The sequence below is a fragment of the Gossypium hirsutum genome, chromosome A11 (genome assembly GCF_007990345.1).
Source record: "Gossypium hirsutum isolate 1008001.06 chromosome A11, Gossypium_hirsutum_v2.1, whole genome shotgun sequence".
In the NCBI taxonomy this organism is placed as follows: domain Eukaryota; kingdom Viridiplantae; phylum Streptophyta; class Magnoliopsida; order Malvales; family Malvaceae; genus Gossypium; species Gossypium hirsutum.
The window spans coordinates 109,212,886-109,284,974 of record NC_053434.1 but is presented as its reverse complement, the minus strand read 5'-3'; the positions used below and the strand labels follow the sequence as shown (position 1 = coordinate 109,284,974).

At 31.2% G+C, this 72,089-nt stretch overlaps 4 protein-coding genes and 2 long non-coding RNA genes across 6 annotated transcripts; 3 read left to right on the top strand and 3 right to left on the bottom strand.

The window, feature by feature from the left end:
• Positions 1 to 17,206: 17,206 nt before the first annotated feature.
• On the top strand, positions 17,207 to 18,517 carry LOC107888789 (uncharacterized). The gene has a single exon (XM_016813007.2). It carries the CDS (start codon positions 17,394 to 17,396, stop codon positions 18,411 to 18,413), a length of 1,020 nt encoding a protein of 339 aa, XP_016668496.1. The 5' UTR covers positions 17,207 to 17,393; the 3' UTR covers positions 18,414 to 18,517.
• Positions 18,518 to 27,471: 8,954 nt separating this feature from the next.
• LOC107888802 (DNA damage-repair/toleration protein DRT102) lies at positions 27,472 to 28,833 on the top strand. The gene has a single exon (XM_016813032.2). The coding sequence runs from the start codon at positions 27,765 to 27,767 to the stop codon at positions 28,689 to 28,691; it is 927 nt and encodes a 308-aa protein (XP_016668521.1). The 5' UTR covers positions 27,472 to 27,764; the 3' UTR covers positions 28,692 to 28,833.
• A 218-nt stretch (positions 28,834 to 29,051) lies between these two features.
• On the bottom strand, positions 29,052 to 34,446 carry LOC107888796 (zeta-carotene desaturase, chloroplastic/chromoplastic). Its single transcript, XM_016813020.2, has 14 exons — positions 33,847 to 34,446; positions 33,286 to 33,410; positions 32,944 to 33,078; positions 32,687 to 32,759; positions 32,466 to 32,539; positions 32,157 to 32,261; positions 31,609 to 31,853; positions 31,403 to 31,490; positions 31,151 to 31,193; positions 30,904 to 31,060; positions 30,631 to 30,759; positions 30,249 to 30,321; positions 29,581 to 29,745; positions 29,052 to 29,367 (listed from the first exon to the last, which is right to left on the bottom strand). Exons 1-14 carry the CDS (start codon positions 33,965 to 33,967, stop codon positions 29,206 to 29,208), a joined length of 1,695 nt encoding a protein of 564 aa, XP_016668509.1. The 5' UTR covers positions 33,968 to 34,446; the 3' UTR covers positions 29,052 to 29,205.
• Positions 34,447 to 40,081: 5,635 nt separating this feature from the next.
• On the top strand, positions 40,082 to 40,643 carry LOC107888819 (uncharacterized). The gene is made up of 2 exons (XR_005905017.1): positions 40,082 to 40,218; positions 40,539 to 40,643. It is a non-coding gene; the product is annotated as an uncharacterized lncRNA (long non-coding RNA).
• Positions 40,644 to 41,178: 535 nt separating this feature from the next.
• LOC107888809 (L10-interacting MYB domain-containing protein-like) lies at positions 41,179 to 43,670 on the bottom strand. Its single transcript, XM_016813042.2, has 3 exons — positions 43,462 to 43,670; positions 42,196 to 42,555; positions 41,179 to 42,102 (listed from the first exon to the last, which is right to left on the bottom strand). Exons 2-3 carry the CDS (start codon positions 42,553 to 42,555, stop codon positions 41,437 to 41,439), a joined length of 1,026 nt encoding a protein of 341 aa, XP_016668531.1. The 5' UTR covers positions 43,462 to 43,670; the 3' UTR covers positions 41,179 to 41,436.
• A 23,265-nt stretch (positions 43,671 to 66,935) lies between these two features.
• LOC121209866 (uncharacterized) lies at positions 66,936 to 68,986 on the bottom strand. The gene is made up of 3 exons (XR_005905016.1): positions 68,806 to 68,986; positions 68,179 to 68,257; positions 66,936 to 67,229 (listed from the first exon to the last, which is right to left on the bottom strand). It is a non-coding gene; the product is annotated as an uncharacterized lncRNA (long non-coding RNA).
• Positions 68,987 to 72,089: the final 3,103 nt, after the last annotated feature.

The window sequence follows — 72,089 nt, the reverse complement described above, 5'->3', positions numbered from 1 at the left end:
TCACTAATTCGTAAGTTGGGTGTCATTTTAGGAAGTGAATTTGTTGCTGTTGTGTTGGCATCGAAAAATATTCAGGTGTGTAACTTCAATCTCGAAAATCTATGACGAAGCCAAAAAGCTTACTGTCGACATCACATGGTCGCGTGGGCCTATTTTTCAGAAAATTTTAGTGAGGGTCAGATTTTGAGTGCGTTTCGAGGTCATCAATAATTTAAGGTCTATTAGGTGATAATCATGATTATGATATATAAAAATAGCGGATTTGTTATTGTAAGATTAATTTCTGTAAGCATGTTATTCATGTAACACTATATCTGATCTGAAAATTTTAAGTGTATTGATAATCTGTTTCTTATATGTAAAGCATGTAACATCCCGAATTTTAGATTAATAAGAGAGAAGAATTATTTTTAAAATAAGGAAATAGCCTAGTGGTTAATTGATAAATAGAAAAGCATTGAATGAAATTAAGGTTCCAAGTTTGAATCTTTTCCCTTGCAAAATAATAAAATTTTGCAAAATCGCTTTTTTTTTAATGTGTGTGTCGTCATGTCCTTTAGACCTAGGTATAAATATTATTTTTATACAAATTAATCATCAATCCCATTCTCCTCACCCTAGCCGTCCCTCTATTCCTCCACTCATTCTCTCTTTTAATTTTTTTTACTTTCTTTCTTGTTATCGTCGCCCAAACCCTTGCCATCTCTTTTCCTTTTTTTTTCACAAGATCTTGCACCACCTTATCCTCAATCTTGTTTCCATTTTCCCTTAATTTTCCAACCCAAAATTTGAAATTTTGGATCTCCAAGAATGACTCTCATTGTTGCCAAGAAGTGCTATTGTTGCCCCTATCACCTAGTTTGTGTAAGTTCTTTTTTTTTTCTCAAATTCTAGATGAATCTTGTGAGATAAAAACTCAAACTTAAAGATCTAGAATTTGGGGGATTTTAAATATTTAATGAGTATTTTTTTCAGCCTTCTAAGTGATCTTAACAGTGGTTTCAAATCAGCCTTAATTTGGCCACCGTTGGTGGTGATACCGCGCCAATGGGCAAGAAAATAGGCTATTTTTCTTTAATTTCTTCCCATATTTTTCTAGAATTATCTTGGGTTCTTTAATCCTTCCTAATCAGCATTTAATCATGTGTAAATTAGGGAAAATCAATCTTGATCAATCGGCGACTCAGATCTGACTTTTCGGGAAGTGTAAGTATGGTTGATTGTAAACTAGTGTATAGTTTTGGTTTAGACATTGGGGAAAGACTGTTAATTGATCAAATAATTTTAGCCAAAGATTAGCTACTAGTTTTTCATTATTTAAATGTGTTAGGTGCCAACTTATACTCCCAAATCAGCAGTAAAGCAGAGAGACGTTGCACGTGCGATTCGCATCAAATTAGGGTAAGAAACCTAAGTAGTTTAGATTTAAAAAATAAGTTATAATTATAATGACTAGATTGATTCCACAAATGGGTGTTTGGGGGCTTTTTAGGAGGCATATTGATTGATTTTAATATTGATTTTTAGTTTAGGTTAAATTTTAAAGCTTATTAGAGAAACCACAAGATTTGCAGGTGTGCTGCGGAAGAGCGTAAATTAAGGTGTGGGTCCTAACTCAAAAACTTGAATGCTAATAATGATTTTAGTGATATAATTTATGGTTTAACTTGGTGATCAGGCTTGAATGTATGTTGAATTCTTAAATGTTTAGACTCACACTGAGCTTGTTAAGCTCAGCCCATTACTTCAACTTCTTAGGTAATGAACGAAATTAGAATCAGATTTGGCATGCGGACGTTTGACGAACTTCGGGCTCATTTTTAAAATTTTATTTTTATTTTTGTTTTATTTAAAATTCCCTAAGTTTATTTGGTTTTTGAATTGTAAAGCGATTTGAACTATGGTTTGGGACTATTTCTGTTTTGTGGATTTTTCATGCATGCATAGGTTCACACATGAGAATGATTTATTATTACATACTGAAATTGAATTACGCATGTTACTTAGCTTAATTAATAATTGGGTTTTAAATCAGTTTTTCCGCTACAATCAAGATAGCCAAAGTTATTTTTCAAAAGCAATGACGTGCAAAGAGTTTTCTGAAAACCACGTCAGTGCTACAACCCTGACTTAATATAGATTGAATTTTAATAATGAACGTTTTTCTCAAAATAACAAAGGTAACCGCGATTTTTTTTTTTAAAAAAGGAGAGAGTGCATTTAAGGTTTTCGACCATCAATAGGTTAGAATTGTAGTTTAGGTGTCCCATGTGACTTGCACAATACAACCATAACGTTTAGGCCAGGTTTGGGAGGTTACAGTTTGAACTGTGAGGATATGAGAATCTGGTTAAATTGTTGCATGTGCATTGGGGTGGATAATTATGTGACAGAGGAAGTGTTGGTAGTTTAATGATCTACCTTATTTGGTGGTTTAACAACATATCTTTTCTAGTGGCTTGACCACACTTATCTAATTCTGGCAGATTGCCACATTATTTCTGGCAGCTTGACGCACTTTTCTGTAAAGTGACATATGTTCACTATTTTGGTTTGTGGGGTTGGATGGGTATTAATTACCCTATTCGGTGTGTTGGGTGAGACAGAGATCGTGTGTAGTGGATGGGGGTAGGATCTGTTTCTAATATGTGTAATGTGTTGCATCGCACGATATGTCATGCCATTTGTATCTGATTTGGTTATTATGTTGCATTGCATAAACATGCCACGCTATTTGTGTTTGTTCAGTTATTAAATCTATATGAATATCTGTCATATGTTTTATGCATGAGGGCCGAGTTACACATTGAGCTTTGTTAGCTCACCCTATATTTTATCTTCTTAAGTAATCAATAAACTTAGGATCGATGGCATGCGGGAGCTCGATTTGGATTTTTTTTTAATAAAATGTGACGGTTTATGTTTTTAAATTTAACTTCGGACTTTTTGAACTATGTAACTGTTTGGAAATTTGCTTTTTGCTTTTGGTTTGTTTTTGTTGGACTTGGTAATTATCATTTTTAAATAGAAAAGTTATACGCTTTTACAAACTAGAGTCACGGTTTTCAAATTTTAATACTCTGAAATTTTCGCGGCAAAACTAAGTAAACAACTAGATTGTAATAACCCAAAATTCACGGGCATAGGGAAATTGCAATATCGGGCCTCCATCTTAGTAAATCAAGTTCGTAAACAATTATTAGGAGTAATTAGGAGTCTAGTAGTGTGCTTAATTAGGTTTTAATTAGGTGAATTTAGTTTAATTTAGAGAAAATAAGAAAAAGAACTAAATTGACTAAAGGGTAAAAATTGAATTATAGATTAAAAGAAAATAAAAAGGACTAAATAGGAAATTAAGCCTATTTCAATGAAAGAGGCTACAATGTGCATAAAAATCTTAGATTTTTATGTTGGTTAAATATTAAATTATATTATTATATCATATTTTAAATTATATTATATTATATTATATTATATTATTATAAATAAACTAAATAATTGACATATGTATGGTGTTAATAAATTATATGTGTAATAAATGTATGTGGACAATTGTAAAATACTAATGTATTTTCTTGTAATTTAAGTAAATAGATATTTATTATTTATTATTAAGTTAAAAAGATATTTATTAATTAAATAATTATTTTAGAAGATTTTATAAGATTTTTATATGATAAATAAATTAATTTATGACAAGTGTAAGGTATTGATTAAGTACAAATGTAAGAAAATATATGTATACATTTGTAATATATCATTAATTATATAATAGATATTTAGTATAGTTATTATAATATATATATATATATAAGATATAAAGTAAATAAAAAGGGAATGAAATAAAGAACAGAAAGAAACAGAAGGAAAGAAAGAATAGAGACTTTCGAAAGTAAAGAGAAAGAAAAAAGAAAAAGAAAGAAAAAGGGGAAATAGGATTTTTAAAGTTTAGAGTTTAAATTACTAGCAAAGAACCTGAGGCATCGGCACAAAAAGGAAACGAGAAAGTTATCGATGAGTAATTACGAAATTCGGGTCTGTAGGAGTACAGAGTCTCGGTCTAGCATCCAGAGCAATCCCGACTCCAGCACAAAAAACTTGGTGATGTATTGTTCTTTTGGTACAAGTGGCATGTACACAGGTATTGTTTTGGTCACTTAAAAATGCTATATGATTTTAGTTACATAGTATGGATGGTTTGTAATGTTTTGAATTAAGTTTTAAGTGAAATAGTAAAGAGTATATTATAAAATTTGGCATTAAGTTTGAATGGAAAATAAATCAAGTTATTAGTCAATTTGAATGATATTATGAATGTTTAATTATTAAATTACTATGTTAATGAATTGGTTATGATATAAGTGTATTTGAGTATAAATTGTTTTTGGTAGTGGTTTGAAAATTGCAGGGAATGTTAGATATTTATAAAGGGGTTATATTGAGTTTGCACAAAAAATAAAAAAATAAAAAAAATTTCCCCAAGCACCCGAATTAGTCCGAATCACTCCTAACTCGTATTTTGGGCCTCGAGGGTCCATCTAAGGGACTTTAAGATTATTTTATATTATGTTTGATAATTATTTGTATATTAATAGTAAATTGTCCAATAGGTCTAGTAATGCCCCATAACCTTGTTTCAGCGACGGTTTGGTGTTAGGGGTGTTACATAAACAATTTTTCGTAAAACGAACAACCATAAACACAAATTAAAAAAAAAAAACTAGAAAGAGGTTTGCAAAAATTAACATTTAAAGATCACCCAATTTACAAGGATTACTTTTGAGTTTCTGAACGAGTTAATGTAATTCCTCAAGATTCAGCCATAACGTCTAGACTGGGTGTGGGGTGTTATAAGAATAGTATAAAAAATACGGAATCTTGATGAATTGGTATATTGTGCTTATATGTGTGCTAAGATAGATAAAGTGTGTAAACTATTATATGAATCAATTGAAAACAAGCCATGGGGGCCGAACGAATATGAATGAGTGGATAAACTCTAGAAAGCGATTGAATGGTGGGTTAAACAATATATATAGATGTTCAATGAAAATTAGAATTGTAGAATTGAAATTGGAAACGGTTTAAAGATAGGTAGTTGATAAATGACTTGAATTTATTTTACCATTGATATTATATACTTTGCAATAATTTACTAATACATATGTTACTTTATCTTAATTCATGGAATTATCATTGAGCATTTTCGCTCAGTGTGTGGTTTGTTTTCTCCATGCATAGGTTTAGTAGATCTTTGAGAGTGTGATAAGCAGATCCAGCATCCAAGAGGCAATCCCCCACTCAGCAAAGTTTGTATAGTTCTAATTTCTTTCAAATATAGCTTTTACCTAGGTTGAGTCAGAATTAGTATTTCGATTTGGCCATATGTTAAATAAACGAAATTACGAATGTCATAACCTTTTTATTAGGTATGTTTTGTGATATATTAATATTTTTGTAACACCCCTAACCCGTATCCGTTGCCAGAATAGGTTAAGAGGCATTGCCAGAATAGGTTAAGAGGCATTACCAGACTCATAACTTAGATCAAAACAATCAAATATCAAATACTATCTCAAGTCAATAAAATACCATTCATTCATGTTCATTACTAACTTAAACCGAGCATACAAGGTCTAATTCATGCATTTAGGACTAAATAGATAACATGTGAACTTTTTTGAACTTATAAAAATTTTCAACTTTTAAAAGGTCACACGCCCGTGTGAACAGGCTGTGTACCTCACACGGCATGAGACATGCCCGTATGCCTAAGCCGTGGCAAAACAGGGCATACATACTGACTTGTACACACGGCCACAAGACACGCCCGTGTGCCAAACCGTGTGAAAATTAGGGAGGCTACTGACTTGGATCACACAGCTGACTACACGCCTTTGTGCCAAGCCGTGTGCCACACACGACCAATAAACAAGCCTGTGTGTCTAGGTCGTGTCAAAACTGGAGGGTATACTGCCTTTAATTCGTAGGGTACCACAGGGGACACACGGCCATGTAACGTGATCGTGTGTCACACACGACTGAGACATACGCCTGTGTCTCTGCCCGTGTGGACAAAAATAGGCCATTTGAATAGCCAATTTGCGACCCCAATTGGGTCAAACCTACAAGCACTAAACCAAGCATATTTGCATAATATTTTATGACCAATTTACAACCAAAACATAAGCCATTCATGACATATCATTGCCAACCAAATTTCCATCTCAATACATCAACCAAATCATAACAAATCTAAAATAAAATCGTACCAAACATAAGTTTCAACTTCATGACCAAACCTTATCAATTACCATAGCTAACACATAACAAAAGTTTACATATCTTACCATTTCTTATATTCATACACAAACACACTAAATATATCATATTGCCTCATAATTCCTATACCAAAACCATATCATAATCACATCCATACCAAGCCATATCACATGGCTAAATATATACAATCACAAAACATAATCTAAACATTTCTAGCCTATACATGCCATACATTAATATATACATTTTCAAAGTAACAATGAGATTCGATAGTGTGGTGATGATCCTTGACGATCCCCGAGCTCACAGTAGCTTCGATATCTATAAAACAATGCAAACACACAAACAAAGTAAGCTTTCAAAAGCTTAGTCAGTTCGTACTATAATCATCAACAGTATATAAAATATGAAACATCAACAAATAAGTACTTATAAATTCTCAACTCATCTATCAATTTCATGCCAACATCATCCATATGTTCACACCAATTCAATAAACTTTATATGCATAATACCATCTACCATATAGGTATTAAACTTACCTGAACATTCCCGTATTCATTCATTTTCATTCTCACCTCTTGTTCAGATATTTTAAGACTTTCTGAAGATTACCAATGCTTTAATCATCCGCACACTTAGTGCTTTAATGATTAGCCGAAGCTATAATAATTCCGCACACTTGTGCTTTCTTAATCAACCGAAGCTATCTCGGTATCACACACTTAGTGCCTCATATAGCCGAAGCTAGTTTAAATCGCACACTTAGTGCTAAATACCATTGATTTATCATTGTATTCATCAAAACTAAATGTATATACCACCTATGTATAAACAAAGCATCAAAACATACTTATAACATCATGTTTTACGTACGAACTTACCTCGTACTCGGAGTTGTCGACTCGGATTGTTTACTCAATAACCTTTGACTTCCCTCGGTCTAAATCCGAATTCCTCTTTTCTTGATCTATATGTATTCAAAATTAACCCTTTTATTCACTAAATCATTCAAACTAATCCATATACACACAATTAAGGCATGTTGCAAACTAGCCCTACATTTTCACATTTTGACACTTTAGTCCATAATTCACCAAAACACAAAATACACAAAATTTGGTTGTACACAAGCTTAGCTGAATTTTCATAGCTCTCATACAAGTCCACACATTTCATTTATTCCACATTATAGTCCCTCAAAATAATATTTTTATAATTTATCCCAAATTACTCAAATTCATCAAAAATCCAAAGACCAAACATGTAAACCCAACATCAAGCTTTCATATTTCAACATATAACATCAAAAATATCATGAATTCATCCATGGAATATTTCAAAATTATCAACAAAATAAAAAATTGAGGAATGGGTTCGATAATATATGAAGCAACGATTACAAAAACGTAGAAATAATAAAAAATCGAACAAAATCCATACCTTAATCAAGAAATTCAATGACCGAACCCTAGCTATCCTTTTTTTTTCTTTTATGTATGATTTTCGGTTGATGAACATGAGAAAATTAGTTTATTTTAAGCTTTGTTTTATTTAACTTATATTGTTAATCAAATTCCAAATTTACCCTTTATTAATGCATATAAAAATCATTTGTAATAAGGCCATATATGTCCATTAACCATGTAAATGACATAATTACCACATAAGGACCTCTCATAAATAAATCCAAATCAATTAGGCACTTTTAACATATAGCAGGTAACTTTTACATTTTACGCGATTAGATCCTTTTTCTAAATTAAGCACACGAACATTCAAATTTTCGTACGAGACTTTCACACTACTAACTTACACATCATAAACATAGAAAATAATATTTAAACATTTCTCTGGCTAGGATTTGTGGTCCTGAAACCACTATTCCGATTAGGGTCTAAATCGGACTGTTACAATTTTATTTAGAAATGTGTTCATATGCATATGTATATAAATGCCAATTAGTCTAATGAAGGACTTGAATGAAATTGTTGAAATAGTTGAATGTTTGTGTGAATAAATAGAACAATTAGACATAATAGACTTATTTAGTATATAGATTTGGCAGAAATTATAATTGCAATTAAATTTGAAGAGTTTTTGGTGTTTGTAAACAAGTACCAAAATTTAACCATTTGAAAACAGTATGTCATGTCGCGATGTTAATCTATGGTCATCATAATAAGATCACGTTGCCATGCCACGGCGTAACGCCAGGCTTTGGTCAATGTAATGAGATCTACTCAGTATGTTGCGTTGTGACGAGGAACCTGTAACGACTTGATAGTCAGGGGTGTCAGAAAATGTATTTTCGAGACTCTGTCTCTACAAATCGGACTAATAAATATTATTATTAAATATTTATGGAGATATATTAGAGGCGAATTAAATTTTGGATAAGTACTTTTCGTGATATTAGGAGTTATTAAGGTACAAGGACTAAATCGCGTAGGTGTTAAAAATTGAATTATAAATTAAAATAAATTAAAGGGGCTAATGTAGCAATTATACCATTATTTTTTTAAGTGGATAGTCAAAAGGGAGCAATTATGATATATACATTATGTGAACTTAATACATATATAAGTCTTATAATAATAATAAGAATAAATAAAATGAAAACAAAATAAAAGAAAGAAGTATTGTAGTGAAATGAAGGAGAATAAAATTCTCTTGTATGCAACCATTGTTTTGAATAATGAGAAGAAAGAATAGTACGAACGGGCATAAGAAATTTTAGAGGTTTAAGATAAAAATTGTAAATGTCGTTCCGAAATCCTCGAGTAAGAAGGGGAAAGACAAAGTCGACATCGAATAGCTCAGAATATACAGTTTGTGTCTCTATAATCCGAACTAAATTGTGAATTGTTGTATATTGAGTTTTTTGTCCATGGTAAGTAATTGAGGTGAAAACTCTTGTACATTTGGGTTGAATTGAATCAAATGATGATTACAATGACCCGATTATGAATATCGAGAAATGTGGTATTTTTATGACTGTTGAATTGAATATATGTATTGACAAAATGTGGTACTATAAAATTGAATATATGCTTATATGTGATAATGTACATATATGAAATTAAGATATTGGTTGTGTTGAAAAGTGACATGAAACCCTATTAATGGTTTCAGGCTAAGTTTGATATAGATGGCATGCCATAGGATAGGAAGAGTTCAGGGGTTTCTTCGACTTCGAGCTGATGAGGCACTCGGTGCCAATTTACTTCGATTTAACCGATGAGACACTAGGTGTCAACGTATTATAATGTTGGGCCCAGTTATTACGTCAGAATTATCCAATGAGGCACTAGGTGCCAAATTGGTATGTTGGTTAAATCCGCATATCCGTCCGAGTCCGAGTCATGTTAATAGGGAAATAAATATGAATTATGAAATTTATATTTGTGAAATGGATTGGAATGGAATGAAATTTTAGATTGACCCATGAACATAGATTGACTATGTTCAAATGGAATTTGGATCAATAATGTGGTTTGGATGGTGCCAATTCATGATTAAATATCGAATTATTTATGAGAGGCTCTTGAATTAACAAGAGTTGAAAAATGATATGCATACTAGAAACTAAAGTGGAAATTAGGTATTTGTATAATTGAAAATGCCATGTATTATTGTTGCAAAATGTGTAAAATAAAGTAGTATTGCCATGAAAATTGCATGATTTAAACTTATAGTGAATTTTAGTTTGAGCATTTCATGTAATTATATCTTGTTTTAATATTTGGATTATAGAAATACCACTGAGTTATACTCAGCTTACAGTTTTGTTTCATAAACGTAGGTTAGTTACTTTTTAGTTTATCGATGACTCGGCATCCAACAACGATCTCAGACTCAAGTGTGGTGATGTTTTATTTTGTAATGACATGTACCTAGGAGGTCTTTTGAATGATAGTTGTTATGAAATGTGATGATTTTAAAAGTCCTAAGTGTAATGGTATTTATGTGTTCATATGGTTGATGTTTTACTAATGTGTTTGAAAATATAAAATGTGGTACCAGTGGGGGTTACATTGGTTAGACACTTAAGATGGATGTTTAGGCATGCTTTAAGCGTGTTTAATCGGATTTTGAATAGGTTAAAGGGCTGGCAATTGGGTTGCTTAATGTCTAAGTAAACATGATTTGGTAAACTTGAGTTTTAAGGTGTATTTAGGTACATACGGCCTAAGACACAATCTGTCACACGGCTGTGTAACCCAAGTCAGTGAGTTAAACGAGTAGAGACACGGGCTGGGACACGGCTGTGTGTCTTAAGTCAATGAGTTACACGGGTAGAGACACGGGCTAGGGCACGACCGTGTGCCCCAACTTCGAGAGCCACACGGTTTGGCCACATGGCCGTGTAACCCTTGTTTCTAAGGTTTTTTTTTTTGAAAATTTCCCTAAACTTTCAGAATTGTTTCAAATTAGACCCTGTCTATTTTAGACTATTTTTAAGGTATTGTAAACTCGTATTAAGGACTGTAAGAGTATTTTTACTCTGATTTTGAATGAAGGTCATTCTACTAATCTTATCAAAGGTAATAGTCGGAGTATAGTTCAATACTTTGATGTTAATAATTGGAATAGTCTTGCTATGTATCCAACTTCTAGCTTTCAAGAGAGGATAAATAGTGATAAGAGTATAGACAGTGGAAGACCAAATTTACCATTTCATAGCTTATCTCATCATTCGGTTGTTTAAGATAATAGTATGGAAACATTAAATTAGCATGTTCTGCTCCCTGTATCATATGATGTTAATGGTCAGTTTGCACATTTGCTTATGTTGTAATTAAATGTTCTGATTGGTTAGTAATGCCCATGACACTAATTTCACGACAGAGAGGGGTTAGGGGTGTTACAGAAACCCCTGACATCGCAACGTTAACCTGATATTTTGAAATTATTACAATTTAGTCCTATTTCAATCTCGAGTTAGTTTTAAAGCTTTCGTAAGCTCATATAAAATCGAAAACTATTGTATATTGTATTGTATGCATGATTGGGTTGAAATTGAACATTTAATAGTATTAATTGAATGTAGTTGATTGTACTTACTGTGGCAATGAGTGGACACCTTGGCTCTGATGATCGGGTCAGGCATGGGGTGTTACATAATATATTAATAAATGTAAAAGAAGAAGAAGAATAAGCTATTGCCTCCTTCCTTCTTCCTGCTATACTTGATTTTTTCTATTACTTCAACAGGTTCTTCGCAGGTAAATGTTTTCCTTGATTTTATTTTTTCCCTAGCTACAAGATTGATTTAGCACTTGTATTTGTATGAAATACTTAATTTATTTTTGTAGGAAATGGATCAAATTGTTCCATTTAAGTTGTGTAGGAATTGTATGTTAGAGAAAGCCTATGGTTTTTCATTGATATGATTTAATTATTTGTAATTTTGCTAAGAGTAGTACTTGGAATCAACTATTTTTCTTATATTTCTATGAATTAGCCTTTAGCTAAAATAAAATGTAATTTTAAGTTTTTTTTAATTTATTCCAAAACAGGTTTTATATATCCATGATTCTACATATGCATTATTATATTTAAAAAATATATGCAAAACAAATTTGAAATAATTTTTTTCAATTAAAATTATAATTTTTTTACCATGAATTAAAATTATAAATTAAAAATAATAATTTAAGAATGACCAATTAAATTTTGTTATTAAATATTTATTAAGAATAAAGTTCATTATAAAAATTAAGTAAATGAATATCATATTTGATTGAGGAAAAGTAAATTCATAAATTATCATTACATTCTTAAGAATGTATTTAGTTAACCAAACGTGATAATGTAATTTTCCTGATATTTTAATTAATTTACTTCAATGTATACCAAATGTTGTAAAGTAACATTCCTAACAATCACATTCTAAGGAATCATATTCCATTGAAATTATAACATGAGAAAGCATCAAATGCTACCTTAAATTTACCAAACATATGTCATTTTTAGGTGATTACTAGATTATATCACACCTATGATTTGGAAAGAGATAAAGAATTTGTAAATTGAAAGATAAAACACACTTAAGTGTGCTCGAACTCGCATCCACCTAGTGCAACTGTGCTAAGGCTCAATCAACATTGGATATGTGATTGTTAATTGTTTTATTTAAAGATTATATAAAACTATGAAAAGATAAAAATATCATCATCATCATAATAATATTAATCATCAATTTTTTTTAAAAAATTATTTGGTAGATGAGGGGTAAATAAATATTTTATAAAGATATAATAAAATATACTGTAAATTAAGTATATATATAAACCAAATTGGTGAGATATTGGATCTAAATGTGTTGATTTTTGGGTTAGCTAGAAAAATGGGATTTGTTGGATAAATGGAGAACAAGCACCAGTTGAAGCAAACAACATTGGGATGGGGGAAAAGTAAGCATATTTCACCAAATCATAGTTAAATATTTGCTTTGAATTTTGTCCATTTCACTTCAACAAAAATGAGGCATCCCAACGTATATACAACCAAATCTTTCTCAACCAAACAAAATAGATCGTGTCTATTCTTTCAAAATACGAGGACAAAACACATTACTCTTGGAATAAATTCCCTTGCATTCAAAATGTCCCCTACATTGCACTTTCCTTCATATATTGTTTGGAAATCAACACAAAATCTATAGTAGATGTAATAATTTCCTTATCTTCCATTTTTTTTAAGAAAAAAAAACAGGATTTAAAAGAATATAAGGAAAGATAAACTAGATGTGCTCATGGATTGGGTTGTCCTGGGTTCGGGTGGGATCTAAATATGATATTAACATACTTTATGCTTACCTAAAATTGGTCCGGCCCGAAATATAGGCCTAAAATTTTATCCAAACTCACTCATATTTGCAAAAGATTAACCCATGCCCATTTTATATTATTTTTTTAAAATATTTATATTATATTATTTTAATATTTATAATTTTATACATTTTTTATTTATTGATTTTTTTTATATAGTCATCTTAACATTATTTTAATGTTTACATTAGAGTAGTATTGTTGTGTAACTTTCCGTCGTGTCTCATTAAAGGGGACAATCAAATATTTATATACATAGCTACTGTTCATAAAATTGACGTTTTTAGTAGACTCTATGCATGTTGGACACGTGTACTGCTTTGGGTTACCTGTTGGACACTCATTGGGCATATGCAAGTTGAGACCGCGAGCTCCCATTGCAAGCTGCGTACTATAAGGCTTGCACGTATCCATCATGTGTGCCCTAGTCGAGTCGTAGGTAGGCGACCTGGACCTTATTTGATTTTCGAGTTGGTGATCATAAGTACATAACAAGTATTATATATTTAGTATAAGTTTATTTTTAATGTGTTTTAAATTACATAATATATAAAAATAACAATATAAAGTATTATAAACTTAAAAATGGGTTGATCTCAAGTCTTTAATGTTCAAGCCCGAGTTTGGCTCATATTTTAAACAGGCATAATATTTTTGCCTAAACCTATTTTTTGAGTTTAATATTTTGCCCAAACCCTTCTAAATTTTGGACGAGTCTTTGGGCTTAAGCGAATAACCCGACCCATGAATATGTCTAAGATAAACTTACAAGTTTCTTAGCTATCAAAGATTAAAGTATGATTCCATAAAAATTAATAATTTCAAAATTTTTAATTATTCCTCCCAATAATATGATGTAAATGATTTAATTAAAAGTTATTGAATATGAATTGAGGTTGCTAAATCTTGACCGCACTAATAGTTTATGATTCACTTTGGGATGGTAGGATTCCTTTTAGCATGTTTACAAGCTCTCCCATTTTTAAACTATATTTTTCCTCATATCACTATAAACAAGTGTTCATATTCATGATTAGATCAACGGCTTTACAGCTTCTTCTTTTTTTCTTCTGGGTATCAGAAAAAATGTTAGAGAACTTGTAACGTGATGGTATGATGATAATATATAGACTGCATATCTCTTTTTTATTTAAAAAAAAAAACAAAGCAATTTCTAATTTGCAGCTGCAGATATTTGATTAAATTTTTTAACTAAATTTCAAATAGATGAAAGTGCAGGGGGTTAAAACATATATTGAAGGTATAAATATTTCTACTTTTATGCCGGACCTGATTCTAGATTTTACTGCTCCTTTCCCACTGCATTACATGCTTTTCAAATGGTAAATGGTAAAAGGTGAAAGAAAATTTGACCAATAGGTGTCGGTAAAAAAAAAAAAAAGAATGCTTTTGAAAATTTGGTATGGGTAACATAGAATAAAATTTCTCAATAGAACCCAAAGTTGTTAATACATTTTGGACCTAATCTACATTTGTAGATAGAATAATATTATAATTTAAGCTTAATTTATCTTAATCTTCATATGATTACGTCATCATTCAATTAGATTTGGTATGAATTTTGTCCCGATAAAAAACATATAAAATTAACTCAATTATGCCTTTAACCTCTCTTTCAATCTTACAGCTAGATTATCTATAAATCTCTAAGTAAGAGATAAGTGAGATAATGATATGATATATATCCTTCAATTTATCCCAGATATAATCTTTAATTAACCATCAAATTATTTCAATATGCTTTTCATGAGGAGGCTTTACCCACAAACCATATATTCAACCTTTTTATTACCAAGAATACAAATTAAAATATTCACTTCAAACTTCTTAGGGAATAACTCTACATTTTTCAATATTTGTTTCATCAAAAATTTACTTACTTTTATGAAATCTTTTTCTAAAAAAGAATGCTCATTTATGATTACTTTTAATTTTATATAAAAATATACTATTATACTAGTAATAAATTTTTAAAAATAATTTATAATATTAAAATTTTAATATAAAATATTATAATTTTTAATATTATTAAATATACCAATTTAATTATTTATATTTAATAATATAACAAATTATTAAAATATTAAAATAATTTATTATTTTACTTCCCACACGTTTCGTAATGAAGGCTAGATGACAAGTCCAACACGTTAGCATCGTCTTACACGGACCCTCGTCTATAAATACCTCCAGGAACGATGAAGAAGAGACCGATTCTCCTAAGATACTAAGTCGATATTCTGCCAACTTACCTTTAACTCTCAACCTTAACACTCTCTTTACCTCCAATCCTTTCTTATTTCAATTCTTCGCCCCAATTGAATGAACCAATCTCCGTTATAACCACCGTACTCTCCTCCTTATTATATCAACAAAAATAAATATGAATTTTTGTACTACTTTAACTCAAGTCCATACCTTCTTATTATGTTAATATATTTATTTGTTAGGGCAACAACAACTCACATGTTTGGTAGATACTCTTAATATAAATATATATATTCTATAAATTAAGCTACTATGTTTTACATGTGACTTGTTGTTACTCTCTATGTTATCCATCAAACTACTAAGATGGGTTTTATTTATATATATAAATTACATAAAAATAATAATAAAGAAAGAGAATTATAAATATAGGGATTCAAATTCAGACATTTAAAATGCAATATCTTAAAAATGATATAAATTAGATGCTTCCTCAATAACTCATACATGTGTATATGCACAGCCAGGAAAATTTGTTTATCCTTTAATAATTAAAAAAAAATGAAAAAGGTTGAAAAACATGACTTCATCCAAGTTTAGATGTTTATGTATTGTATGTATATTAAACAGAAGAAATTGGTGTTTGTAAATAAATTAGTGAAGAGCAATGGTTATCCAAGAAGCATTCAAACCCAACATGGATGACTCAAAATGTGTATCAAAACCATACAAAAGTGGTTGAACCCTATTCTCTCCCCTTTTCCCAAGGCCCCATCCCTCCTTTGATTCAAAGACCAACATAAAAAATTTATTTGGTAAATTAATAGATATTGAATATAATTTTATTGTTTGATAAAAGTAAATATTTATTTTTAAAATATTATATTTTCTAATTTTAATTTTATTAATCTAGTATTTATATTATTTTGGATAAATATGATAATTTGAATATTTCAATTTTAAAAAAAAGGTAATTTATTTTAATTTTTAATAAAATAAAATCAACTTGATATGTATTAAGTTAAATGAGAAGTAACTATCTACCTACTTGTTGTTGAAAATTTTATATTAAATAAAAGATTAAAATAATTATTAAACACATTTAAAATATTAAATGATAGAAATTTTTTATTTTTATTTTAATGATTTATCAAACATACCCTTGAGGAAAAAGTCCGCTACCATTTCTTTCTAACTGCATTATGGTTTCAAACTTTAAAATGTTCTAATTGAGTCTTCAAACTATCATACCGTATTAATTAAGTCTTTCTGGCAACTTAACCCTTAGTTTGGGTACTAAATGCTTACTTAAATATGACATGAAACTTATTAAAACAAGTGAATTAAATTGTAAATATGTGTAATACTTGTTGCATGAACATATTAGATATGACATGTTTATAAGAATAAATAACCCTTTAAAATTTATCAATAATATTTTTTTTAACATGTCAAATTCAAATCGTTTATGCAATAGGTATAACCATGCTTACAATTTGACCAATGTGTTTTAAGTATAATTTATGCCAAGTTTAAACTGATAACATTAGGATGATAGAAGGACCAAATTGAAACAATTCTAATAGTTTTAAAGACTAAATTAAAATATTTTAAAAATAAAAAATGAATTTAAAAATTGGATTCGGTGAAATTAACAAAAAAGAGAAAAAGGGAAAGGGTTCAAAGTTCAAAGTCACCTCTAAATTGTGACTGACTGAGAGAGAAGTAGTACAAAGTGCAAACCAGCTAATGAGAGAGGGGGCGGATTGAGAATAATAGATCATAAAGAAAGTTAGAAAGGGCCCTGTCTCAGGCGCAAATCAAGGAGAGAACTGGCCAATATGAAATCAAAGCTTTAAGTTATATATATAGCTAGCTCTAGCCTTCGCAACTGCTCCTCATGATTGCGCTAATGGGAACCCCAAAAAGAAAAACCCTTTACTTCCAATTTTCATTCAAAACATTTAAACCTTAATATTCACTCCCATCTCATCACCTCTCATAAGCTTCCATGGTTTGATAAACAACTGGGAAAACCCAAACACCATGATCCCAGCATGTTTTAGCCAACCTAGCAACTTGTCCGGTACCTCTCAAGTGCCTCAAAATCTCATCACCTGCATTTACCATACTCAGCTATGGGACTCACCTACGTATCTCACGCTTACATGGTCCAAAACCCATTTCTCCCATTCCTTAACAGTCTATGCTGCTGATTCCTTTTCTATTACCATTTCCCTTTTTCCTTCCACCTTCTCCTTCTTCAGAAACCGACCAGGCTCCAAATCTGTCTACTTGACTCACCACCATCGTCAAAGAATCAAGCTGTATTGGGATTTCACCAGGGCTGACTTTGCTGAAAACTCAGCTGAGCCTGAGTCTTCCTTCTACATTGCCATTTCATGCAATGGGAAGCTAGAATTCATCCTTGGTGATCTCATGGATGAACTCGCCAAGAGGTGTTCTGGGTTGTCTATGGCTCGACAGGTACTCCTTGAACCAACGCTCTTGTCTAGGAGAGAACATGTTTTTGGGCATAAGAGTTATGTTTCGAGGGCTAAGTTCTTGGGGTCTAAACATGAGATAGGGATAGATTGTAATGGAGGGGTTCTGAAGGTGAAAGTTGATGGCCAAACAAGCCTTGTCATAAAGCGATTGGCTTGGAAATTTAGAGGGAATGAAAGGATTTATGTTAATGGAATCGAGGTGGAATTTTTTTGGGATGTTTTCAATTGGGTCAATAGTGAGAATAATAATAATAATAATAATAATACCAATGGCCATGGTGTGTTTATTTTTCAAGTTGGTGATGGTGGTGTGTGGCCTGAAATGGTTGGACCGGAGAAAAGGTTGATGAGGAAGAGTTTGTCATCGTTGGCCGCCGGGGGGTCGTCTTCGGCGCCGATGGCATCTGCAAGTCTGTCGCCGTCTCCGTCGTGCTCGAGTGTGCTGCAATGGGCGGAGGAGAGCAATGATGGTGGAAGAAGCTCATGTTCTTCTTCTACTAGGTCATGTGGGAGCAATGGAGGATTCTCTTTGTTGTTGTATGCTTGGAAGAAGGATTGAATTCATAGCTTTTTTGAATTTCAATGCCAAAATGCTTATTATGTTAAAATTTGTGAAATATTGTTTGATTTTTATTTGAGGAAAGTATTTCAATTTGGAAATTATTTTTTTTCTTCATCAGTTGTGTTACAATATAATATATATATTATCAATAAATAACATATATATATATTCTTTATGTTGTAAATTCAATCCATTTCTTGGTTGTCATCTTGTATGATATCAACTCTTGATTTCTACATACTTTCTCCTTTGTTTTCACCTTGGAATTTGAAGCTGGTTTCATTTACTTCAATTTACAAAATTAAAATAATGGTTTGGCCAAATTATAAAAGGAAAAAAAACCATAATAATAAATATATCCTTAAAGTTTATTCCTTTTTGTCATTTTAACCATATTTTTTAAAATTATTTTAGTTTTCAATGCTATTAAAATTTTATTAGTTTAACCTAGGACTAAAATGATAAAATAAAGAAAACATTAGGGCAAAATTTGTCTTTATGGAAAAAGAAAACAACCTTTGCAGTAGCATTGGTGGACCCTCTCTAGTAGTGTTGTTAACCATAAGATTTTGATAATAACATTCTACCAAATGTAGGATTTCAATTCAAATGAAAATTATTGTGATTCTATTTTTGTAAAATTGCAAAAATAAAATAAAATTCTCCAACATCAACACCATATATATAAATGAAATCCAAATAATTAAAAACTTATTTGAGGAAAAAAATTAGACCAAATGTTTTCTTTCCAACATTGAAAAATAATTTATTTTAATGTTATTTTATACGAAAGTATCTGATTTTGATTATTTATATCCTTTTACTACTTATTTTTTTTAAAATTTAATTGATACTGAACTTAAAAATCATAAATCAATTTAACATATTTTTTTAAAATAAAATTTAGTAACATCACACTATCAATTAATCTCATAGTTACTAAATTCAAATATCTCCTTGTATATTAACCTTACTTTTATCTCTTAAAAAACTACAATCTTGAAATGATTATACAAGAAGAGTTCAAAAGCCTATCATTTAGGCCCACAAAGGCACTTGAGCAGCTCAATTCATAGCAATGTAAAAGCGATGGTAATTATGGTTTTAAATTTAATATATTTATTTTAATTTTATATAATTTGATTTAAACATGTAGTTAGGTTCAAATGCAAAACTAATTAATTATGTTTAATTAATAAGAACTTTTTATATATCATTTGAATGTTTAAAATTGATTTTAAGTCAATTGAGTTTTAGCTCGATTGATATAAGTATTATTGTCAATGCAGAAAAATATAAGTTCAAGTGTGCTGAAACACATTATTTTTCTATATATGAGTTGAGAAAAAACTATTAATAGTTTTAAACATTATGTAAAAAAAAAAAACCAAATACCATTAGAATCTATATTGAAATTATTGAAAAAAATTAACAAATAAAATTATAAAAATAACATCTGAAAATGAAAATTAAAAACTCAAATTTGAGATTAGAAGCATAACCCAAAAGCAAAGCAGTGAGATTGTGGATTAAAACCATCACTTCAAACCCCAAGACTAGAATTTGGGAACCCCTCTTTTTTGCAGCATAAAGTATGAACTTTCTGCGCCACAACATGAGGAGCTCTGCTTCCCACTTTATAAATGTAAAGTTTTGAATTGATGTTGATGCCAATGTTGAGTGTTAACACTATATATCATCATTATCTGCAAATCATATACACTACTTTCTTATCTCTTTTTTTTTTCTTTGATGATTAATGTAAAGCCACTTTACTATTCTAGTTTTTCTTTTTTTATTTAATGATTCAAGCATTATTTTATGAGAAAAATTGAATTCATCGTGGTTTTATCAGGGCAAAACCCTCACACAATCTGTTAAAAGATATATTGAGAAGGATGCTCTACAATATTCGTCAGTTCATCAAATTCGATAAATACCTCATTCAATTTTTTCAAGTTGATTTCAATAGTGTCCTAAATTAATATATGCCATCCTATGATGGTATCAACGAAATTAGATAAATCAATGGTTGGACGTTTGCAAATACTCATTCAACACTAGAGTAAAAGACAAAAGAGACATATAAACTTTACTCAAAACTCCGTCTCCTAAACTCCTTAGAATACCACAAATATAGCAACTCTACACATCTTTTATAGATTGAGCTGCCCTCATCTTAGCATCTCTTTACACTTCTTATAGTATGAACTACTATAACAAGCCATCCTCAACTTGATATACAATGCAAGTTTATGTTATCCCGACAATAGTTGATAGATGATTGTTGGATATTTAATTTTTTTAACAAAATTAAAAGATCATTATATTATTATTTTAAGTTATGTCTTGATTACTTGAAGCGGATTTTACCAATAATTTGATGAATGTGCTAATGCATTGATAAAGAAACTATGAGTTGTGGTGTGATGGTTGTTCATCTCATTTTTTAACCATAAAGTTGAGGGTACGGTCTTTATTAATGGGAATAGAGCACACTTTATGGTCAATCATCGCTCATATTACTAGATGTTATACATGAAAAAAACAAAAAAAAAGAGAAAAAAAAGAATTTGATTACAGGCACAAAGTCAAATTATATGATACCCCTAAAACATGAAGCATATGACAAAATTAAAAGATAACAATATTAAAATTATATATAAATTTTAGTTTCATCTGTAATTTGATATATGAATTTTGATTTAGTGTAATTTTACCCATAAAGCTTTTATTATGGTTTATATCAAATAAAACTTTGATTTTGATTCAATTATATGTATTTAAAGAAATATACACATCAATTTATTTCCATATTAGATTAATATAATTAATTGTCGTAAGTGGTTCTACGTTGATAATATTGTTAGTAATTTTTAAAAATTAAATCAAATTAAAATTTATTGTATAAAATTGCAAAAAAATTAAAATTCATATATGACATTGCACATTGGACCAATGTTCATATATACTTTTGATATTTATCCCGAAATAAAAAGTCTTCGAAGTGACACCTAACTAAAAATTCATGAAAGTATTATATTAAAGGTCCAATTTTACTATCAACCCCTTTATTATATGTAAGTTGTAAATTTAGTCTTTATACTTTAATTTGATCAATTTTAGTTTATGTAATTTTTTATTTTTAAAATTTCAATAATAACCTAAACAGTAGTAGTTAAATCCATTAGGTTATATTCAAATATCAGTCTTGAACTAGGCATAAGTGTGGATTTCGTGTTTGTTGTCCAAATTTATTATTTTTTGAAGTTCAATCCTAACTCAAATAATAGCCGTTAAATCAATTAATTTAAACAATGTGATTTTTTTATGAGTATTATGAAAATAACAAGCCGTCGTGACTATTGTTTTAATTAGGTTAGAATTTTAATATTAAAAAATACATAAATTAAAAATAACTATATTAAAATAGAAAGACTAAATTTAAAACTAGGATTCGGGTAACATGTGAAGGAAAAATGATATTTTAAAAAAATATAAGTAAAAATAGAAAATAAGTTATTCTATAGATTTTTTTAATATATCTTTTTTTTAATAACTTCGTATAGTGATTTTTTTTAAATAATTTTATTATAGGTTTTGATAATATATATTCTTTTTTACACAATACTTAGAACTACTTATAGTCTTGCCTCAACCTATAAATAATAAGATAATATGCTTCAGCGCACTCAAACTCATGTTCTTTTGCAATGACAACAATGTCTATGTCAATCGAGTTAAAGACTCAATCCATAGTGAATTTTTAAAAAAAAAAGAAAAAAATGACAAATTTATGTTTATTTGATCAGAAAAAAGTTATATAACCGTGTGAATAAATTACTTTATTTTAAACTATTATATCTTATTATCTTGTATTAATTTAATTGAAATAATGTGTGATTGGTTTGTAACATTAAATCAATTAAAAATTCAAAATTGGTATAGAATTGAAATAAGAGATAGCAAAGATTTCTCCTACCTTAACAAGTGGTCGAGGATTCGATCCTTACCTTAGACATGGAGCAGCTTTAAAACTTGTGATTAGCTTCTACCCTATTAATAAACCTATAGAATGTGAATGATTAGTTATTAGGCTCGCTCTAATATAAACATTAAGAAATCAAAAAATAAAAGATATTATGTTTTCGTGTTTTTATAAAACATAATTGGCACTCATTGCCTACTTTTATATAGCTACACACCCTTTAGAAAAACACCTTTTGCTTAAAACGGAAGCCTATTAAAAATTTTGAAACATATTTCATGGTGGTTGTGTATATATATATGATTCCATATTTATTTTATTATATGATTACTAATGCCTTTTGTCTTGTATCATGTTCGCGTTTATTAATAATTAGTTTGATTAGATTAAATTAGGGTAAATTGGAGCTAAAAGTGTTATGGAAGTTCATCTAAGAGTCAAATTTTTTTTATTTTTTTATTAAAAAAATGAGTAAATTAGTCCCTGTATATTCAATCAAAGAACAATTTAGTCCTTTTGTTAAAAATTTTATCTATTTTTTATGTTAAAAATTGGTCATTGTACGTCAGTATGAGGTACACGTGGTATGTCACATGTCATTGTCTGGTTATTCTGTCAACCACACCAATTTTTAATACTGCAAATGGATGATTTTAAAAGAAAAGATTAATTTGTTCTTTAATATAATATAAGAGGATTAGTTTGCCAATTTTTTTAGTAGAGAAAGCAAAATGTATTTTGACTCCTTGTAAAGGGTATTTATGCTATTTTTACCTAAATTGGATTAAATTAAATTAGTTTAGGTTAGGTTAATTGAGATTTGATAAATTCATTAGATTGCAATAGTTAAATTAACTATGATTAAGTTGGAATTAGTTTAGGGTTATCTTAATTTTAATCAAATAAATAAAATTTGGGTTTGGTTTAGTTTACTTTAGTTTGGATTTGACTTAAATTAATTAATTTGAGATTAATCACGAGAATTTGTATATTTTTTGTGTGATTTTTTAGAGGTAAGACATTTTTAAATTATCGATGTTATATCAATCATGCCATTTTTTTATTAAAATTGTTAATTTAACTATTAAATAGCATATAAAATTTTATTTGACATAATTTAAAATGAAACTTTTAAAGAAAAATAATATATTGTCGCATAACTTTTAAAAATTTAAAACTAAAATTAAAGTAAAATTGAGAAAAAAGAGAGTGAACGATAGTTTCAATAAAAACTTTAAAATCAAGATTTTTACGATATCTACTTTTACAATATTTTTTTCCTTTAAATTTTTTATTTTAAATTATGTCACGTAAGATCTGATGTATCATTTAATGGTTAAATTAACAATTTAGCAATAAAAAGACTTTATTGATATAATATTAATAATTTGATAATGTAATTATAATATTTTAAAGTTTGAAGATGTTTGGTACAATTATTATTATTTTTGATATTTTATTTTATTTTATTTTTCTAAAAGCAAGAAATTTATTCTGTTAATTAAACTACCATGATACAAAGGCACTGGTTATGTCTCCCGTCACAAAACATTTTCTCAGAGTCGATCTCCATTATAAGTTTTTGCGTACCTTTGTTGCATTGCCATTCTTGTTCCTAAGCTCAGCCACAACAAAACTCCCCTCATCATGTTGGGACCATTAATTGCACCATGGATTCCTCAGTCTTCTCATTGTTTGGTTTTGATCGAAACACATTGCCCATTGCACCATCATCCCATGTTTTTCCTACACATGCAGTAGCCAATCATCAAAAGTTGATACTTTTTCAGGGACTCTCAGAACCCCCAACTTACCATTCTTTTTCTGGCTATTGTGACACTAGTCCAACTCTTCAATGTACTCTTACCCCACCACCACAAGTTGGCCACAAACTCAACTACTCTCTCTACACGTTTGCCTTGCAAGTTTAATATAAGTATTGTTGTCAATGCAGGAAAACGTGGGTTCAAGCGCGTTGAAATGTATTATCCTCCTATTTATGAATTGGGGAGGAGTTATGGGTAGTAAAAAAAAACATATATAATCAAAACATATAATGAGATTGTTTAAAAAAACCAAAACTAATGGAAACTTACCATTACTCTCTTATGTGGCCAGCTAAACAATTACCTAATGGTACATGGGTCACTTTTAACCCACATTTTGAACTTTAATTATTTTGATTGAAAAAATAAAATTAATTATTTAAATAAATAATTTACACAAACTCTATTTTAATTTATTAAAATCATGACAGTTTTTAGCATATTGGAATGCATGTTTAATTTTCATTCTAAATAATTAACTAACATGAACTCCTAATTTAATTTAATTTCATATTCATTATGTAATCCAATTAAATAAATATTTGAAGTGATTAGATTAATGCTAGATCAAACTAATCATTAAATCAAGAAAGCATCTATTACTCCCATAAATAAATCTAGTGAATTGTTTTTCCTTATTCAATCTTTTATGATTTCGAACAATTGTTAAAATTAAATGTAAAGATGTTAAGAGTTATATTGAATTAGTGAAAAATTTGGATGGACATATATAAGTTGGGTTACAATAACATGTAATTAAGTGATGATTTTTCTTCTATTAATGACATAATTATTAGTCATGGAGTCCAATTTACTTGAAGTATTATGACAAAACTCTAAATTATATACCATTACGAAAATTAACAAGTAAAGATTATCTTGTCATATGTGTATTAAATCACTTGTGATCCCTTTATGTTTTATCCGTTCAAAAAGTTATATACCATGGTGTAAATAATATATTACTGATTAAATAATTTAAGTGACTTCCATATGACCCTTAGTTAACTTCCATTTACCTCAATCATATAACACCTTTATGATGATACTCTTGACTTCTTAGTCATAACTCCAATGTACTAACCTTTTGCTTACTACTTTGTCACGCATTGGTTATCAATATATTTTAGCTTGAATGCCTTTCTGTCCACTTGCTAGGTGGAGTCCTTTTGTAACTTGATTTCCACAAATTTTCACTTCTTTATATTTTCATAAGTCAGCCATAATTCAGATTATAGAACTTCAATTGACATAATTCAAGATGCACTTGAAAGCTAACAAAAAGATTTACCAATATATTAAATTACTTGACCTGAATCCTATTGAAATATCTCCAAAACTCAACAAATGAATTTTTTTCTCTCAAAAAGCTTGCAATCTTTGCTTTCAACAATTTTATCTTCTTCACTATCTTCAAACACCAGCACAAGTGCTCATTCAAAAATCCATAAAAAAAAAATTCAATCGCCAAAAATAATAATTATGTTGATTCTCAATCAACAATAATAATAGGCTAAAAGAAATATGGTAAAAAAGATGGATAAAGAGAAATAAGTAAAGGATGAACGTAGAACTTGAAAGGTAAATGGTAAGATGCAATTGATAATATTATAAGGTAATAGAAATTACATAATCTGGTGTTATGTTTTAATCATGTTGTCGGGGTTTGATCTTTACTCACGGGAATAGAACATATTTCATGAGCAATCATTTATTTGTTCGGAAAGTCTCGCAACAAGAGAATTAGTCCTTGCTGTCGGCGATGAATGCCCTAGTTACGAACAAAAAAGAAACAGCGGTGGCTTCCTTTCTCCAGGCTTTATGAGCCGATTCTTTTATGACTTCCCCTCGGCTTCTTCGTGCTTTGTTGTCGACCAGTCACCGATTGAGGCTCGCCGAATTTTGCTGAGGGTCTACCTCATCTGTTTGGACAGGGTTTTTGCCGCCGCCTTCAGTGTCTACCATTATGGTGGTTTTATTTACTATTTCTGTGTTTTTGGTGGTTTGTTGTTTGCATCTGTTGTTTTTTTCCGATCAGGGAAAGTCCGTCCAGTCAGGAGAGTATGTGATCTGCTGCTGGAATCATTGCGTTGTCGTGGAGTTGTTTAGCTTCAGTAGTCGACACCTTTGCCTTTGGGCGGCCCGGTTTCCTGATGATACGAGGAAGGTCTTTGCTTCTAACATGTATCTGTTTTGCTTCGAAATAGTGGTTCTGGTTGTTGTTCATGACTGTGCTTATGGCGTTACTCAATTGGCCCTCATTCGTCTAATCCACTTGATGTGCGGATGGTGTTGCTCGCTTCAGAATTATTTCCTAAGGTTAAAGTTTTGGTTTGTTCTGCCTTTGAGCTTTTTCTCTGGGGTTGAGCCTATTGGCTCATCGAGTTGAGGTGGTGCTTACACTATTGATTTGTTGTAACCTCTTTGTATAAAGCTCTTCATAGATTGATTCTTTAACCCAATTAATATGGAGATTGTTATTAATGTAGGAGTACGTGAGTTTGAGAATGATAAAATATATTATTTCTTTATTTATTTGTTGAGAACTCTTCATAGAAAATATTTTTACATTATCCAACTCCCTTCATTTTTCTTGGTTTAAAAAAAAAACTCATTTTTCTTTTAACTTTAGTATATTTAAAATAGGTTTAATTATTAAAATAGTCACTTTTATTTACCTCAAGTTACATTTTAATTATTTATATTTAAAATATTACATTTTAGTTACTTACGTTATCGTATTGTAACATTTTAATCACTGAGCCGTTAATTACCGTTAACGGTGTAACGGTAAGCTAACATGGCACGTTAAATCATCATTTCAAACAAAAATTTTAAGTTAATTTGTACAATTGATCCCTATATTTTTCGTTTTGAGCAATTTATTTTTTTCTTTTATATTCTTTTAACTTTTTTTTTTCATTTTCTTCCGCTTCTTCCTCTGTTTTCCTCCATCCTATATATTTTTTAACGTAATTTTTCTATATTTTCCATTTGTTTAAAATCAATCCTTATATTTTTATTTTTTTGAACAATTTAATTTTATTTGAGTGAGGCAAGCTTGTGAACTAGTTTTAAACAAATAGAAAATATAGAAAAATTACATTAAAAGAAACAGAGAAGGGAGAAAAATAAAGAGAGAAGAAGAGAATAAAAAAAAGAAAAAAAATTAAAAGAATATAAGAAAAATTAAATTACTCAAAATAAAAAAATATAAGGACCAATTACAGAATTTAATCTAAAATTTTCGTTTAAAATTATGATTTCACGTACAAATAAAAATAACTATTTTAATAATTTATTGAAAATTATTATTTAGTAGAATAGATATTTTATAGATTTGTTTCTTGTACACGTGGATATTTAATATTTGTAGCTGAATATGAATCAGATAAATTATATTTTAAGAAAATGTCATAAATTCATTTAAGGTTCTATCTATTTGAAGTGAGATCTATTGGCAATAGCCCCTTAATTTCCTCAACTTTCTTCTTAAGCTCACTGTAGTTACTCTCTACCTCCCACAGCCGCATCATGGCCGATTCCGCCACCGCGTCTTCCCCCCTAAAAGTCATCGCCGGAGCTGATTCTTTTGGCGCCGAGCTAAAAGACGCCATGGTATCCCACCTCCGCTCCCTCAACATAGAAGTCGAAGATCTCGGAATCACCTCCTACTACAACATCGGTGCTGAAGTCGGCCGTCGAGTATCTTCCGCCACCACCTCGCCCTCCTTGGAGACCCGTGGCCTCCTTGCTTGCGGAACGGGCGTCGGAGTCGGGATCTTCGCCAACAAATTCCCCGGCGTGTTCGCCACCACATGTCTCACTCCGGACGAAGCTCGCAACAATCGCTCCATCAATAACTGCAACGTCTTGGCACTCTCCGGCATGTCAACGTCCGCCGATACCGCTAAGGAAATCGTCGACACTTGGCTCAACACTCCTTTTAAAGCGCCGTGTCCGGCCTCTAAGTCCCAGCCTTGGCCGGAGGAAATCTCAAATTTTTTCGATGAATCGATGAATGAAATGCCTAAAATCGGTGCTTCTGAGAACACCCAAGCAGAAACCTGTGCTGTTTGTTGCTTGGTTAAGAACAGAGAACTGAATCCAATCGATATAATCCCTGGTGGGTCAATGAAGATATTGAGAGAAAGTCCCACATCGGCTATTATTAAATTTAAGGCTGGGAGTGTAGAACCAGCCCATCACCATACTTTCGGGCATTGCTTGCTGGTGATGAAAGGGAAAAAAAGTGTTTGGAATTTGAGTAAAAAGGAAAGATATGATTTGGGTGACGGGGACTACTTGTTCATTCCAGCTGGGGATGTTCATAGGGTGAAATACTACGAAGATACTGAGTTTTTCCTCAAATGGGATGGGAAGTGGGATATGTTCTTTGATGAAGATCTTGAAACTGCTAAAATTGCCATTGAGAAGGAATTGGCTAATGGCTCTGCTTGAAAGAATATTTTGACGTATGCAATCTGTGTCATGTATCTCATAGTGTGTATGTGTCTTGTGTAAAATATGTGGTTTCTGTTGTTGTGTGTGATAACTGAGCTTGTGTTTCAGTAATAAAGTTGATGGTATTAAATTACAATTACATAAATGTTTTGGTATTAAATTGTTGCATGCTGATTCTCTGTTTTATGCTTGTCCGAGGCCAAATTAAGGACAAGGTCTGCTAGAGGCAAATGACTTTTGTGGTTGCTATAAAGTTTATCTCTATACCATAGTTTTGATCTTATTCCTGAATTTCTTTTGCTTCCCAATGATTTGAAAATTAAACTAATTTCAACTCTAAAATCATTGCAGTCAGTGTCACAGATAAAGATAGGAGTCTTTTTTTTCTATATTTTTCTTGTAGCTTTGGTTACATAAATGCTACAATAATTAAAAAACATATTCCAGCCATAACCACCAGTCAGCCATTTGAGGAGGTTTGGGTATACTAGTGTATATATAAATGAACTATTTATACAAGGCTTAATTCATCAGAAGAAGTTTCCAACTGTTGATGAGATTCAATTGCAGCGAGTTTCTTTTGCAGGGCCACTAACTCTTCCCCAGCATCACATATGTAGGCTGATGCTTGCCTGCCAGACAAAGTTGCTCCTTCCATACTATCTATATAATCCTGCACACCAGTCATACCATGGAAAATTTATACTATTCCCCTTTTCAAAAGGTTTAAATCATTGTCAACTACTGTGTTGTAATTTGAAACAAAACTAACAAAGGGTCTTAATTTCATACATTTGGATATTTCCAGATCGGGTGAAGGGAAAAGATGTAATTGGTGTTTGGTAACCGAACATTTCGAAGATGGAAAAAGAAAAGTAGAAGTTACCTGCTTTGTATAAGATCCAGCAAGAAAGAAGTTCTTTATTGGTGTCTTCTGATCAGGTCTGAATGGATCTTTTCCAGGTCCTTCGCGATATAGAGATTGCCCGATTTTGACAACAGATGACCAAGTAATTTCTAAACCTTGGGATGATGGGAATAAAGCCAAAACCTGTCAAGAAAACAGGGTTATTAAAGATGTGATGATCATGAGAGTGACATTTCAATAAACTTAATAAAAAATAACAGTAATCACAAGCCATTAAACCCGCACAAGATTCATCACCTAGTCCCTGACCGTATTTGTTAATACATGAATACTTCACTAAACTTGCTGATATTGATGGTAAAAAAAAAATGTGACTACATGAGCAATGCTAAATTCTTTTCTCAATTCTCCATGTCTGCAATTACTTTAATATTATAGTGACTTGGTCACGGCTAATCAAACAATAGGCCCTAATGCACATATGAGCAAGTCACAGCTTTTGACACCAACATCAATTTGTGTGCCTATGAAGAAGAGTTTAAGCATTCAACCAAAAGCATGTTATAGAAACTAGTGGACCCAAAGACATCTGAGCTGTTCAGAAAGTGGAAATGGACTCAGACAAGCATTTTGCTCCACTGAAAATTGCAATGAAGTTAAGAAGAAGGGTTCCTAAGAAGTCTAACCTGCTTCGCTACTCTCTTTATGATTTCATCATTCGGCAATGGCATGTAAGGGTCACCTGGTGTCAAGACACATCTGAAAGACACCATCCAAACAAGCAATAACTCGGTCAAAACAGAAGCAGATGAAATCTCAACAGAATTATAGAAATACAGAAGCTCCTATGTACAGGTCATCAAATTTCTGTCCAAATCCAAATCCAACAATCAACATAATATAAATTATCAAAATAGTATATAGATATTGAAGACTGAAATCATATTTTTTTTCCCCTTCTTTTAAGTCCAAAACAGCAAAACATGGCAATATGCAGCGAAAAGAGAAAAATCCTTGCACGATGTAAAATATACACAGCAATAACACTAAGAAAAAGCATGTCCTCACTGGAGCAATGAACCTTGTCCCTCGATGTAGTAATCTTCTGGAGAAGTGAGAGCTAAGTCTGCAAAGCAGGAGAAATCTGCATCCGGAGTGTACAGGAGATTATCAAGGCCAACAGCTTGCCTCAGTTTCCTTTTAATGAGTTTAAGGACAACCGTTGAAGTGAAGCAAAATAAGCAACTTGTTAGTTCTAAAGAAACAAAGCGGGATGCTTTTATTAGGTTGTTAAACTCGCTTTATTCACAACCACAGTAAAGAATAAGATAAAAGAAATACCTTGACTGCTCCAGATCCCGCAACTCTGTCACCCAGCCGTTGTATCTAAGTTGCACGGTAACAACTGGCACTCCTACTAACTCGTAAATGTTATTAAAAAATTGCAATTCCCTCCACTCTGATGGAAGCAATCTTTTTATTCCGGGGACATCACATGCTGCCATCAATAGAGAAACAATGATAAAGGATCATTTTCAGTAAAACAAAAAGTTAAAAGTGGAAACTTTCTGAAGATCCGACTACAGACCAGCAACGTAAGCATCAGCTTTTACAATTTTCTGGTTTGTAGCCTGCAATAAAATGAAAAGGAAAATGAGAAATCAAAATCTTAATATTTTTAAGAAATTCAGTTTGCATTTAAACTTTTTTGCATATCATACAACCGATACTAACATGCCAATCCTTACACAAGCTCATTCTATGTAACTGTTCTAATCAAAAGCATGAATTGCAACTAAATTTACAATGTTTAGATGAAGCAACATTAGAGGTGATTTACTTTAGACATGGCAAGTCCCGTGACATATATCTCTCTATCAGCGAATTTATCATAAAGTATCTCTCTGCATCCCCACCTCATATGGAACCTGTTTTAGCAAATAAAGTTATTAAACAAGAGAACTAAGTCAATTCTTCATAGAAGAAACCTATAAGTGAACCATTATCTACCCCTGAATAGTTTGCATGCCTATATTAATAACATACCTGCCTCCTCTTTCTGTGATATAATTTCTGATGGGACCACTCAAGTAAACATCCGGAGAACCCTTCAGCATTCGCAGAAGAGAAGCCTCTGTCTTGGTGGCAAACAATGAGAAAATAGTGAGCATGCAACGAGCACTTATGTTATCACAGTCGATAAAACCCAAGGCATAAGCAACAGGATCCCACATTCTCTGGATACTCATGCGTGTACCACCTTTAGACAAAAACCAATCAGAGAAGCTTATCTGCAAGAAGCAAATGAGTTTTAATTATATGAGAAATGCGTAGCTAAAAAAATAAAAGAAAATGCCAAGAAAAGTTTTTTCCTGGAAAAGAAGAATACAGAGAAGAGCAATCATGATTGACGGATAAGAAAAGCAAGAGAATTATGATGGCGGATCAAAGTAAAGACGCTTCATTTGAGTTCAATTACCTTCAAAACAAGAATGAAAGAACGAAAGAAAAAGGATCACATATGGTGTAGGACAACTTCATGCTAATTGTATGTTAATTGTTAAGAAAGTATCTATTAAAGTAATCTTACATACACTATCCAAATCTCTTATATCCCTCATCGCTCCATCTGGATCGACAAGAGCCTTCACAACTGGACTTAGGGCAAGTGCCACGGCATTTCTTGCTTTATCATACGTCTGAAATTGAAAAAAAAAAAATTTGAGTAGCTTAAGCACCATCTACTTTAGCTTAGGAAATGAAAATAGAACTTATATTAACAGAGAAGGTATATTGTAGACAATATAACTTAAGAATTCAACAATACATGTCTTAGAAATGCCATTGATGATATGACTGAGTCAGTATCCATAATTATTGCTAAGAAAAGGATAGTAGAAAACCTTCAGTTGATTTGTAGATAAGAAGGCACTAATTCCATGGATGGGAGCTCCAACTGGAAATCTAAAATCAAGTTCTGCATCCGAACTCAAAGTCATAAAATTGAACAAAGGAAAGCATGAGTAAAAGAATAACATTTTTAGTTCAATTTTTCGAAGTAAGATCCTAACATAAAAAGTATCATCTTAGAATTTGTTTAAACACGATTCAATGTAAATCATACCACCAATTTCACCCCCTTTGTTTACAAATGTGTGAGTATGATCCTTCACAAGTAGATTTTGATCTGCACCCACCTAGGATCAAGTAGGGATCAAGAGAAAACTATCAGAGGCCAGATAAACAGTTGAGAGTTGAGACTACATTAAAAGGATGATACTATGCTACTGGAACTTGAGTATGAGTGTCAGATACGATATAATGGCATGAACAATAGTGTCCCATGACCATGAAAAACTATTATAAGGCCTTCTGCTTCACCTTTTTCATCAACCGGAATAGATTGTTGTAGCAACCAAAAAAAACATGCAGCCCCATCTCAATGTGGTTTCCTTTCCTATCAACAAAAGAACCTACTTTGCCTCCGATGAAAGGCCTAGACTCGAATATATCAACCTGAAGAAATCAAAGTAATCATCAAATTACAGGTACTATATCGAGAGATCACTAAACTATGTATATTTAAGGAAAAAAGTTAGCAGAAATAGGTTTTCAGTTACTGAAAGTTGCAAAAATATGATCCTGCTTTGAAATTCTTATTCCTACTGAAATGCCAATCCAATTAAGATATTGTAGAAACAGGCAACTAGAGATAAGAAAAACCTCATGGCCTTGATCCAATAGCTCAACAGCTGTTGACATGCCAGCAAGACCAGCTCCAATAATAGCCACCTTCAGCTTTGGTCCTCTATAATGTTCAGGTTCAGGTGGAAACAATCCCTTTGGAGCTGCCAAGAAAACAATCCAAGAATCTACCATGATGATATGGAACTTTAATTCAAACTAAAACTATAATTTATCTAACATGATTAGCAGCATTCAATGCCATTGATCTTTAAAGGATAGGAATCAAGAACTCTTAAGTCATCTCCCTACAGAATAACTTCAATTCATTATACAGCATTTCCTTTTATTCCAAGATGATAGGCAAAATTAAGCTACTAAATAATTTACGACACAGTACGCTCCAAGTACGATAAAGCAAACCCCATTTTCAAATTCCAAAATCCCATCTCCGAGCTATGGCGTCCTTGTAAATTTAGCTAAACTATATACAATTCACTATGTTATCTACCAAATAAAAACACAAAAATATCAGAAAAAACAAGAATACCCAGAATCCAAAAGAGCCCCCCCCCCCAAAAAAAAAGGAGAAAAGATTACCATTAACACTCATATCAGAAACATTGGTATCCAAAGAAGACTTCACAAAGAGCCTTGTAGACTTGACCCGAACCATTGAACCCAAACCAGTGGCTGCAAACAGAACAGAAGCAGAAGCCATAGGTGACCCAAAAAAATATGGAACTTTAACTTTCCTCCGAAAAACAGCAAGAAGTGACAATTATCTTTCTTTGATTAACCAAGAAATAAAACAGTGGAAGTTTTGAGAATTAAGATGCAGTAAAAGAATCCATTGAAGAATTCAACTGCAAAGCTTCTCTTTTTTTCTTAATACTGCAACATTAAAAAGCAAGCCTTTTTGAGCTTGGAAAGTGAGACGAATGTGGAAGAAATGAAAGAAATAATGGGTTACTAGTGACTTTGTCACTAACTTATAATGGACCAACCAAAACCAAATACTTTTGTTATCAGTTCACAATACAAAAAGATTTAATCTTCTGTGGAGTTTGATGATGATGAAGTTGAGATTAACATTTTTAATGGAGGGTGCCATTTTTTTCCCTTATCTTTTGTTGTTTTTTGTTTATAAGTGAAATTACCTATAAGGAAGAGGAAGGACCACGATAGTCCTCTTATTGTTGCCTAATTTCTGGCATACTGACATCATATTAGACAAATATAGTTGAGGGGTTTATAATTTCATTTTTTTATCATCTCTTTTCTTTTTTTGATAAACTACACTTTGAGAAGTTATAAATAAATTTATATTTTATTCACTCAATTTTAAAAAGTTATAAAATAATAATTAAATTATTTAAAAAAATATTTAAGTCATACAATTATTTTAAAGTTTTTTTTATGTCACAAGGAGTATTTTTTTAAAAAAAAAGTTTAGTTAGTGAATTTTAAGCAACAATTCGATGATCAGTACCCATCAACAAGTAGAAAAATATACCTTAAATTCAAGTCGATCTGATAGTCAATGTCTAAGATCGGAGAAGAAAACTATTTAGATTTTTATTCGCAAATTCGTGACATTCAAAGTTGTTCATGAAAAAAAACTAAATTATAGAAAAGAAAGGGAATGAGAGCTTTTGATTGGTGCAAACGATGCAAACAAAGAATATCATTTTACAACGGTTTTAACAATCTGGTAACTTAAATGAAAACTTTTAAATTATTCAATAATCACTTTGTAATTTTTTAAAGTTAAATGATCAAAACATAAACTTACTAATAATTTAATAACCTTATATATAATTTATCTTTTTTCTTTTTACATACTGAAGAGAGAACAATAGAATTTGAAATTTTATCCTGGAAGTACAAATAAAAGGTTTATTTAATGTTCACTCAGCACATAAGTTGTAAAAATTATTTCGATAAAATTTAAACTATAAAAAATGTAAATTAAATTGAACTCAAATAAATTTTTAGGTTTGGACTTAAATTTATATTATAATATGTATTTTCAACTATATAATATATTGATTACGTCACATAATTTATTTAAAGATATTATGTAATAGTATTAAAAGATGAAAATATTATTAGAATAATATTTAGGGTAAACTATTAAAATAGTTAATTTTGTTTACCTTAAATTACATTTTAATCACTTATATTTGAAATATTACATTTTAGTCACTTATGTTATCGCGTTGTAACATTTTAGTCACTGAGCCGTTAATTGCCATTAATGGTGTAACGGTAAGCTGACTAAAACGTAACATTTCAAACATAAATAACTAAAATATAATCTGAGACAAATAAAAATGGTTATTTTGATAGTTTACCCTAATGTTTATTATCTTTAAAAAAAATGCTTCCAAGTCATTTTCTAACTAAATTGATGCCATAATAATTTGTAACTATGACTTAATCAATAATTTTATAATAATTAGTTTTGAAAATATTTTAGAAATAAAATAGTAAAAAATTATAAAATTATAAATCACTTCATATTAAAATATTTTATTATAAAAATAATAATTTCTAAAAATTACTTAATTATAAAATATATTTGCAATAATAAATAAATTATAAATATAATTATGATTAGGTATAGCTATTGTATTAAAATATACATAATTTTTTTTATTCTTTAAGAATAGTTATATGAGGACAAATTAATCTTATTGTAAGAGATTAAGAGCTGATTGAAAGTGGAGTAAAAAAATTTAAAAAAACCGTTTGACACACACATAAATCCTATTATAGCTCAGGTTTGTTTTCTAGGCTCGTGTTCGACCTAAATATGGGCCTAAAACTCTGCTCAAGTTCAGTCCAAATTAAAAATATTAAACTTGAGCCCAATCAGGCCTATGCGTATTAATTTTTTTAGATTATTATTTTTATATCAAAATAAATTTAAAAAATATAATACATTAAATATACTAAAAATATTAATATAAATATTTCTCAACAAATTGAAAATACATTAAAAAAATATTTATACTTAAATAACTAAGTTAGTTGGAACTTAGAAAATAAATGCTTCTAAAATAGTAGCAAAATTAACACTAAAACAATAGTTATACAATATCTAACCAATAACAACAAAATAGCAATAATATAATAGCTAAATGATAACAAAACAACAACAAAATGGTAGCAAAACAGTAAGAAAACAATAGCAAAAAAGAAGAAGGGTAAGCTACAAAAATAGTAACTTTTGTTTGCCTCAAATTACATTTTACTCACTTATGTTTAAAATGTTACGTTTTAGTCACTTACGATATATTTTTGTTGCAAAGTAGTCACTCTACCGTTAAGCTTCGTTACCTTACAAATAGCGGTCCTACGCGGTAATCTAAATGAGTTTTAAATGCCAACTTGGATATCCTACATGGTAGTCTAAATTAAATTTATTTAATTAAAAACCTATTTTCATCCCAATAACTAAACATCCAAGCTGGCATTTAAAACCCATTTGAACTGCCACGTAGGACCGCTGTTAGGGAGGTAACGGAGTTTAACTGTAAAGTGACCACTTCGTAATAAAAATAATAATGTAAGTGGCTAAAACAGAACATTTTAAACATAAGTGACTAAAATGTAATCTGAGGCAAATAAAAGTGACTATTTTTATAATTGACTAACAAAAAAAGTATAGACTAATTCAAGACGGATCAAACTAGGCTTGTGCTAAAAAATCCTATCCAGGGCCCGAACCACTTAGAAAACAAATCTTATTTTTTTTATCCAAATCTATTTTTCAGAATTATATTTCTCCCACGTAAGAAGATAATAATGGTAAGATGAAAAATCTACCAATTTGAGCAAATCAACATAGGAGACAAAACAGTGCATATTAATTCTAATAAAATAGAGGTCATTTAAACTCCACCACATAAACCATATGAACACCAGCGTAAGCAACTACTTCTATATAGCAGCTAGTCGATGTTAATAAAATGTTTATCCCCTATGATTATAAATCCCTTGGCTATGTTATTTGCTGCCAAAGCATCAACTTCAAATATCATCTTCTATATCTTTTCAAACAAAATGGATTTCTTTAACAACACTTTACTATGAGGGGCGAAATCAAAAATTAATTTTAGGGGTCGGAATTAAATGTAACTTTTATGATAGAAAAATATAATTTTATTATTTTAATAGATTATATTTTTATAATTTTAAAAAATTAAATTAAATTTTTATATTTTTAGGAGGGCCAAAATGTATTTTTTTTTACTAATTTAAAATTTTAAAAATTTTAAAAGTGCCATGTAAATTTTTTTTTATTTTAAGAGGTCGGCCCAGCCCCCTAATTTCACAACTGTTCAATATTCAAACCTCAATCCTAGCTAATTTTTCTATTATTTCATCAGTATTGTTGTCAACTCGCAATCCCAACAATTTATTCAATACCCATATTTTCTCAACTTGTCCTAAGATTACTTTATATTTATTTTTGAACTTAAAAATTTTTTATATTTTAAATTTTGATTTATAATTTATTTTTGAAGCACTTTTCCTGCCTTAATTTAATGTTTTTTTTTTCAAAATTTTGCATAGCATGACCTCGTTGATGTCTTCATGGACTTTCATCTTTCTTTTTCAGTCCCATCATTTAGAACTTGTTCTATCCCATTGAAATTGTGATCCTCATTTTGAGAAAAAATGACATGAGCTTACTCTGACTATGAGCACATCCACTTATCTTTCTTGTAAACATGGGGGCACTAAACTACCTTCTCCATTATCACATGAATAACCCCAAGACATCTCATCTCCAATACATCATTTTACGACATTTATCTAACACATCTCTAAACCTATTATCTTTAAAATCAACTGACCTACATCCCATTTCACTAAATGTTTTGGGTTTAAGATTTGAGTGAAGGATGAAACACCCTCGTCAAAAAATCTAACTTAATTTCATTTTTTATGCCTTTAATGTTTAATGAGAGCATCACATGATTTTGTAATTAAACATTAAAACATTAACTTTAAAAAATATATGTTTACTTGGATTTTTGATTTCAAGATTAATCGGTTCATTGATAATTACTTAATCCTCACAACTAATTGATAATTTTATGAACTTGTCGACTCTTGATGTTGCCCAAGTGTTTTTGCACAAATTTCTCATACAATTTTAATTATCGAAATCAATAAGAGATTTATTCGTGTACCCACTTCTGTTAACCGATAATTGCACCTCTTTCCTCCATCTACTATGTCCATTTTTTCCTCATGTTTTTGGCAGTCACTTTTTATCAAAACGCCCCTCCTCAATCTTTTCAAGAGTTCACTTTTCTTGTTCCTAATTATCGATCCTTACTCTAATTTTATTTTTGTTTATGTTCTCTTTGATTGTATTGGTTTCAAAAGAATTTGGACCGCGTTAATTAAAAAACACCATTCATTTTCATGATCCAATGTTAGTGTACAGAGCTCTCCTTCATCATAATTGACTGTTTTACTAATCATTGTTTCTTAGACAACACATACAATACAATTCGAACTCAGACAATTCTTAAGAAAGATTAACATACGACCAATGGATTCCAACTTAAAATTCAATACATCGCCCTTTTGTCATGATTCAATTAGATTATTCAAAATGTTTTCATTCTTTTTGCAGCTCTTTATACTATTTCTTTGTTATGATTATGAAAGTATTTTTCAATTTGAATTCTAAATATTGATTTAAAATAACAAATATATCTAAATAAAAAATTTAAATTCAATTCAATAATTACCATGCTAAGTTTAAACTTGAGCTTAATAATACTTAACTCGAATAGTTTGCAAGTCTTATTGAGCTTTTTGTTCCTAATATTTTATATTATAGAATTACATTACCCCTCAATATATATTATTGACCCTAAGCTTAATATCAAGCCGAGTTTGAGCTTGAATATGAACAACTCAGAGCTTGAATATGAAAATTGAAAATGAATTTAAAAATAGATGTTTGATCAAGCAAAAATCGAATACTAAACTCTAAATTTCGCATCAAATTCGATATTACTAGTATTCAGGCTCTGCTCAACTTGAATCGATTACACCCTAAGCTGCACCTGTAATCTAATACTTAGCAATATGTCATGAATATTTCAGTGATATATATTACTTGAAGGTCAAGCAATTGTTGAGCAACATGAAAAGTAATGTTTGTCCAGAAGAAGTTTCCAAAGTGCGGCTATGGCATAAATGAAAAAAAAGAGCATGCCCAATGCCTGGAGAAGCTTCGTCAGGTGGCCTGTAACCTCTATCAATTCAAAACTCTCTCCCTAAATGCCAACACAACAAGATATTGTCATAGTCAAATACCAACCCAGTTTTTGACTGTAGTATTCACTACCCATGACCAAATCTCAGGATCATTACATGCAACCTATTTTGTATTATTTATTTCTGATAAACTTGTCTTAAAACGCAGATTGAAAGAAAGTGGCTTTAGAATTTGACTGCATTTATGAGTCACTGGTCAACTGTCCCTCGGAGACATGACACTGACTTAGCACTAATGGGGTTTGCCTTGGTCTAAACTCTGACTTGAGGTATAAGGTAGGGAATCTGAGACAAAAGATTGAATATATCACACATTGAGTCTTGTTCCTCATGCTACAAGGTGGAAAGGTTTGTGAAAAGACACATCACCAAACATTAAATTCGTTTGCCATTTCTGTACCTTTTGCCTGCAACAAAAAAGATGAAATATGGTGCTAGATACTGTAATCAATAATTCACCATTGTCTAAGCAAAGCAACATTCTCTCTCTGGATTTCCCCCCTCTAAATGCTCCATTTGTTTCACCTACCATGAATCACTCCATTTTTCCAAAATGGGGTGGCTCAGATCCCTCCTCTTCCCCTTGAAGAAGCTCTGGTTTCGCATGCACTCTGCTCCAACAAAGAGTACTTGCTATTTTTCATTGCCTGTTCTGCTAGTGTACTGTTTCATTTTTTACTATATGCATTCTTCATTCATTCACCATTAAGGATCTTCATAACTTCTTAGCTACATTGATCTGAATCTTCACCTTCTTAAAGTATTCTTATCTGATATCTATGTTCGACATATACCTAGACATGAATACAGAATATATACACGTATTTGATACTTACACTCAAGCCATAGTAACATGACTCTCTACGGTGGTTATAACTTATAATTCTTCATGGCTGTCTCTTCTTTTTTATATGATTGAGCATATTTTTATAGTTGTTTTTTTTTCTTTTTTCTTTTTTTTTTTTGCGGGTGAATTTCAGGTAGAGGGATATATATTTTATATGAAGATGTGAAGTCATGCACAGATGAGGATGTTCATGTCCTCTGGTCCATACTGGTAGAATCTCATTCACCCCAAATTAAACCAAAACAATGAAGCATTTCAAGTTTATATGAAGCCCCTTTAGTATCAACATATCAGAAAAGAAATAAAAGCTAGTGGAAGTAAAAAAAAATTTCCATCTATTTCTCTTTGTTAGGAGCTCTGTGTTAGCTTGAAAAAAGAAAGTGGATCAAAAAACTGTAAATTAACAGGTTTTTTATAAGATTCTATGTTTGGACCTTTAATGCTTTTCCCATTGTAACCAAAAAGAGAAAACAACAGTTCTTTTTCTTTTCTTCTGCGTGTGTTCTGTTTGGTCATGACATTGAAGCCAATTGCTTAGTCTTCAAACTTATTTAACGGCATTCTTAAATTAAAAATGTGATCATTTACTAACTACTACTTTTTATATATTTCATGCACTTACAATGTATTAAATGATATCAACTCATTATAATTTTGTTAAAAATAAGTAGTTTTGATTTTAATGGGATTATATATAAATCCTTTTATAAAACCATATTTCAGCTTAGTTCAGTATCCTTCACAAAACCAAAATGAATACCCCTTAATCAACATATCAAACTCACTCATTACTGCCAATAAACATAAAAAGTGAACATACATTTAACTAATCTATCTACATCAAAATGGAGATTGTTAGCCATTTCCCACAAACCTTAAGGCAAGAAGGGTCCCACAACATAATTAAGCTAGATGAGATATCATCCAACTGTTAGGTTCCTAGCTTCATCACGATCATCATCTTGATCAAATACATTGAAATTAAGTTATAAAATGTTGGTAGTACTCACCATTGTGGTCATTTTATACCTTTAAGCAGCCTTGGAGCTCTCCTCCATCTCCATTTTAAGCCACCAAGCTCTGATATCACTTGACAATGACATAAATACCGTCCGCTTATCCTTGTCAATGAACAGCTTCGTGGCAAAAAAATACAATTGGCTCATCTTCGGAACTTCTTCCTCCATGTTATCAAGCATTCGAATTGCCTCCGGAATGTTGTATGGCTCAAAAGTTATCTTGGCTGAAGTTGCCGTACTCATACTTTCGGCTGCACTACACAATCTATCTATCTGCCTAGATAGTTTTGAAACCCTCCCAACTAGTTTTGGTACTTTCTCTTTACCCTTGTTGAGATGAGAAGAATCTGACTCTGGAGATCTCTTTTTCTGGTTCGGTGGCTCTGACTGGTGCTCGGATTCGGAGTGAGCCTGAGGATTCTGTTCCATGCAATGGTTATCCATCTCATTGAAATGTTCACCCATTGCCTTTTTCGACATTTGAATATCTTCTACAGCGACAACCTCCTCAACCTCTACTTTAGGCGGTTCATCATCATCAGTTCCATCAATCGACGGTAGACCAAATGTGGGTGTGAAAGTTACGTCGTCATTGATACCCTGAAACATCCAATCTAATTTGTTTTCTAATTCTGGATCAATACCACCATTTTTGAACTTTGTAGCCTCAGGCATTAGCTGCACATTTATACATGAGTGTTATTGATCTTATATACGAGAAAATAGAAAAAAGGATTAATAAAATCTTCGTTATGAAAATCAATCATGTACCTTTAACTTTTTTTCCCACCATGCCTCTGAAGTATCGATATTGTTCTTATTAGGATCCCAACCCAAACAGGTATCATTCCCTTTGAGCTGTTTCCATAGCTTCCATTCTTTTTTCAGTAGATCCCATCGATTCTTCAGCTGCGACTTTTCATATTCTTTACCAGTTTCTTTGTTAAAATTCGCAACCAACCTCGACCACCCTTCCTTTTTAAAGTAAGTTCCTCGCCTACAATTATGATCTTTTTCCTTTATGCAAAGATCACAGAATATCATCGTTAAGTTCCTGTCCCATACTGCCTTGATTTTTTCATTACTCCTACCTCGAGGAACCTCTACCGTAAGAATTCGAGCATTCTTCATCTATAACAAAGTTTTTCAAAATTAAAAGAGAAAAAGAATCATACAAACAAGCCAGTTATAGAAACACAAAAGAAATAGAAAAAAAAAATCATCTATTAAGAACTTAAGATCATCAAAGTATAAGCCATTTCCGTTTCCGAACAAAAATATACTTTAATCAGAGAATCACAGTTCAACCAACCAAACATATCCGATAGTGACCAAGCCAATAAGATTCCAGATTCGTTTATATACAGCCACATACTCACAGTAGCATCAATCGCTCACATTCGCATGCAAAAGTTGTAGGTTTGCAGATACACATATGGTTCCCAATACTAGGTGCATCCATGTCCTCGAATCAAAGAGTTGAACTTGGTTCAATACTCTTACAAAATAGTAACACTCCTCTATACATACATACATACATACATACATACATACATACATACATACATACATTAACAGACCCAGAGGCATTTACTTACATACAAAAGACACGTTTATGCATAAATAAATACACTAATTCGTACATGAAGACATAAAAAAGGCACATTCATACATAAATATACTCTCATTCTTACATACATGCTGAAACACAGATAGACACGCAACAAGGGAAAAAAAAACAAGTGAATATAATAGTCACTTTTGAAACCCTAAAATAATACATTAATAATTAGATAAATAAAATAATTAGCTCTTCATTGTTCAAGCCATGAAAAAATAACACGGAAACAAACAAACTCATTGGAGGAAAATTGCAGAGCAACACAACATAACCAAAATCCATTAATCAAAAAGCATTAAAATAAAAAACCCAGAAATGAAAAACACAAAAGAATCTATTTTTATCATCACGGACGAAATTTAAACCCCAAATTGGTGGGTTGATAAAGAAGAAACAAACGAAAAGAAAAATGGTACCTTGGGTCAAAATGAGGATGAAAAATCTATGGTTTAATGCATGAAATAAAGGGAAGAGAATTGAGATTTTTGTTGGAGAGAAAGTGATGAATCTGGGAAAGAGAACTTTGTTGCGGTTGCCCAAACGCGTGCGTTGATGGACGTTTTGGTCCCAAACGCGGTCACGAGATGGAATTGCGAATTTCGTTTGGGATTGCGTTTGAACGCAATGCCCGATTATGCCACGTGGAGCTGTTAACGTCTTGTTTGGCAGAAAATTGAGAAAAAAAAGAAAGGAAATTGGTTTTTTACGTATAATATCATATTTACTCTTCTATGTTTACATCTTTTATCCATTGGCTTTTTTCTTTTTAAACTAAATTTCACCCTTAATCTCTTAAAAAAATCATTTTACCTTTGAAAAGTGTTGAATTGCTGTTTCTTAATAAAAAATTGACTAAAATGTTATTTTTTTTAAATGACAGCTCACATGTAAATCCACATATAATTCAAGTTAATTTTTACGAATTTTTGTATTTTTTAAAATATTTTTATAATTTTTAAATTATTTGTTAACATGGTATATAAAATAATATGACATGAAGTACATATGGATTGCCATGCCAACATAGTTAAAATTTTAATATTTTAGTTATCATTTCTATTTCAAAAAATGATTTAACCTTTTTTGAAGGTTTAATTGTCAAATTTAGCTAAAAGAAAGAATGAAGGTCAAATTAACAAAATATGTAAACTTTAAGGTCTAAATTTAATGTTATATCTTTTTTTACTTAAACACCATAATTTTTTTTTCTAAAATAGAAATGTTTTAAGATTATGTAAGATAGTGTTTGGAAAGCTACCTGATAATTGGATTTTGGTGTAATTGCTTGTAATTACACGATGATGACATGTTTGGGTAACTATTATAATTGATGGGCCCCATCGAATTGAATGTAATTGGAGTACTCTAATTACACTTTTCAATTCTTAAGGGGAGAGTAAGAATTGGAGTAATTACTACACTCAAAGTGTTGTAAATCCATTAATAAATGGATGTCCATAACCCCTTCAAATTTATCCTATTGTAACCTCTAAAGAATGTGTCACATCTCAAAAACCATGTTTGAAGAAATTGGGTTAGTAAGACCAAGAGTGGTCACATCATGTTTTTGAGTAAAGGTTGTGGGAATTATGACAAGTGAAGTGATCTAGTTCATTGATTAAGGGTCTGTTTGATTGGCAGTAAAATATTTTCCGTAAAATGATTTCTGGAAAATGTTTTACTTTTCTGTAAAATGACTTACAGGAAAATATTTTCTGGTGTTTGATTGAATCTGTGTAAAATATTTTCTGCTGTTTGACAGATTTCTTGAAAATATTTTCCGGAAAAGTTGTTTTTTACATATATTAATATATATTAATAAATTTTTATATTTTAAATTGTTTTTACATATATTGCAATGATTTATTTATAATAATACTCAATAATAAGCTACAATATTGATCGTTATAAATTGGAAAAATATTATCCACAATGAGTACTAGTAAGAATATTGAATAATTATAAATTGCTTCGAAACCATAATGAGTACTAGAAATAATATTATCCAAATACATAATTAGTAGTACACCACATAGTAACAACATTGTCGAAGTGCATAATATTACACCACATAAAAGTATCAATATCTTCAACCCTGAGAAAATTTTTGAAGCCAAATTTTTCTATGCTTCTTACTTTTAACTAAAAACATTTTGGCCTCTGATTCATGACTCCCTAGATAATCACACACAGAACACAAGAAGTCATCATCAAATCCTTCTTCCTCCATCGACATCACAAGAAGCATGAACTCCACTCCAAATGCTGCCTTACTACTACTTTTACCATTTATTATTTCAAGCAGAAGCACCCCAAATGTAACAGCCCAATTTTCAGTAGTGTCAGAACAGTGATTTGAGATCACTAAATTCGATGAAGAAGTTAGAAATATTTTTGAATTAGTGAATTTTGTGATTTAAAAGAAATTATTAGGTAAATTGGGTCGAAAACGAGGTATCGAGACCTCGATATTATAAACTGAGCCGTAAATATTTTTATAAATATTTACGGAGTGTCAATAGGATAATATTAAAGTTTCGTTAAGAAATTTTAATGTTTCGATAGTTAATTATGAAAAAGGATTAAATTGCAATAGGGATAAAAGTTTAATTATAGATTAAAGAAAAGTTAAAAGGACCAAATAGGCAATTATTCCTTTTTCCAAAGTTGAGGCGGCATAAGTATAAAAATCTGAGATTTTTATGTGTTAAAAAATATTATATTATAGTAATGATTATGTTTTTATATTATATTATCATTAATATATTATATTATATTATATATATACATAAAACAAAAGAAAGAATAGAAAAAAGAAAGAAAAGAAACAGAATAGAAGAGACGAAACAGAGAAAGAAACAGAGAGCAAAACGGGCAGAGAAGGAAGGAAAGAAAGAAAGAAAGAAAGAAAAAGAAAAAGGGAAATTTAAGGTTTTAAGGATCCAAGCTCAATTGGTAAGTCAAATTAAGTCTTTTTCTTATAATTTTTGAGTTTTTGGAATCCTAGAGATAAATACTACTTGATTTATGTTGATATTTTGAAAGTTAGTAGATTGTTAGACATGAGTTATGTTGAATTAATTGATGAACTAGAGGCTAAAATGATTGAATTTTAAGTTAGAAGTTAGTAAAAGATTGATTTGTAAAATAAAATATAAGTTTTGAATTGATAGGGATTAAATTGAAAGAATCTCAAAATTAGGGATTTATGGGGAAATTGAAGAATTAAACTGAGTTTATAGTAAGAATTAAGAAAGAATATAGAGTTAGAATGCAAAAATAAAATTAGTATTGATAAGGGATTAAATTAGAATTTGATGTTGCCATAGAAGGAAAAAAATGTTCAGAATGTTATAAAACATAAGAATAAGAGATGAAGTTTAATTTCCGAGCCTTGGGGCAAAAATGTAATTATGTAAAAGTTTAGGGGCAAAATTGTAATTTTCAAAAAGTTAGAGTCGAGGGCTATTTTGATGAATGTGATTATTAAATAAGTTAAATTTACTATTTTAGATCAAGAAGTACGAAACTCGAGGTTAGACAAAGGGAAGAATAAAGTTGAAGACTAAGTTGGTAAATTTGGCTATAATTGGTACCGAGGTAAGTTTACGGTAAATAAATGCAATATTTCAATATTTATTATTAATGCTGTTAATTTCCAGCAATTATGAATTTATTTTATGAATTTATTTGATGATGATCTAAGCATGAAATGATAGAGAATTAAAATTAAAAAGTCCCGTTGATACATAAGGATGGTACTGGATACGAATGTCATGACATTTGGGTAAAGAGATCCCATGTAAGACCATGTCTGGGACATGGCATTGGCATCCTTAAGATCATGAGAGGTCCCCTGTAAGACCATGTCTGAGACATGGCATGGGCACCGAGACGAGAGGTCCCATGTAAGACCATGTCTGGGACATGGCGTTGGCACCGAGATGAGAGGTCCCCTATAAGACCATGTCTGGGACATGGCATGGGCACCATCACGAGAACATCCCATGTAAGACCATGTCTGGGACATGGCTTTGGCATGTTATTATCAGAAGAGACCCGAGTATCCTTATTATTCCAATGTAGTTCAACGGGCTTGTAAACGAATCATGTTCATGAAAGTTCAGTTTAAAGCATAAATGGCAAGCTCAGGTAAGTTGTAAGACTTAAGAACTTATTATACTATCAATTGATGTTCAACGATGCAGCAAGGATTGAGTAAGTTATGCACACAAATATTCTAAGTAAACAAGTAAGAGAATTAGTATGAGATTAACTAAAGAGTAAACTAGAGATATAGACATTGAGTTTAATTATTTAAGTTAAATATTGTTATTTATTTGCTAGTAAACTTACTAAGCTTTATGCTTACTGCTTTTATTTCTCTTTCTCTTATAGTATTGCAAAGCTACTTCAAGGATCCTAAAGAAGTCGGAGATCGTCCTCACTATCAACTACAACTGCTCGGTATTTTATATCGAAACACGTTTAAGTTATGGCATGTATAAGGATTTAGTTATTTTGTATGTTTGTAGTGATGATTTTGCTAATGAGTGATGTGTAAGTATTTGATGATGTATGGTTATTAAAAAGATTAAGGATGAAGGTGTTTGTTGTTATGAAAGATTAGGTGGTAAATTATGCATGGAAATCATGAAAGGATAAAATTTTGCAAAGAAACAGAATTCAGGCAGCACAGTGACGTGAATTTGAAAAATCACCCAAGATAGTATAAAGTGAATTAGAGGGTGAATGATATATGGAATTAAAGCTTGTTGAGTCTATTTTCATGGAAAAATAACGGTGTAGAAAAAAGAAATTTATATTTCAAGATATGTGAATTTTAGTAAGATAGGGTCAGAACTATTTTTGGAGTCCCCTGTTATGAGTTTAGAAAATAATTACAAATTGTACAAAAAATGGTTATGAGTTGAAATTTACATGCTTAGATTCCTTAATGAGTCTATTTTCTATAGAAACAAGTAAGAACTTCATATGAAAATCCTATAGTGAGAAAACTTATTTTTAGTGACTAGAGGTCAGGGCAGTCTGGTTGTGACACAGGGGAGACTTTAACTAATAAACTGTACTAATTTGCTGAACCAAAAATTCTAAAAATTTTATGGTGAGTATATATATGAGTCTAGTTTCAGGGAAAATTTACGGGATTAAATTTCGAGTTCTGTAGCTCAAGTTATAATTAATTTAGTAACTGCTGCGCGATTAGACAGATTTGCTGCGAATAATGAAATAAATTTTCAAACCTAGTTTTTATGCTCCGAACTGGTAAGATAAGCTAAGTAATGCCTCGTGCTCGACTCCAGAAACGGTCTCGGGTAAGGGGTGTTACACCAAAGCTGTACACATCTGCCTTCTTGGTTAGTTGTCCTAAAAGCGCATACTCTAGTGCCAAATTGGTGTGTTTTGGTTGGATCCGTGTATCTGTCCAATTCCGAGTTTGAGTCGTGTTAATAGAGGTAATTAAATGAAGTGATATTATGATTGGTATTGGACAATATCGAATGTGAAATGGAAATGAGACATATGAATTGTGCATCATATTGTGAAAAGTTATTTGAGATAGCAAATGATGAGAATTGAATATGTTATGAATGATTTGTTTATGAATTGATTAATTAAATGTGTATGCTATATTTTTCTTTTAAATATTCGAATTATAGAAATATCACTGAGTTAATAATCACTGTACGGTTTTGTTTTTCGTGCGTAGGTTAAGTACTTAAGTTTGATCGCTAATTCAGTATCCATCGACGATCCCTAACTCAAAACGTGGTGATGTTTTTCTATTTGTCGGCATGTACCTAGAGTGTCTAAATATTAATCATTTGGTGGATTGAATGTAAATGATATTATAAGTTTAATGTTTGTTGACATATATCTATAAGCAAGTGTTTGCGTTTAAAGCCTTAAAATGGTATGTTTATAATATAGACTATATTGATGTTTTAATGATTTGTCTTAATGATATAATTGTAGTAACTATGAGGGTACATTGGTTTGATACCTAGGTTGACTGTTTTGACATGTTTTAAATGTATTTTATCGTGTTTTAAATTGGTTGAACGAATAGTTTTTATGTTGCTTAGTGTCCAAGATTGCAGGGAATGGTAAACTTGATGTTTAAGGTTCATTTTGAGTCCACACGATCAGACACATGGGCATATGACTGGACCATGTAAGACACACGGCTAACACATGGGCGTGTAGTTTGGCCGTGTGTCCCTTGCAACTTTAGAATTTCAAAACAGAATGCTCAGGTATTTTCACACAGATAGAGACACAGGTGTGTGTCTCAGCCGTGTATGGCACACGGCCTAGCACATAGGCGTGTGACTTGGCTGTGTGACCCCTATATCTTATTAATGCAAGTCAGTATATTCACACGGCCTAGCACACGGGCGTGTGACTTGGCCATGTGACCCAAGTTAGTAAGCACCTAAGTTTGGACATAGGCTGCGACACGGTTGTGTGCCCCTATTTCGAATACCCCACACGGTTTGATACATGAGCGTGTCTCACGGTCTGGTCACACGGGCGTGTGTCCTCTACTCATTTAAAATTTTTGATATTTTTGAAAAAATTCTCTAAGTACCCAGTTTAGTCCCAATTTATTTCTAACACATATTTTGGACCCCGAGGGCTCATAAAAGGGACAATATAATTAATTATGATATGTACTGTTCGTATTTAATCTAAAAAGTCGGTAATACTTCGTAACACTGTTTCGGTGACGAATAAGGGTTAAAGGTGTTACAATTACTGGTATCAGAACTTTATAGGTTTAGCCGATTTTGGATTAAATCGAGCTCGAAATTGAGTTTAGAGATACATGCCATAAGTGAGTCGAATTGAGTTAAGATTTGGATGCTGATATATATATTTGTTTTTGTTTTATAGTTCAAAATGTCAGACGATTATAATGATGATGTTGATCAAGAAATGTATATCGAAGATGATGTTTCCAATGAATTAGATGAAATCGAATCAGTAACACCAAGTATTAACCCTGTTAGTATTAAAAAAGCTAATGCCAAATGAGGTAATATTGGGGAAAGAGATGATTCTCAGTTACTTAGAGCTATTGTTGATGCTCTTCAAAGAGTGGCGGGAACTACATCCGCTATGACATCTACCCATACTGTTCGACAAGCTTCTATTAAAGAATTACATAAGTATGGTGCAATAGAATTTTTAGGTTTGAAAGGAGTTAATCCTTTTACAGCTAAAATTTAGATTGAATCTACCAAAAGAATCTTACAGCAACTTGAGTGTAATCCACGAGAAAGTTTATTATGTGCTATTTCTCTACTGCAATGAGAAGCATATACCTGGTGGTAGTCAGTGACACGCCATGTATCAATAGATCAGGTAAATTGGGAATTCTTTCAAAAGGAATTTCAAAAGAAATATGTGGGTGAATTGTATATTGAAGACAGAAGATAAGAGTTTTTGATGTTGAAACAAGGTAAAATGTTTGTGGTTGATTATGCACGAGAATTTTTGTGACTTAGTTGGTTTATGCTATCTGAAGTTGACAGTTGCAAGCAATTTTTGCGTGGTTTACGCAATGAGTTGTGAGTACAGTTGGTATCACACAAAATCACTGAGTTTGCAGATCTAGTTGAAAGGGAAAGAATGGTAGAACAAGTACTGGGTTTTGATAAAAAGACTGAGAATACCCGTACTGTTGGAAAGTGTCTTGGAGTTGCTAGTTCAAATCCACAATCGAAGAGATTAAAAGAATTTCGTGGTAGCTGGAGATCAAATATTAAATCAAACAGAATTGATAGAAATCGTGATAGACAGCCAACTATGTCTATAGGTAGTGTACAAGGTCCATCTTGGGATACTAAAATTCTGAATTGTGAGCATTGTGGGAAAAAGCACCGTGGTGAATACTGGAAATTAACTCAAGGTTGTTTTCGTTGTGGATTTACAGAACATTTTATTAGAGATTGTCTGAAAAATGAAAATGCTACACCTGTTACTTTTCAGAGATCTGTGCATGCTTCTAGAAGTCGTGGGTCAAGTTGAAATGGTTCATTTTCTAGAGGTGATGTTAGAAAGGGAAATGATGTTGTTACCCAACAGTCAGAGGCCAGAACGCCAACTTGATCTTATGTTGTGTGGACCCGTGAGGACGGTGATGCAAATGACGTTGTGACAAGTATATTTTTATTACGTTCAGAACATGTTTATACTTTGATAAATATGAGATCTTCGCATTTATATGTTAATGCTAAATTGATTGAGTCGAGAAGTTTAAAATCTGATACGTCTATAGTGGTGTCTAGTCCATTGGGACAATCTGTGTTAGTGGATTAGGTGTGTAAGAGATGTACATTAATGATACAAAATATGACTTTTCCTGTTGATTTGTTAATAATTCCATTTGGTGATTTTGATATAATTTTGTGTATAGATTGGCTTACGGAGCACGATGTGATTTTGGGTTGCTGTAAAAAAAAGTTTGTTGTTCAGAGTAAAAATGGTGCTAAGATTGAGGTGAATGGTATTCAAACAAATAGTTCAACTCGTATTATTTCAGCAATTTGAGCTAATAAACTTCGTCATCAGGGTTGTGAAGCTTTTCTAGCTTATTTTATCAATTCAGATTTTGTTGAAAGTCAATGTAGTAAAATTTGAACTGTTTGTGAATTTCCTGATGTATTTCCTGAAGAATTACCAGGATTACCACCAGATCGGGAAGTTGAGTTTGCAATTGAAGTGTTTTCTAGTACAACTCCAGTGTCAATACCCTAATCTTGTATGTCACCTACAGAGTTAAAAGAATTAAAAGTACAATTGCAAGACTTATTGGATCTTGGTTTTATACGTCTTAGTATATCGCTTTGGGGAGCTTTAGTACTTTTTGTAAAAAAGAAATATGGTTCAATGCGCTTCGTATAGATTATCGGTAATTGAATAAGTTGATAATTAAGAATTGTTACCCTTTACCCTGTATTGATGACTTATTTGATCAACTGAAAGGAGCTTTTGTCTTTTCAAATGTTGATTTGAGATCGGGTTACTATCAGTTGAGAGTGAAAGAAAGTGATGTACCAAAAACAACATTTTGTACACGGTATAGTCATTATGAATTTTTAGTGATGACTCAAATGCTCCGACAGCATTTATGGATCTCATGAACTTTATTTTTCAACCGTATATAAATCAGTTTGTTGTAGCTTTCATTGATGATATTTTGGTTTATCTAAAATCTGAATCCGAGCATGAACAACACCTCAGAATTATTTTGCAAGTATTACAGGAGAAATAGTTATACGGGAAGCTTAGTAAATGTGAATTCTGGTTATCAGAGGTTGTATTTTTGGGTTATGTTGTCTCAACAGATGGAATTAAAGTTGATCCAAAAAAGATCGAAGCAATTGTTCAGTGGAAAACACCGATGAATGTGTCAGATGTTCATAGTTTCCTTGGATTGGTTGGTTATTACCAAAGATTTGTAAATGGATTTTCGAAGATAGCTTTGCCGATGACAAAGTTGCTGCATGAGAATGTTCAATTTGTTTAAGAAGATTAATGCGAAGAAAGTTTTTAGAAATTGAAACAGATGTTGATGAAGCGCTGTTTTTAACTTTACCAGAGTCAAGAAAGGATTTTGTTGTTTATAGTGATGCTTCCTTGAGTGACCTTGGTTGTGTTTTGGTGCAAGATGGGAAAGTGATTGCTTATGCGTCTCGTCAGTTGAAGTACATGAATGCAATTATCCAACACATGATTTAGAGTTAGCTGCTGTGGTTTTTGCTCTAAAGATATGGAGACACTACTTTTATGGCGAAAAGTGTTATATTTATACCGATAATAAGAGTCTCAACTATCTTTTATCTCAAAAAAGTTAAATTTAAGACAGGGTCGTTGGATAGAACTTCTGCAAGATTTTGGTTGTGTTATTAATTATCACCCTGGTAAAGCTAATGTTGTAGCTGGTGCATTGAGTAGAAAAACAGCAATTGAATTGCGAGTAATGTTTGCTCAGCTCAGTTTCAGTGATAATGGAAGTCTATTGGCTGAATTGAGAATTAAACCGGTGACGTTTGATCGGATCAAGTTAGCACAGTTAGAATATGACAAATTGGTGAAGAAAAGAGAAATGGTTCAGAATGGTATGTTAGAAAATTTCAGCATTGATGATTATGATTGCTTGAGATTTCATAACTGAATCTGTATTCTGAATTATTTTGAATCAAAAGAGTTGATACTTCGCAAAGCTCATGACAGTCCTTTTGCTTTTCATCCTAGAGGAATAAAAATTATTGTATTCTGCGAGAATCTTATTCGTGGCAAGGAATGAAAAGAGATGTGATCGAGTATATGGCTAAATGTTTAACTTGTCAGCGAGTTAAGATGGAACATCAGGTTCCTACTAGATTACTTCAGCTTATTAATATTCCTTAATGGAAATGGGATTGTATCACGATGGATTTTGTAACGGGGTTACCATTATCGGCAAGTAAGAAAAATGCTATTTGGGTGATTGTTGATCGATTTACAAAATCGATTCATTTCATTGCGGTTAGGACTGATTGGTCACTTTAAAAGCTTGCTAAAGTTTATATTCAAGAAATCGTAAGATTACACGGTGTTCCTATGTCAATAATTTCTAATCGAGATATGAGGTTCACTTCAAGATTTTGGAAACAGTTGCATGGATCTCTTGGTACACGACTTAATTTTAGCACAACTTTTCATCCGCAGAGTGACGGACAATCTGAATGAGTTATTCAGATTTTGGAAGACATGCTTCGTACTTGTGTTATTGATTTTGAATCAGTCTGGGAATGTTATTTACCTTTAGTTGAATTTGTATACAATAATAGTTTCCAATCAAGTATTCAAATGAATTCGTATGAAGCTTTTTATGGTCATAGATGTCGATCACCTATTTGTTGGATGGAATTAAGTGAAAGAAAAACGTTCAGACCAAAATAAATTCAAGAAACGAAATACATTGTTAAGAAAATTCGAGATAGATTGAAGGCGGCTTTTGACAAATAGAAGTCATATGCAGATTGAAATGACGATATATTGAATAATCTGTCAGCAATAATGTATTTCTTTAAGTTTCGCCTTGGAAGAAAATTTTGAGATTTGACCGAAAAGGAAAATTGAGTCCTCGATTTATCGGACTGTATGAGATTACAGAAAGAGTGAGACCAGTTGCATATCACTTAGCTTTGCCTACAGAATTACAGAAAATTCATGATGTTTTTCATGTTTCAATGCTCAAAAGATATCGATCAGACCCATCTCATGTTATTTCGACAGAGGATATTGAAATTCAACCTGATTTATCATATGAAGAAGAACCGGTTGAAATTTTAGCACGAGAAGTAAATGAGTTGGGTAATAAACGAGTTCCGTTAGTGAAAGTGTTCTGTCATAGTCATATTGTTGAGGAAGCGAAAAAAACCGGAAGAAACAATGAGATCTCAGTACCCCCACCTCTTTTTAGGTTGGGGGAAAATTTATTAATGGGAGAGAATTGTAACGACTCGATAGTCACGGGTATCGAAAAGTGTATTTTTGAGTCTTTGTTTTTGTAAAACGGACTCGTAAATATTTATTAAAAATATTTACGAAGCTAGTTGTGTAGTTAATTAGGTTTTGGTTAGGTGAATTTGCATGAAGTAAGGGTAATTAGGTATAAGGACTAAATTGTATAATGGGTGAAAGTTTAGTTATAGATTAAAGGAAAAGTAAATGGGCTAAATAAGAATTAAGCCTTATTCCAACAAGTGGATGGTGTTCGTGAATACATGTGTAAAATTTATATACATATATTTATTAATAAATTATACTTACTTAATATTTAAGCATATATATTATTTTATTGTAATAATAATAAGTAAATGAAATAAAAATAAAACAAAATAAATAGAAAAAGAAACAAATGTAGAAACGAAACAGAGAAGGAAAGAAAGAAAATAAGAAGAGAAAGAAAGAAGGAGAAAAGCTAGGGTTTCAATTGTTCAAAGCTTGATTGGTTAGTCAATTTAGTCCATTTTCTTATAATTTTTACGTTTTTAGAATCCCAATATTAAATACTATCTGACCCTTGTTGAAATTTTAGAAATTATTGAGTTTTTAAATGTTGTCTATGTTGAATAATTTAAGTATTAGGGATTAAATTGATATATTTTTAAGTTAGAAATGAAAAAGGATTGAATTATAAAATAAATTATAAATTCTGAGTATTAGGGACTAAATTATGAAGAATTTAAAATTTGGGGACTTAAGTTAAATTAGAGAGTTATATCTAGTTTAAAGTGGGAATTGAATGAAAATATAGAATTAATTGTGAAGAAATAAAGTTAGTCTTGGTTTAGGGACTAAATTGGAATTCAAGAAAATGTTGAATAAAAATTGAAATATTCAATGTGAAATTGAATTGTATTGTATTGATGAATTTTAATTGTTTTAATTTTGTAGCTAACGTTATACCGGAACCCTCGACTAAGAAGGGAAAAGATAAAGTTGACGAGGAATAGCTTGGAAATTCTGGTTTGTATATCTATAATCAGAATTTAATTATTAATTATTGTATTTTGTTTAAATGTTAATGGTAAGTGATTGAGGTGAGTATTTGATATTTTGATATTGAGTTGAATTTATTTGTATATATGATTATATGAAAATTTGATATTGAATACTGATTGTTTTTTAATTGTGAAATTAAACCCTATTAATTGTATCAGGCTGAGTCGAATATAGATGGCATGCCATAGGATTGAAAGAGTTCAGGGATTTCTTCGACTTTGAGTCGATGAGACACTGGGTGTCAATTTATTACTTCGGATTAATTTGATGAGGCATTGGGTGCCAATTTACTTCGGTTTAGCCGATGAGAAACTGGGTGTCAATTTATTACTTCGAATTATCCGATGAGGTACTGAGTACCAAATTGGTGTGTTCTGGTTGGATCCGTGTATCCACCCAAGTCTTAGTCCGAGTCGTGTTAATAGGGGTAATTAAATGAAGTGATATTATGATTGGTATTGGATAATTCCGAATGTGAAATGGAAATGAGACATTGAATTGTGCATCATATTGTGAAAAGTTATTTGAGATAGCAAATGATGAGAATTGAATATGTTATGAATGATTTGTTTTGGAATTGATTAATTAAATGTGTATGTTATATTATTTTGCTTTTAAATATTCAGATTATAGAAATACCACTGAGTTTATACTCAGTGTACGATTTTATTTTCCGTGCGCAGGTTAGGTACTTAAGTTTGATCGTCGATTCAACATCCATCAACGATCTTGAACTCAAAACGTGGTGATGTTTTTCTTTTTGTGTCGGCATGTACCTAGAGTGTCTAAATATTAATCATTTTGTGGATTGAATGCAAATGATATTATAAGTTTAATGTTTGTTGACACATATCTATAAGCAAGTGTTTGTTAAAGCCTTAAAATGGTATATTCATAATATAGAATATATTGATGTTTTAATGATGTTTCTTGATGATATAATTGTAGTACTTATGAGGGTACAATGGTTAGATACCTAGGTTGACTATTTTGTATTTGATCGTGTTTTGAATTGGTTGAGCGAATAGTTTTTGTGTTTCTTAGTGTCCAAGATTGCAATGAATGGTATCCAAGATTGCAGAGAATGGTAAACTTGATGTTTGAGGTTTATTTTGAGTCCACACGGCCAGACACACGAGCGTGTGACTGGACCATGTGAGACACACAGCTACCACATGAGAGTGTGGTAGACACACAGCTAAAACAGAATGCTCAGGTATTTTTTCACATGGGTAGAGACACGGGTGTGTGTCTCAGACGTGTGTGGCACACGGCCTAGCACACAGGAGTGTAACTTGGCCATGTGACCCCTGCACCTTATTAATGCATGTTAGTATACTCACACGGCTTACCACACAGGCCTGTGACTTGCCATTGTGACCCAAGTCAGTAGGCACCAAAGTTTGGACACTGGCTGGGACACTACCGTGTGCCCCTATTTCCAATGCCCACACGACCTGATACACGGGTGTGTCTCTTGACCGTGTGAGCGACACAGCCTAGTCACACGGACGTGTGTCCATTGCTCTTTTGAAAAATTTTGATATTTTTGGAAAAATTCTTTGAGTACTCGGTATAGTCCCGATTTATTTCTAAGAAATATTTTGGGCCTCGAAGGCTTATAAAAGGGACAATATAATTAATTTATGATATGTAATGTTCGTATTTAATTTGGAAAGTTCGTTAATGCTCTATAACCTTGTTTCGACGACGGATAAGGGTTAGAGGTGCTACAAGTTAATTTCCCATTATATGAACTTACTAAGCTTAAAAGCTTACTTTATTTTATTTTCTCTGTTTATAGTACTCGGAAGCTCATAAAGGTTGGAAGCCGGTAGGAGCAACATCACTGGTATAAATAGCAAAATTTCTTTTGAGTATAATGGCATGTATAGGTTAAATTGGCCAAATGATGGCATATAAATTGTAACACCCTAATTTTGGGCCTAGTCGGAACAGTGGTTTCGGAACCACAAATCCGACGATGAAATTTTTATTTTTTATTATATTTTTGTGGTCTACGATTTCACGAAATAATTTCGTGAAAATTTCGTTCAAAAATTTTGACATCCGGGCACTTAATTTAGTCAAAAGGACAAAAAATGCAAAAGTTGAGTTCTACATACTAGAGGTGTCCAATTGTTATGAAATTTTAAATTGAGGGTCCTTAAATGGTAATTAGACCATTGGTTAATTTCTAGACAAAAATAGACATGAAATGGGTGTAATAAAATATTTTTAAGTTAGGGGTATTTTGGTAAACTAATAATTAAAAGAATTAAAAAGGGAAATAAGGCAAATTAGCTATCATCAGTAGCAGACATGGTTAAGGTTTGTTCAAACTTCCAAGCTCGATTGTAAGTGCTCCTTAGCACTGTTTTTAAAGTTCTTTACATTTTTGAAATCTCGGTAACTTGGTTAAGCTTATTCTAGCAATAATTTAACCTAGGGTTTATATTTGGAAAAATACCCATAGGTGAAATGTGTTTATTTTGATGTTTTATGGTAGAATATGAAGCTTGAAATTGTGTTAAACAACTTTTACTAAGCGATTTTACGTGAAAACGAGTAAAACGACATAATCGATAAAAATACCTAATGTTCATAAGTACATGTTAAAGTGTGAATTTGATGTTGCTATAAAAGGGAAAAATGATCAGCATGTCATAAAACATAAGAAAATAGGATGAAGTTTAATTTACGAGCCTAGGGGCAAAAATGTAATTTTGACAAAGTTTAGAGGCAAAATTGTAATTTTTCCAAAATATGATTTTGGGTCAATTTGAATAATGTAAGTCCTAATTAGGCTATATTTGTAATGATAGAGCAAGGATAATTGAAATTCAGGCTAAAATGGGCAAAATACCAAGTTGTGGACAAAATGGTAAAAATGACCATTTTCGTATACGAGGTAAGTTCGTGTGTTAATAATAATGCAATACCATACTTGAATTGTAATTTTCTATTGTTATGGCATAAATCGTATGATTTAATATGTTTAGGAGAAGTTGATGAATGGTGTGTATGATATGGAAAATGTGATGATTGTTATGTCATGTGAAATTGAACGGCAAATTATTGTTATATGAATTGAATGTTAAATTACTATTACATGGGTTGTATGAATTGCTACAAGATTGTACCTGATGAGATTTCGACAAGTTTGTACGTAAGTAATTTATCGATTCTTTTTATTTTATTACATTTTGTTATCATATGAAATGTGGCTGCCTATAGAATGATTATTTGTTGTAAATTGCAAATTGAAAAAGGACTATGAATAAATTTGTAACATGTTGGAAAGTGAGGAATTTCCTGGTTGAGCCTTCAGAATAGAAACGATACGAATGATCTATTGTGAGGTCCCGTGTGTAGTACTAAGTGCAGGGTACTACGTGTACCGGATAATTGGTCGCATGTGTGGTACTAAGTGCAGGCTACTATGCGTACCAGATAGCCTTATCTACAAGTGTGAAAATATGTGCAGGCAACTGAGTATCAGTTATTATTCCAAAGAGTTCAACAGAAAAATCGATTAAGTAAAAATAAATGTGAATATGATTATATGATGAATAAGTGCAGGCATATTTTTATGAAAATTATGAGCAATGTGCTGATATTTGAGTGAACTTTGATAAGACAAAAAGGATTAAGTGAAATTATGTAAGAGTGAATTTTAGTAGTAAAACAGTGTTAGATAGCAGCAGTTGCGTGACTTTGGAAATTCACCAAAAATTGTGTAAGTTGAATTAAATTTCAAAAAAATTATGGAATTAAATATTAATGAGTCTATTTTCATATAAAAGAAACAGGAGGAGCAAAAGAGTTCTATATTATGTGATATTCTAATTTTTGTGAGATAGTATCAGAATGAATTCGAGATCCCCTGTTCTGACTTGGAAAAATTGTTAAAAATTGTAAAAAAATAATTATGAGTTATAATTTATATGAATGGAATCCTAAATGAGTCCAATTTCAGGATAAATGGACTAGAACATCATCCAAGTCCTGAAATATGAGACAAATAATTTTTCGTGAAGAGAGGTTATAACAGTTGGATAGCGAAACAGGGGAAACTTTAATGAATAAACTGTACTAATTGGCTAAACTAAAAAATTTGGAAATTTTATGGCAGAAAGTTATATGAGTCTAGTTTCAATAAAAATTAGCAAAACTAAATTTTGAGTTTTTTATCTCTATATATGAATGATTTAGTAACTGTAACTCGTTGAAACAGCTTAACCTGAACATTTGTAATTGAACAATTATAGTGTTTTATCTTGAAAAGCATGTTAGTAATTGCTTATTAATTTCATATGGACTTACTAAGCGTAAAGCTTACCCATCCTCTCCATTTCTTTAGTATTTGCAGGTCGGCTCGGGTTGGAGATCGTCGGAGGCAAAATCACACTATCAAACTATCATTTTTGGGAGAATTAATTCAAATATTAGAAATATCAAGTGAGTGGTATGTATAGGAAGTTGGTTTGTGATATGTATTATTATTATGACTTTGACCATACGTATCAGTCTGTATTGAGTTATTGTACATGATCATGAGATGTGGTCCTTATCCATTATGGTTTATAAGTTTAATTAATCATGCCATGTCCTATGTTTTGATGTGATGATATAGTTAGCTTTTTTTGTTATGCATGATTGGTAATACATCAGGTAAGTTAAATGCAGGCCAGTGGATCATGAATTAAATGGAAATGAGTAATGTTGCCTTGAATATGGATGTTTAATGGACAAATTGGTAACTACATTATGGTGGTATAAAATGAGAATAAGATTTAGCATGTTTAGTTCTAGTTAATGTAAGAATGTATATTATATATAGGATGGTAAGCAAATATGTTTAAAGTGAATGACATGTTATTGCATGATTATGGATGTGTAAGTGCTCATTTATGCCACGTTATATGTCTTTAAATATGAGTCTATGCATGTGTTCGAAAAGTTTTGAATTAAATAAAATTTTATGGCCTGGTTTTCGTCTATGTGTATGGTTAAGTCTGGTAATGCCTCGTACCCTGTTCCAGCCTTGGATACAGGTAAAGGGTGTTACATAAATATTTGGTTGAAACTAGCTATTGGTATGACTTGTGTTTGGTAAATTTTGATATGTACATATATGGCCTAAACATGTTTGATGTGTGTGTTTGAAACAGTTAAATGGTCGAAAGTATATAGATCTATTGATGAATGATTTAAGATAGCATAATTGGTAAATTATGCCTATATGCTTATATGTATTTGGTAAGTTTGAACACTTGGACATATGTGATAATATGACATGCATATAATTTAGTTTTGGCTTGGTTTTAATGTCTTGAATTGGTTGGTGAATGTATTAAAGTGTTGGGTGAGAAATGGGGTCTTGGAAATGGCCTATTTTCGTCCACACGGGCAGAGATACAGGCATTTGTCTAACTGTGTGTGACACACAGTCATGCGCATTGGCGTGTGGTTTGGCTATGTGTTCCCTGCATCCTTAAAATTGAGAAATAGAATACCCAGGTATTTTTATACGGGCAGAGACACGGGCATGTGTCTCAGCCGTGTGTGACACACGGTTTAGCACATGGGTGTGTGGCTTGGCCGTGTGACCCAAGTCAGTAAGCAACCTAAATTGGACACGGGTTGGGACACGGCCCTGTGCCTCTATTTCGAATGTCTACATGGCCTAGGACACGAGCATGTCGCTCACACGGCCTAGCCACAAGGGTGTGTGTCCCCTGCATCTAAGGAAAATTTTAAAATTTCGCGAAAAATTCACTGATTTCCCGATTTAATCTTGATTTGTTTCTAATGCATAAATTGGGCCTCGATGGCCCATATAAAGGACATTATGATTGAATATGATTGATTTTTTATATGAATAATAAATGTTATAAATTAACTATATTTAATTTATAAACTTTGGTAATGCTCCGTAGCCCTATTCCGGTGATGGATATGGGTTAAAGGTGTTACAACACAAATCTAGCCAATTCCAAATGATATATATATATATATATATACATGCCAAACTCACCAAAATAACATATACCACATTCCACCTATACATGCCATTATAATCTTGATCAAGACATCAAAATCTAATGATAAAATCAATGGATAGTGTAATGGATCTTCGACTAGCTTCCAACCCGATCGAGCTTCCAATAATCTGAAAAGTAAAGGAAAAATAACAATGTAAGCAATGAATGCTTAGTAAGCTCGTATAAATTTTAAACATAACATTCCATTTCAATAATGAACTTTATAAGGTAAACATAAACATAGACCAATGCCTCAAGATTTATCAAACCATAATCACCTCACAAATTAGTGTATTTATCCATAACCTAGATAAATTCATCCATAACTTAAGTAAATTTCTCACATATAAGTAAACCCTTTAACTCATCAATGCATTTACATTATCACATTACATCTTAATTATGAACTTATCGTTTTATTACATCTCCTTACTCGTATCATTTGTATAACACAAGACATAAGCATAAATATATGATCATCAATACAAAAGTTAGTGCATTTACTCACGTTTCTCTCGAAATATCATAAGGTAAGTCATATACATGAATAACATCACTTGTAATCATCAATTTCATGATCATAAACATACTTTCATTGAACATTTATTTTTTTATTCCTTTTCATAGATTCATGACATAAGTCCTTTGAATACTTACCGATCTCTTTCTTTTCATACCCATTGAATCAAATGAAATAACATCGAATAATGAAAATAATATTTTCAGTATAACTTACCTGTTACAATACATTGACACTAAAACTACTACGCTCAAAGCTTGATATAACACACCGGCACGAAGCCTGCTAGGCAGGGAGCTTGATATAATACACCGTTACAAATCCTGCTAGGCATGAAGTTTGATATAATACATCGGCACAAAGCCTGCTAGGCATGGAGCCCGAATATCATCGGCACAAAGCTTGCTAAGCACGGAGCCCGAATATCACCGCGTTTCTATTTCTTAAAACATAGCTAAATGACATTTAAGTTTTAACCAATAATGAAAATAGTATGAAATATTAAATACAAATAATAATAATCGAATAACGAACTTACCTGACTAAATTGTAGAAATATAAAAAAGTATAAGAGCTTTTTGGTAATTTTCTATTCTCTTCGATTTTTCACTCTCTCTTGATCTAAATTAATAGTTTCATTCAATTTATTAATTTAGACAATAAAATAACTCATTTAATGCAATTTAGTCTTTTTGAGATTTTTACAAAATTGGCCCTAACATTTTACTTTTATTCAATTTAGTCCCTGAGCTTAAAACATGCAAATTAACCACTTTTAATGCAAATCCATGCTAGATGAATATTCATGGCATTAAATACAGCCCATTTTTTCAATAATTTCACAATAAACCTTGTATTTTTACTATTTCAACAATTTAGTCCCTAATCGAAAAATTCATCAAAAATCCCTTAACAAAATACTTTTAATTACCAACCAACATTTCAAATTCATAATTTAACATCAAAAATCACTACATTCATCAATGAAAAAATTCAAAATCTTTAACAGTTTAAAAAACGAAGGTACAGGCTAGCTAGACTTAGCTAGACTTAGCTAGACTTAGTTGCAATGCAAAGAAAACACCCAAAACCAAAGCTTCACCTCTTTAGCTATGTTTCGGCCATTGAAGAAGAAAATGAAAGAAATTTTTGTTTTTCATTCTTTAATTTTGTTTAGACTTTCATCAATTTACAAAATTGCCATCCAAAACACATTATTTTATCATTTCCTATTAAATTGCCGTCCCACTATACTAATTAGGGAATAATTTTTACTTAAGTACTTCCTCCTTTATTAGTTAAGTTATTTCATCACTTAAATGCTATATTTAGAATATTTTGTACTTTTTACAATTTAGTCTTTTTTAATTAATTAACTATCGAAACGTTAAAATTTTTCAACGAAACTTTAATATCACCTTAATGACACTTCAAAAATATTTATAAAAATATTTACGGCTCGATTTATAGAAATGAGGTCCTGATACCTTATTTCTAAAACCACTTAACCTTGAGGTTAAACCACTTGAAATTAATAAATCGCTTATATAACATAAATTATAAAATCAAAAATATTTTTAAAACCATAATTAACTTGTAAATGTTAAATTATAATATTTACGAACTTGTCAGATTTGGTGGCCCCGAAACCATTGTTTCAGACATCACTGAAAAATGGGTTGTTACACATTTAACTCAGAAATTCATAATTAGACCTCCCATGGGATCCGTTTGGCTTAAATAAGATTTGAAATGTGACATCTTTCAATATGTGATATGGTTAAGGTAGGTGAAAAACTTATGTGTGATCTGTGTTTTGATAACTCTGAAAGCATAATTACATGAAAAAACATGCATGACACCTATATGTGGAATAACCGTTAGTATAAGCTATATGATATGTTATAATCTATAAGGTATGGTTAGGTATACATATCGTTCCATGTATGTATTTTATTATGATTATGCATGTGCATGGGGTGGGTGTTGATATGATAGAGGAAGTGTATTCTGGCAGTATTACTGCAATTCTAACGGTTAAACCGTAATATTTGTCTAGCAGCTCAACTGCACCATTATGAGTGGCATACCACCATGACCCAATGTGATTGAATGGATAGACTCTTGTAGTCCTATTTGGTGTGATTGGTTGGACGGAGATGGTATGGAGCAGATGGAGGTAGGATTTGTTCTGATATGATATATGTTTCTGAAAATATGACATTCTGATCTGGTATATGTTTCTGAAAATATGACATTCTGATTTTATATATGTTTCTGGTAATATGACATTCTGATTTGAGATTCGTATATGTGAACGTTATAAGTAAAATTCTGTGTTGTTATTTACATTTGTGTATGTTATAAGAAAATTATGTTTGTGGGCCGAGTCACACACTGGGTTTAAAACTCACTCATTTGTTTAATACGTTTCAGGTGATCTTTGGACTTAGGACCGGACAACGTACGGGAACTTGAATTATTTTCTCGACTAATTAAATATTGTGATTTAAATTAGTAATTCGTCTAGACTTTTGAGACTGTAATCCGTTTTTGGGCTTTGATTTGGTTTTTGTTTTATTCGTCAGTATTTGATATTTTTAAAGGTAAAAACTAAAAAAAAATCACACAGGTTAACAAACTAAGATTCGGATTTCAAAACTGAAACTTTGAAAGTTTTCCACTTCATTATTAAGTAATCACTTAAGTGTTTTTCTGTAAATAAATAGTTTTTAGCAAAAGTTAGCGTTAATTGGAAATGATTTGCCCAAAATTGATACTTTCAAATTCTGGGTTTGAAATAAGTGTTTTCGAACTTGTGTTTTTCCTAAACATTTGTTAGATTTTTTTCCAAATTTTATACTTTTGAAACGCACAACTAAGTTGATTAAGTCAAAATTTTTAAACAAGTTAATGTAATTCCTCAAGATCTGGTCATAACATCTAGGCAGGGTTTGGCTGTTACAGAATGGATGTCCATAACCCCTAAATTCATTATGTTGTAACCCCTTAATGCTCTGTAACTTATGGTACTTGAAGCCCTATAAATAGTGGGCATGTACAAGCTTATGGTATTCCAAGTGTGAAAGTTGAATCATCCTTTCATTTCTTTATCTTTCTTTCTCTCTTAATCTTTGTATTCTTTTTTTAAGTTTTATAATACATTATTAGTACGATCTTGCTCAAAGTGTTTAGTTTCTTTTATCGATGATCAAATTTATTCTCTATAATTTCTAAGATCTTAGACAGATGGTGAAACATTTGATATCGGCTTACAATTGAAGTTTGATTTGCTTACTTCTTGATAAAATCACCAAGACTCATCATCGAATAAGAAAGTTGTTATTAAAACTTTTGTAGAAGAAAAGAAATTGAGGTAAGTTTACTTATCACATCACATGTCTATTTGTTACCTAAATTTTTGTTCATAAAAAATGTTTTTTTCTCAATATATGTTATTTGATAATTGCTTGATGATTAAGTATGAATGATGATAAATTAATTTTAATTTTATAAATTGATAGATTTGTAAATCACAATCCATAATATTATCAATCACCTTTATTAGTTAAGGCCTAAGGTTCATCATAATATGTGATATTGCATCGATTCTTAGTCATCATTAAACTAGTTTTTTATGATTTCAATTTGAATATATATATAATTTTTCTTAATTCTAAGCATGATATATTCTTGGACTTTAATATTTTAAAAAATTCTCTTAATCAACAATGATTAAAGTTATTACATATATTAATAAAATCAAGATTCTTTCACACCAAACAATCAAAGAATATTTCACTTCAAACATATTTGTTTTAAGTCCTTTTAAGGACAAATCTTGAGGTGTGTCTTAATTGATTTTTGGGTCAATTTTGTTGTATAATTTTGAGTTTAATTAAACTATTTTTTTAATTTTCAATTATTTTTTTTGACCACATTCACTATTGCAGAGATGTTGAGTGTATTTAATGCATTTTATATTATTCATTTAGCAATTGATTAGTGAGATGGCATGAGCAATTGTAAGCGAAAAAGTTTTGGTGAATATGAGATGTATGATTTTGAAGTAAATTTCATGCATGTTTGCGATGATTTATGAATTTTTTTACTAACATTAGCATTATATCAGGTTTGATTTTTTAGATGTTAGTTTTAGCCATACATTTTATTTACAATAAACTCCATGTATGTCTTGGCTATTTCTTTCTAGTCAATTAATGATGCAAAGCTCTTGTGAAAAGGGTTTTAAAAGTATTTTGAATTTATCTCATACTTTCTTATTGTTAAATAATGAATTATTCATCCCACTAGTTTTGCTCCATTCCCTTAGTGAATATAGCAATACATAACGATTAAGATAATGGAATCTAGTGTATTGGCAAATAGAAAAGAAGAAGATAGATGATTTGAAATGTTGCTAAATGTTCATTCTTATAACAGAATGATCAATGATTTATACTAATTAATTATTCCTTGAAGTGGATGATAACTATATAATCTTATTGTAAAGAATATGATATATGGTTACACTATTGTCTAAATTATTTTTTGCAAATTCCTTAAAGTGAATGTTTGTAATAAATACAATAAATTTTATAATCACTTTTGATCATTAAAGTCAATTTGAAGATTTGAAGATTTTAGCATATTCTCTAAAGCGAATATTGCATATAATTGTTTGGGAATTATACAAGAGGCATAAGGGCGTACCTTAATATCCAGTGATCTCCTGGGCTGTATAAGCTTGTTAGTTTAACAATTTATCAAACATTCAACAGGTAATATAATCCAATCAATTATGCACTCAAACGAGTAATTATAAAATCCAAAGTCCAAAATTAAACAGTCCGTAGTGTCTGTTTACAACCCGTCAAAATTTATTTAAAAATTCTAAATCTATCTCTAATCCCTTGGAACAGTCCCATATTGCCTTCCACTTTGGGTTTTGAAACACATTACATACTTAAAGGAATTTGCCTTGCAATTGATCACTGGATTGCCACACTTTATCACTATTTCGTGAGCTAGCTATCTGCAAGGTACATGCAAGGAGTGTGAGCTTATTGAAGCTCAGTAAGTGCTCAAGCATACAACACATTTAAACACACCAATCGTGCTAGAAGTTAGACATGCTATAATAGTTCACATAAAATATAGTATTCATACACAACATGATGATATATTGGCAACATGTGAATGTGAAACATAACCATATTTTATATGAATTGGATAAACAGATCTTAAACACACCAAATGATTCATAGATTCGTATGCTATCTCCATGTAAGTGTAGCACGAGTGCTCACACTCTTCAAACACACCACACTATCTATGGTGAATAGAGCTATGCTCGACATTCCCTTATCTCTCTAACACTATCTCTAGGACACAATGCCTTAACACGTAGTAAAAAGGGTGAGTACTCAAAATCTTATGGCATGTCAATGATATCCAACGGTTTCAGGTATTCACAATGCCAACATATCATCTTTATCACATTCATAATACATAGTACAATAGGGCTTGCAATATTGCAGAGCTTGCACATTACAGTTAATAGAGCTCACAGTTTTGCTAGCTTGCAATACACATAAGGTTTGCACAACATAGGGCTCACATGTCGCATGGGGCTAACATAGCATGGGGTTCGTATGTCTTCTGGGCTCATACACATTTAGGGCTCGCTTATTACATGTAGGCTCGTATAATATAAATAGGCTCGCATACATATTATCTCGCACAATTATAAGGGTTTACATAATATGTGACAGAGACCTCACATGCATGGGCTTCGCATGAATCATAAAGGTTCTCACACAATGTGTGGTGTTCGCACATATATATAGGCTCGTATAATACATAATAGGGTTCATATGTTACTAAAGCAAGGTTCGCATGAAAATTTAACAAGGTTCGCGTTCCTTACCGAGTCTCCTTTTAGCATGCGAACTAATGTTTAAGTGTGATATGCAAAAACTCACCTGTCGTTCAGTACTGATTGCCGAAGCTATACCACCTTCTGCTTGCCCTTATCCTTGCTCGATGAGGCTCCACCACAATCTTCAGTTTCACACATCAACAACAACACACTCCAATTATTGAACATTCTAAATAGAATTACTATCCTAGAATGAAAGTAGTTCGCCACTCCTTCACACACAGCAGCTCGCCACTCATATGAATCATGCGAGCTCACCTCGCATGATTTAATCTACTTAATTACCTTATTCTAACTTGATTTAATTCCTAATTTCTACTTCCTAACCTCATGCTTAATTACATATCGAGGCCATTAATTTTACAAAATTTCACTAATTAATATTTTCCAGAAAATCACGTTCGTTTTCAATCTCAAAGAAAAAAATCATTTAATTCTTGCAAATTCTTTAAGGATTTGTTAAATCAAGTTTATAAACCTCTTATTTATATCAAATTAAGTTGAAAATCATTTTAAAACCATCACTTTTCTCTCTATTGTGAGATCCACCATTTTTAAGTTCAAACAAGCTTTAAAAACATGGATCTTGTGATTTCTTAACTAGATCCTTAAGAACACAAGTTGAACTGACATACTAAGTGTTTAAACCATAAGAAATCAGAATGTTTACCTTTAATTCGAAGGTCTCCATGAAATTGGATCAATTTGCTAAAAAAACGAGCTAAGTGTTAATAGAAAAATTGAAGGAGAAAGAGTGAATTTCTTTTAAAATTGAAAAAGAGAAAGGTGTTTGGTTGCTATAAAAATCAAATGGATGGAAAGAATTTTGAGGGAAAACTATTGATTTTAGATCTAACAAAATTTTGAAATGGGTGAAAATGTGGAAGGAAGGAATGGTGAGTGGTCTTGTATAGCCAACCAATTTTAAAATTTGGGCTATTTACCCTCAAGCCCCCTTATATTTTCTCCCTTGTTATTATTTCTCCAATTCCAATTAAAACTCTTTTATTTACACATTAGACCTCTAATTTTAAAACCATTTTAATTTAATCCTCACTAACATATTTTTATTAACCCAATTATTATTAACTAATTAATTAATTATTTTATATTATTCTAATTCCTATGACACTAATCTTGTTATCTCTCTCGAGCCTGTGTTTTAACTACCCGCTTTTACTAACCCAGTTTTTGGGGTGTGACAGGCTTGTCCTTCTAAAATTCCTAAAATTGAATATGAGGCACTTGATTTGTCTAACTTAAAACGTGATCATGAGTGTGTAAGCAAATATATGAGTATCCAGTTAATATACATGATGAAATTCGAAGAGCTTATATTAAGCTTAGATCATGTAAACTTATTCTTTTAGAACATCCTACTTCTAATTTAGAAAAGCATCCTCCTTATTTTCAACCATCATGGTTTAAATAATTTTCTTGGTTAAAATACTCACTTTCTAAAGATGCAATATTATGTTTGCCTTGTTTTCTTTTTAATAACATTCTAAGTAATCATTTTGGATCAATTGCATTTATTCAGTTGTTTTAGTAAGTGAAAAAAGTGCATGACAGATGCAATTGTGTTTTTTTAACACATATGGGAAAATATTCGAGTTCATTACATAATAATCCACAAAGAACTTATGTAGCGAATCAAGCTCAACGTGTTGAAGCATCACTTAATAGGCAAATAACATAACAAATTACAACTAATTTATCTACATCTAAAAACTTGTATATATGTTGTTTGATGGTTGACATTTCAGGGTTGTTGATACGGAATTGGAGCGGAGGAAGCGGTAAAAGGATCGAATTCAAGTCGTTTGACTCAAGAAGGAAAGATTTGGATATGATCTGAAAAGAAGAAATAAAAAAATGTAGTAATAGAGAAATCGAACATAGTAAAAGAAGAAATTCGAGAATAAAAAAAATAAAAAATTATAAATAAATAAGAAATAGAAATTAAAAAAGAACGAAATGGAAGATGGACGAGTAAACCGATGGATATGATGGATAGAAGGATAAATGTCCAATTGAACCCTTTGTGATATAAATCCCAACAAACTCAATTAATGACTCTAATCAACCCTCCATGAAATAATCCTTGGCAAATTGAAGGGTAAAGAATGAATTCTCACGACTCCTTGAAGAAAATCGAGAAGAAAACTACTTCTAAAAATCATAATAAAGAAATATTACACAAAGAAACAAACTCTCAAAGTTGAAAACTTTATTAATAACAACAATTGTCTAATTTGTGTACAATGCAAAGGCATATATATAAGTTAGCTAAATAAATTTAAATAAAACTCTTAAGTATATTAGAACTCGAATTAATCTGAACAAGAAGTAGTTTTAAACTAAACTTTTTTGTTGACATAAAACTCCTAAATAACTTAAACTACTTAATAATTATTAAAAATTCAGAATAATAAAAGAATAAGAGTTGATAAGTACAATATTAGACTCATATATAATAAAAATTAAGCCCAAAACCCGAATCCAATATGACTTAAACTTGAGTTAAATGCCCGAAACTCGTAATTCCCATCATAATCCCGTCCAGAAATTCTACTCGCACAGTCTTCACTAAAACGATCATAACTTGAGCTCCCGAACTCAAAATCGAGTGATTTAAAGTGTGTTTCGAAACTAAGAGTTAGGTCTTTGAACACCATAAGACATCTCAATCCAGAAATGCCTAGATACCATCCAAAAAGTTGTCACACATCTACTGATTTCCCAAACTTAAAAATTGGCAACTTTGGTGAATGAAATTTATTAAATTTCATCCCATTCGTGCATGTATCAGTTGTGCTTTTAGAGCCCATGATGAAAGCTCGAGATAAAAAAATCGTGAAAACTTTCTTGAATTGTTATTGCTATTAGCATCTTATGATAAAAAAGATGAAGACATTTTGAAAAGTGCTCCACAAAATGCTACATTTACTTTTTCAACAATGGGGAAAAATATGTTGCAATTTTATGTTGATAGAGTTCATAATGTAATTAGTGAATATATTGGTGATAAAGTTCTACATTTTTGTAGATAAAGTGAGAGACAAGTTTAAAAAAAAAGCAACTGAAAATTGTTTTGAGTTTTTTTTTATAAACAATTATAGGTAAAAGAATGGTTTTTTATATAGTCCATGTTAAAGATATTACAACATTGACTTTGAGAATGAGATTTTTAATGTTCTCTTACAACTAGTTTTGACATACAAAATATGTGAGATCAAGGTTACAATGGAAAAAACAATATGTGTGGGGGGATTTAATGGCTTATAAGCTTGCCTTTTGAATAAATGTCGATATACTTATTATGTTCACTGTTTTACTTATCGTTTTTTGTTAGCATTGGCTGCAGCAGCTAAGAAAGTGATTGAAGGGCATCAATTTTTTTAAAATACTAGTCTAATATTGTTAATATTACTTCTTCTTCTTCTTCTAAATGTCACGATGAATTAAAAAAAATCTAAACAGCTAAAATAATTCGTTTGTATCCGTCACCTAGTTAGCAACTAGAATATATATGAATCAGATTAACTCTTTACAATTAATGATGCCTGTATTGAATCAGTTTTATCCGAACACTAGAAAAAAACCAATTAGATTGGAAATCAAGAAAAACCGTGGTTAAACCACGAACCAAAAAACCAGTAAAAATTTATTCAGGCCGATTTTTCAAAAATTAAGGCTTCTTCAGGCTGGGTCAAGCCTGAAATAAAAGCTCAATCAACCTATTAAGCAAATGCATTTAACCCAAATAAAAAATAAAATCAAATATAATTAAAAAGCAAAAACTAAAACACACACGTGACCCAGACCTACTTCTGCCTCAGTCTTCAGTCTTCTTTCCTGTTCGTCTCCCTCAACCACCGATCCCTTCGACTTCGGCTTGCCATCTCTATTCCAGTCTCCGGACATCCCAAATTTGAGATTAGATCTACTTTC

Excerpts from the sequence above, each read along its gene's own strand:
- LOC107888789 (XM_016813007.2), top strand. The coding sequence starts at position 17,394 with ATGATCCCAGCATGTTTTAGCCAACCTAGCAACTTGTCCGGTACCTCT.
- LOC107888802 (XM_016813032.2), top strand. The coding sequence starts at position 27,765 with ATGGCCGATTCCGCCACCGCGTCTTCCCCCCTAAAAGTCATCGCCGGA.
- LOC107888796 (XM_016813020.2), bottom strand. The coding sequence starts at position 33,967 with ATGGCTTCTGCTTCTGTTCTGTTTGCAGCCACTGGTTTGGGTTCAATG. Across the intron at positions 31,854-32,156 it reads ATATAAGAGATTTGGATAGT|ATAAGCTTCTCTGATTGGTT; the intron begins GTATGTAAGATT and ends TGCTTCTTGCAG. Across the intron at positions 29,746-30,248 it reads TAAAGAGAGTAGCGAAGCAG|GTTTTGGCTTTATTCCCATC; the intron begins GTTAGACTTCTT and ends TTTTCTTGACAG.
- LOC107888809 (XM_016813042.2), bottom strand. The coding sequence starts at position 42,555 with ATGAAGAATGCTCGAATTCTTACGGTAGAGGTTCCTCGAGGTAGGAGT. Across the intron at positions 42,103-42,195 it reads GGTGGGAAAAAAAGTTAAAG|CTAATGCCTGAGGCTACAAA; the intron begins GTACATGATTGA and ends ATAAATGTGCAG.